The 72089-nt window shown below is 38.9% G+C and overlaps 4 protein-coding genes across 5 annotated transcripts in view; 3 read left to right on the top strand and 1 right to left on the bottom strand.

Annotated features, from left to right (window-relative positions):
• Positions 1-2028, top strand: part of rps14 (ribosomal protein S14) — a 4512-nt gene extending 2484 nt beyond the window's left edge. The window contains exons 3-5 of the mRNA XM_079836035.1: positions 1474-1635; positions 1756-1832; positions 1923-2028. Coding sequence (XP_079692161.1) covers positions 1474-1635; positions 1756-1832; positions 1923-1990 — 307 coding nt within the window. The 3' untranslated portion in view covers positions 1991-2028. The remainder of the gene's footprint in view (positions 1-1473; positions 1636-1755; positions 1833-1922) is intronic.
• A 1289-nt stretch (positions 2029-3317) lies between these two features.
• Positions 3318-6926, top strand: cd74b (CD74 molecule, major histocompatibility complex, class II invariant chain b). Its single transcript, XM_079835584.1, has 6 exons — positions 3318-3572; positions 4296-4456; positions 4587-4672; positions 5771-5798; positions 5897-6103; positions 6476-6926. The coding sequence occupies exons 1-6, from the start codon at positions 3493-3495 to the stop codon at positions 6520-6522; spliced, it is 609 nt and encodes a 202-aa protein (XP_079691710.1). The 5' UTR covers positions 3318-3492; the 3' UTR covers positions 6523-6926.
• A 10079-nt stretch (positions 6927-17005) lies between these two features.
• On the bottom strand, positions 17006-21180 carry LOC307137657 (SLC35A4 upstream microprotein). The gene is made up of 3 exons (XM_079835469.1): positions 21057-21180; positions 20560-20658; positions 17006-18028 (listed from the first exon to the last, which is right to left on the bottom strand). The coding sequence occupies exons 1-3, from the start codon at positions 21066-21068 to the stop codon at positions 17837-17839; spliced, it is 303 nt and encodes a 100-aa protein (XP_079691595.1). The 5' UTR covers positions 21069-21180; the 3' UTR covers positions 17006-17836.
• A 2522-nt stretch (positions 21181-23702) lies between these two features.
• apbb3 (amyloid beta (A4) precursor protein-binding, family B, member 3) lies at positions 23703-61906 on the top strand. Of its 2 annotated transcripts, XM_079835276.1 has the most exons (12): positions 23703-24159; positions 39670-39857; positions 39937-40004; positions 49124-49175; positions 52302-52448; positions 52778-52905; positions 58144-58258; positions 58352-58439; positions 58549-58632; positions 60639-60754; positions 61223-61402; positions 61556-61906. In XM_079835276.1, exons 1-12 carry the CDS (start codon positions 24111-24113, stop codon positions 61778-61780), a joined length of 1440 nt encoding a protein of 479 aa, XP_079691402.1. In that variant the 5' UTR covers positions 23703-24110; the 3' UTR covers positions 61781-61906. The 2 variants fall into 2 exon arrangements, with proteins under 2 accessions (XP_079691402.1, XP_079691403.1); XM_079835277.1 differs by lacking the exons at positions 23703-24159; positions 39670-39857; positions 39937-40004 and adding an exon at positions 40824-40957.
• The last annotated feature ends 10183 nt before the right edge of the window (positions 61907-72089 follow it).

Genomic DNA, 72089 nt, shown 5'->3' with positions numbered 1-72089 from the left:
TCAGCCAATTTAACATTGTAAATACAGATTGTACATTTGCACTGTGCTTACATACAGGTAAATAAAATAATTAAATAATGATTAAATTAAAACTAATGTACTTGAATGTGTAAAATTTTTTACTCTAATAAAGATTAAATTAAAGTATGCGTTTTAACATTAATTTATTTAGTGAGTCCTCTGTGTACCACTAGAGGCAGCCTGAGGACCACTAGTGGTACTCGTACCACACTTTGAGAACCAGTTTTAGAGCATCGCAATAATATTGTGTCGAATCGTGACATGAGTGTATTGTTACACACCTAGTAATAAGTGTAAATAGTAGTTAGATGCTATTGATTACGCCATTTTTAGTGCTTTATGAGAGTGGGAGTATTTCTGTATTACATGATTAATGTAGTTTTCACCACAAATTCGGTTGTTAAACGATTCTTTTAAAAACATGTTGATGCGTGCTAACGGCTTACGCCGAAGCAAATATGGATTAACAGCCTTGTAGCTCACAGTTGGTCTGTCTTTAACCCTTTTTAAGTTGCCAGCCACTTGACAGCGTTTTTGAACATGTTCACAACTTTAATGGCTATTTTGATATTGCATGTTCAGATATTCAGACAACAAAAGAGAGGGCAGAGCCTCTGCTTTAAAAAGAAATTTTCTAGCTTCATGCTTTTATTTTTTTATCAACACTTAAATGTAGGTAAGTTTCATTTAAAAAAATGCAGCATTTTGAACAAAAAGCTGAGAATTGCATTCAACTACATGCATAAGCTTGTAAGGCTTGTTTCTGCTGCTTCTGTGTTTTGATCTGGAGATTGTTCTCTTTCTGAAGATGTGAAATGGCGCCCTCTACTGTATACAGTGAATAACGGTGAAAGCATGGATTGCCAGACAGGGAAGCATTGTCATAAATGATGGAAAATTGTCAATGGAGGGGAAAGAGTTAAAGGGTTACAAGTTATCGTTAATCAATTTTCTTATGGAGAATTAGTGTTTTCAACAGCACAATTCAATTAGTGTTGAACTAGATTTAAATAAGTAGAATTAATGCAGACTTCAGATGCATATCACTATGAATCCATCCCCCTATGGAGAAAATGAAAGGGATGCACTCTAATCACTAACAGTTTTGCCTTTTCCTTTAGTTCTTTTATTAAATAAAATTAAATATGGCTATTAGATGCCTATCAATGACTTGTGGACACGAGACATGCAAGAACCAATGACGTTTAATGAAATTTCCACATTTTGCATCTTCACTGACTTAAATTTCGGTTTTCCTCCCATAGACCTATTATATGGTTTCTGACGAAGTGGTACATACCATGCCACTTGTACAAGGTTTTTCTTAGAAGAAAGTCTTACAAGTTTAGAATCATGTTAGGCTAACTTCCTTTTTGATTAAGAGAAGTTATTTTTGTTGCTTTCTGGTGGTGATCATCTTCTGAATGAGTTTTCCTTCCTCTTGATCTAAAGAGAAACAATCTGCCGTGTTACTGGTGGGATGAAGGTGAAGGCCGACAGAGACGAGTCCTCCCCTTATGCCGCTATGTTGGCGGCTCAGGATGTGGCTCAGAGGTGCAAGGAGCTGGGAATTACTGCCCTGCACATCAAGCTGAGAGCCACTGGTGGAAACAGGTGAGACATTTACAGACAGGGACTGACGAGACATGTCATTTTTGGCTGTGTGTGGGTTTATGGGAAGGAAGTACATGGGCTTGCATCATGATTTACTTGCTCTTTTTTTTCCCACTTAAGAACCAAGACTCCTGGACCAGGGGCACAGTCTGCCCTCAGGGCTCTGGCTCGTTCTGGCATGAAGATCGGCCGTATCGGTACGTTAAGCTAATGAAGCCTGATCTCTGTTCAGTGGAATAAAAGTGTTTCTATGAGGAAGTCTCATTCACTTTCATTTTCTTTTCCAGAGGACGTCACCCCCATTCCATCAGACAGCACCCGCAGAAAGGGAGGTCGTCGTGGACGTCGTCTGTAAACTATCGGATTTTTTTCAGAATAAAGAGTCAAACAATACTTTTGCCTCCTGTCTTCACTGAAGCACAAGCTTGAGTTCTCATGATTAGTGATTCGGCTTCCTTTAAGCTCATTATACACGTCTAACCGGTTTAATGTATAATGTTCTGGTGTGTTTGAAACCAAACTAGTGAATGCTCGGGGAATACCAAGACAACAACCTTGTTCAAATGATGCCAGAATGATTAATTTCCTCATTGCAGAAAGTTTTTCAACCTGCGCAGAGACTGAAGTTGTGATTCCAAGTTGTGAAAAATTAAAGAACTAAAAATTAAAGTGCTTAAAAGTAGTAATACCAGACTGCAAAGTATGACCCGCAGACTATGCATAAAATATGTATTGTGTAGAGACTGGTTACTTTTGTTTTTATGCTTCTGTAAGCTACTCGCAATATATTTAATACATGAATTTTACTTATTAATGTACTTGCTGTATTTATTTTACTGTCACTAATGCAATCATAATGTATGGTCTAAGTGAGCTGTTAAAAATGTGCTTGGATACATCTGTACCAAGTTTGGGGACAAACTTAGCTGTTATCAATTAGTTTTACTTTTAAAATGTAAAGTAAGGGATTACTGTACATTTCTGATGTATTCATTTCTGGTGTAATGCATTAAATTGTGCATAGAACAATTCTATATAAAGCTGGATTTAATAATTCAACATCTAATTTTAAAGTGCATGTTTGTAATGTAACCTCCCTTTTATATGCTTTGGTCAGTTCAAGAGTAATATATGCATTTGTTTATTTGAAATAATTAAAAGGGCAATTTCCTTTCTGTCCTTGTATTGTTCAACTGGCAGAGGTTGATATGGGATTTAGAAAGTAATAAGTAATCCAATACTTTTTAGACCAAGTACTTTGTACAGTAATCGAATTACACTGAAGATGTAGTTGCTAGAAATCAATTACTTTTTTAGAGTAATTTAATACTGGGGACAAACAAGATGACAAAGTGAAAGTTGCAGTTTAATATGTATTTGTAATCCTTTAATATTAGAAAAATAATTATCTACCCATATTAATTATATATACTGTGTCAGGCATTAAAAAAAGATAAGTACTGTCTTTATTGCAGATTTATATTTGGTATGATACAAACGGTTTTGTTTGTGTTGTCCATAAGAGAAATCAAATCACACAAAATCGATTGCGCCTCAAAAATTACTGACAGAAATGTACTTCAAATGTTGAAAATCGCACTTTCTTTGTTCTCAAACTGAATGCATGAGACTAGTGTGTGAGACACAAGTACATTCAAGTTCAGGTTTGTCTGACAACTGATGATGCAGCGCGTCTTATCCAATGAAATAAAGACCTCAATCTGCTCTAGACGGACTCTTTCATCCGAACGTCACTGCTGGACTCTCAGTTCTCACATTTTCATATTAGAGAGCTGTAACAAAAATCCTTTCAGCAAATTGACAACATTTTGAAAAGTTTCTGACTATTGCTCAGAAATGGCCACCGAGGGAAGCGAAGCACCACTTATCAGAGCTCCGAGTGAGCAAACTTCAATCAACATGGGACCTCAGGGAGGGTGAGGAAACCTTCTGTTTTTATTGACTTTATCAATAAATCTTGTTTTTTCTCAGTTATCCATGTTAAATGTAGGTAAACTAAAATTGTTAAGTGACTGAATTTATCTTAATTGTGTAGAGTGTTTTTTTTGTTATTTGTATTTTTCAATAAATATGCAGAAAAATGGTGTAAAAACTGCCTAAAAACATTAAACATCGCTATATATTTAGTCCTCGCTAGCAGTGCTTCATTAAAAAAAACGTAATTTGTTCTGTAAGAAATAGATTTTTTTTTTTTTTTTGGTCAACGCAGTGTTTTTGTTTCTGCGTATCATTGCACTGCACACATTGTATAATCATAATTCAATACAATTTAACGAGCCTAGTTCACCCCAAAATGAAAATTTTGTCATCATGTACTCACCCTCAAGTTGTTCCATACCTGTATACATTTCTTCTGTTGAGCACAAAAGAAGATATTTTGAAGAATGTCTGTAACCAGACAGTTGACGGCACCCATATACTTCCTAGAGTATTTGTTTCCTGCTATGGAAGTCAGTGGGGTCCATCAACTGTCTGGTTACCAACATTCTTCAAAGTATCTTCTTTTGTGTTCAACAGAAGAAAGAAACAATTAAACATATCCCCACTTGACATGCAACAGTTTTCATCCGTGTGTCTTTGTTTGAATTTGTTAGTGTTTTGTATGAATCCACTCATATGAATCCATTATTTCCGCACAGATCTAACAGTAAGGCCCTGAAGGTGGCAGGATTGACTCTGCTGGCTGGAGTACTGATCGTAGGTCAGGCCTTCACCGCCTACATGGTGTACAGCCATAAGGAGCAGCTCAACACCATAGAGAGACGCGGCGACCGCCTGCAAGAGCTCAGCCGCAAGTTTGGTCAGAACTGCTTTTTATTTTATGGGCTTCTCATCACATTTTCTACCATTTAAATCACCATTAACCCATTACACTAGATGTCCTCTATTGGAAGCATAATCATTCTGACTTTCTTCCTTTTTTTGTGCAGTCATGCGCAGTCAAGGGACTCCCTTGAAAATGCATCTCCCTATGAGCTCCCTTGCTCTGACACTTGAGGACACGCCCGAAGAGAAGGTAAAAGTCAGTTCCTCTCCGGCCACATGGTGTCAGGATTGAGTCAGAAAATCAAATCAAATCAAGTTTTAAAGCTGCTTTTCTCAAATGGGTTTACTTTAATTATGAATAAACACTATAGGCCAAATTATTGAAATAATTACGTTTGTAACACTTTATTTTACGGTGTCAGCATTTGAGTACTCTGTAATAATTAACTACATATACTTACTTTAGGGTTAGGGTTAGTTGCATTTAATTATGCATAATTTATAGTTATTACTATAGTAAATACATGTAACAAGTGTAAAAAGGATACTGTAAAGTGTTACCAATGCTGCATTTATTTGATCAAAATACAGTAATATAGTAACATATTATAAAAATGTTATTTATTCCTGTGATGGCAAATCTGTCACATGATCCTTCAGAAATCATTCTAATATGATGATCTGCTGCTCAGTTGTTATCATTTATTATTGGTGCTAAATTAGGCTATTAATAATAGTTCTTATTATCAATGTTGAAAATGTTTTTTGCTGATTAATATTTTTGTGGAAACCGTGATACACTACCATTCAAAATTTTGAGGTAAGCAAGATAAAAAAAAAAAATTAAGAAATTAAATAAAATATTAAGAAATGAATTGAAAAGAGACAGAAAAGACATAACATTTATATGTTACAAAATAATTATATTTTAAATAAATGCTAACTCGAAGAATCCGGAAAAAAAAGAACCATTATTAATAACAAAAAACAACCATTATTAATAACCAAGCACCAATAATAATGGACCATAAATAAGTAGTAATTCAGCTTATTAGAATGATTGAAATATCATGTGACACTGAAGACTGGAGTAATGATGCTGAAAATGTATTTCGGAATTTATATCATAATCACATGACTGTTTTACTGTATTATTGATCGAATATGGAAAAGGAAAGCATAATAGACTTCTTTTAAAAACATATAAAATCGTAATTATTCCAAACTTTTGACCGGCAGGGTAGAAACAGGAAATGATAAATGAAAAGATAAAATCATAAATAAAAACACACAATCTAAATCCTGCCATCTACAGCTCTCTCATGTGTTATTATGCTCTATATTTCAGGTTTCCCCTTCCTCAGATCCCAAACCAGGTATCAAGATCTCGTCATTGTCAAACGGCAAATTTAGTCCTCAGCATTTGTGTCCTTTGCTCACACACATGTATGTCCTGTTCATTTCTGTCCCACAGCGCCCACTGTTCTCTCCCAGTGCCAGAAGGAGGCCACTGGGGTGGTCAAGAGCCTCCTGCCGTCCTTCATCCCCAGGTGTGAAGAGAACGGAGACTACCAGCCCCAGCAGTGCTGGGATGAGACTAACTGGTGCTGGTGTGTGGAAAAGAACGGCACTCAGATTCCTGATTCTCTGACCGAAGGTTCTGCTGAGTGTTGGAAATCCGGTATGAGCTGAAGACTTAAGTTCTACTGTGGCATAGATGACCTACTTATATTAAAGGGATAGTTCACCCAAAAATGAAAATCCTGTCATCATTTACTCACCCTCAAGTTGTTCTAAAGTCTTCTGCTAAACACAAAAGAAGATATTTTGAAGAATGTCGGTAACCAAACAGTTGATGGACCCCATTGACTTCCATAGTATGGGGGAAAGTCAATGTGTTCGTCAACCGTTTTGGGTGAACTATCCCTTTATTGTAAGGCAATATTAAAGAACTGATTTATTTCTATCATTAGTTACTGCTTTTGTCTTCATACATATGTACCCAGTGGTGTCACGATATGTAACTAATATAAAGCACTGTTCTTTATTTTAGCTGATGTGAAGGTGATGGAGCCTCTGGTGGGGGCAGATGGCCAGTGAAGGAGAGCAGTGAAGACTGCATAAATATCATATTCTGGTGTCTTTATCTTTAAGTTTAACAGCTGAACTTTCACATTTAGCTACTTTAGATTCATAGCTTGGTTTGAGGTAAGCATTTTAGCCAGATATTTTGCTTTCAAGATAGTGAAAATCTAAAAGTTCATTGCGTTTGATATTGTACTCGTAATAATTGCAGACTTTAATAGATTAACTGCAGCAGTGTTGACCTTTTATGAAAAACTTTCACTTTGATAATAAAACTGTACTATGTTGTTGTTTTTAACTAACTTTTAATTACCTTTTATTAAATATTCGTAGACTGGTTGATGTGAGATAATATATAGAAGGATAGATGGCAATGGATGACTAACAAAGATGGCCAATAAACTTAATTTCTAACCATTTGTGTGATCTGTTTGTTTTGGACTAATTCTTTTAAGTTGTATGTCAAAGGTTTGATCTAAATTACCAAGACCCCAAAGATACTTTGCAAATATACTTTAAATTAGCCTGCATCATTAAAGGCTAGAGCTAGTGTTGTAGTCAAGACCACCTAAACCAAGACCAAGATCAGCGTGTGCCGAGACCAAGACAAGACCAAGACTTTATGGGGTTGAGACCAAGACAAGACCAAGGCTTTATGGGCTTGAGACCAAGACAAGACCAAGACTTTATGGGGTTTAGATCAAGACAAGACCAAGGCTTTATGGGGTTGAGACCAAGACAAGACCAAGACTTTATGGGCTTGAGACCAAGACAAGACCAAGACTTTATGGGCTTGAGACCAAGACAAGACCAAGGCTTTATGGGGTTGAGACCAAGACAAGACCAAGACTTTATGGGGTTTAGACCAAGACAAGACCAAGACTTTATGGGGTTGAGACCAAGACAAGACCAAGACTTTATGGGGTTTAGACCAAGACAAGACCAAGACTTTATGGGGTTGAGACCAAGACAAGACCAAGACTTTATGGGGTTTAGACCAAGACAAGACCAAGACTTTATGGGGTTGAGACCAAGACAAGACCAAGGCTTTATGGGGTTGAGACCAAGACAAGACCAAGCCTTTATGGGGTTGAGACCAAGACTTTATGGGGTTGAGACCAAGACTTTATGGGGTTGAGACCAAGACAAGACCAAGGCTTTATGGGGTTGAGACCAAGACAAGACCAAGACTTTATGGGCTTGAGACCAAGACTTTATGGGGTTGAGACCAAGACCAAGACTTTATGGGGTTGAGACCAAGACAAGACCAAGACTTTATGGGGTTGAGACCAAGACTTTATGGGGTTGAGACCAAGAAAAGACCAAGACTTAATGTGGTTGAGACCAAGACAAGACCAAGACTTTATGGGGTTGAGACCAAGACAAGACCAAGACTTTATGGGGTTGAGACCAAGACAAAACCAAGACTTTATGGGGTTGAGACCAAGACTTAATGGGGTTGAGACCAAGACAAGACCAAGACTTTATGGGGTTGAGACCAAGACAAGACCAAGACTTTATGGGGTTGAGACCAAGACAAAACCAAGGCTTTATGGGGTTGAGACCAAGACAAGACCAAGACTTTATGGGGTTGAGACCAAGACTTTATGGGGTTGAGACCAAGACAAGACCAAGACTTTATGGGGTTGAGACCAAGACTTTATGGGGTTGAGACCAAGACAAGACCAAGACTTTATGGGGTTGAGACCAAGACAAGACCAAGACTTTATGGGGTTGAGACCAAGACAAGACCAAGACTTTATGGGGTTGAGACCAAGACAAGACCAAGACTTTATGGGGTTGAGACCAAGACAAGACCAAGGCTTTATGGGGTTGAGACCAAGACAAGACCAAGACTTTATGGGGTTGAGACCAAGACAAGACCAAGACTTTATGGGCTTGAGACCAAGATACAAATATTGAGACCAAGGATACAAATTGCCAGTGTTGGGTAAGTTACTCTAAAAAAGTTATGAATTACTAGTTACTAATTACATCTTCAATAGTGTAATTTGATTAGCCTACTGTAGCTACAAATTACTCTCTCCAAAATGTATTTAATTACTTATTACTAATTAGGCTACTTCCCAAATCTATATCAACCTCGACTAGTTAAGCGATTCAAGGATAGACTTGAAACGGTTCTTTTAATTCATTAAAATAAATAATATAAAACTACATCAATTATTCTGACCAAAGTATTACAAATGTTAGAAGGATACATAAAAACATGCATTTTAAAGTTAGACTTTAAATGTTGATGTTAATTCCATTATTGTATTATATATAATTGTATTTAGTATTTAGTTCAATTACTTCAGAAGTAGCCTAACTGTAATTAAATTACAGAAAAAATAAGAGTAATCCCTTTTCTTTACTTTTTCAGGGGAAAATTACAGTAACAAATATAGCTGCAAGCAGCAATTGCGGGGCCAAGCCCAGAAGGCACCGCAAGGACAGCAAATAGCTCAAACAGCAAGTTCTGCAGCACAGCACACCATTACACACAATTTTATAAAGTTGCCCAACACGGGACTCGAACCCACAATCTCTGGGTCTTGTGCCTGCAGTTTATCGTGTTGCGCCACTGGGCAGACATGCTTTCAAACAGCTGCCAAGGTTCCTTACTTAAAGTGAGAATCAACTTAGAATGAAGATTTTTTTTTGTAAAAAATGCACTGCATGTAATTTTTAAAAAGTTCAGATTAGATCATTCTCAGAATCATTTAATGTCTGGAACAGAAGCAAATTTTAGAATTAACCAATTGACATGCTAAGCTAGCTAGTATAAAAACACAAAAACAGGCAAGGTCAACTTCAGAGACAAATTTCTCAGGAACGGTAGTAACTATCAAGAATCCGTTCAGTCATTTATGTGCGGCTCAGTCCAAATATCATCGGAGCAAATTTTGGACAAAATTGGGCAAAAACTCAAGGAGGAGTAGCGAAAAAACTGTTTTTCATTTGCGTCAATATGGTAGACACTCACATGTTGGGAAAATGACAAATGAGATATCGTTGAAATTGGAATAAACCAAGGAACATAATGACATAATTGTATTTCTTTTTGATCTTTGTTTTCAAAAGTTATAAGCCTTTTTGCAATAAAACCTTATATCTATGGAACACTTGGTGGCGCTGTTCTGAAACTTCAAATGTATGTTCAGGACATGCTGTCGGTCATGCATACCAATTTTTGTGCAGATATGTTAAATATTTTAAAAGATATTGCAATTTATGACAAAATCCAAAATGGCGGACACAGGTTTCATCCGATCCTGGCATATCCGCTTTCCACGGATTTGGCATGACCCGAGAAAACCATAGACACCAATATTATGATTTTCTGACAAAGCGTTCAGAAGTTATGAGCAGAAATAGCCATTTTCGATATCTCACGACCTGTAGGTGGCGCTGTTCCCAACTTTGGCATGGACCCCCAGATCATGGGTCCGATGAAGCGTACCAAATTTTGTTTCGATTGATCAAAGTTTGGCCGATATACCGTTTCAGAACCAATTTTGGGTCGACCTCTTTAAGTTTGAGACAGTATAACTTTTGAATAAAGATAAATAAAAAAAATCTGTTCAGTCATTTCTGTGCGGCTTTTTCCAAAGGTCATCTGAGGCAAATTTGGACAAAATTGGACATATTTTGAAGGAGGAGTAGAAAAAAAACTGAACACTGTACTTTTAAAAATGGCTGCTACTGTAATGGGCGGGGTTTTAATTTGATCAGCATGAGGAGAGGAATCAGGTGTACTAAGTTTCATTTTTCTACCTCAAAGGGTTCAAAAGTTATAACAATTTCAATGTTGAAATTTTGAACTGCTGGTGGCGCTATGGAGTTGAGTGTAGAGACTCCAAATATGGTCCAATTACTTTTCATGAGCATCTCTACAATGTTGCCAAATTTCATCATTTTCCTACTTACGGTTCATAGGGCTGCCATTGACTCCCATTCGGGAAAAATAATAATAATAAGAAAACTAACAATTCCAAGAGGGGCTACAGCCCCTTCGGGGCTTGGCCCCTAATTACTTAGTTACTAGTTACACCCAACACTCCTTGTAGCCATTAAAACACGTATTTAGTTTCAGTTTAAATATTATAATGTTATTTTTTTTATTAAATGTAGGCTACGTTGAAAAGTGAACAGGACACATAAGATGCATAATAGCCTTTATCAGAAGATGGGGGTCTTCAATAAGTTAAATAATACTGCAATAAGTTTTGTTTTGTTGAAAGCCTTACATTGAATTTCGTTTTGTATACATTGTATCTTAATTTTAATAAATATTTGATCAACCAAATTGCCCGGATTTAATAAATAGTAAGCAAATAGCCTATAACAGACAATGACATGGAGGCGGCGCGCTGGGTGAACAACGGCTTAAATGAACAACTACTAGAAAAAAAGAAAAGAAAAAAAAAACCTTAGTCTGGGGCAGCCCTATTTCAGATAGGCCTATATTTGATCAAGAATGTCACAAAGGGAGTTCTGGGTTGAGCGCGCGGTGCTGAGCGGAATGAGCTTCAGAAATCAACGGAATCTCCAGAAAGGCGCTCTCTCGCCACTGGAGGAAATATTACCGCTCTTTCTATACGCACACACCGCAACGGTCACAATATGACCTCACGTAGGCTATGTTTTAAAAACATAATTCAACATATAAATAATACTTTTTAATGGGCCACTTAAAATGTTTATTACAAATAAATGATTAAATCCTAAAAATGAATAAATGTAAATGAACAAAAATGTGCATTGCAATCCTTTGAAACCAGGGGGTGCTGCAGCACCCTCAGCACCCCCACTTCCCGCGCCCCTGCCGATATCTATGGTTTCACCACGGGGTTTGCAGCTTTTCAATGACGTTCACGTCGGGTAATTACGTCACTTCAAAACGTTCCCATGGCAATAGGGGGAAATGGCGGCTCTTGTGTGAAGTAAACAAATATTTTTAAACTTTCTGCTAATATATATGCCTTTTTTGCAACGAAAATGCTGGGATTATGAAATCATGCTAGCCCCGCATATTTTGCATGCGTAAATAGCCAATTTACGCGGCGAAAGTGCAGCGTTTTTGAAAAAATGACTTTGGCTGATTATGCATTAAATCATGCGATCGCATAATCGCGTTTTCTGGAGGGACTGGTTTGGTTCATTTTTGTGAGGCGTGGTTCTCCTCAAACACGTTCACGGAAAGGAAACCCGGACGACTAAAGCACATCTTGTTTTCTTTACTATACAATAGCACAATGCAAGTAAACACTTTGCAATTTTCAACAATGTCCTACTCTTATTATCTGTATGGCCAAAATGACGGAGTATTTTATGTTCCCTCTGTTCGATCGCGCCGGCGCCTCACGCGCGCACACAACATATTCCAGCATTGCAAACTTGACATCGCAGACATCAAATAGTCAACCTAACATATAAAAAGTTACACAGCTCAGTTTAAATAGTCAGTAGTAGCCTACAGTTCGTGCCGCAATTCAGCGTGAGCACTGTGGTGTTTCCAAGCACATTTTTGCGCATGTGAAGAGGATGTTTTTGTCCATCAATGGGACGCGAGTGAAGTACAAAGCCTATAATAAATAATGGTTTAGCATCCAAATAGGCTACGTGAGCCTAACGCTGGTTACTTTCAGTTTCTCATTAAATTATTTAGTTTTGGCTTGTTTATAGTTAGCCTACTTCTATTATTTTCATTCTTGTTCTGTTCTGAATACTGTTAAATTGAAAGGATTTGTTGTGGAATGAGGGGAACTAAAAAAGCCTATAGCTATGTTTGTAGTGTTTATAATGTTTGTAGTACATTAATATTGCTTTATTTACCGTAGCTAATTCTGAATGCAATAAAATGCAACTTAGCTACGTGACTTAGGCCTACTTGTTTTTTTCTCTCTCAACAACATATCTTTTTTATATTTGTAGTAGTGTATTTTGAAGCATGCCGCAAACAAATAATTGGTTCAAATTATTTGTGGGTAATGGTTACCCAGTTAATTAGTGTCCCATATATAGATCAAATTAGTGCAGAATCAACTTTGCTTTGCGATCAAAATCGGTTGTGTATGGAGTCAAAATAATGACTCCATACAAAACTTTATTTTCTTTTGCAATACTTTATTCTTTTGCAAATCTATGTGGCACTATTTTGACTCCATAGTTGTGTGGAAAAGTGCTGAGCTGAATTTGTGCCATCTAGTGGTTTAATGGATAATACAGTAAAATGGCCCATTGTAGGCTATATAGCCTAAGTATTCTTATGCTTGGCTTGACTTGTTTGAATGTAAATGGTTTTAGGCCTATATATGGGTCGCAACAATATATATATATATAAAGATGGTCGCTCTTAAAAGTTTGAAAACCACTGGGCTAGAGCCAGGGGCGTCGCACCCGTGGGGGTGCACTTTTCCCTGTGAGAGGGTTCAACACCCGCACTTTTTCTGCCGTTTTTCCGCAGTTTTGCGCAAATTCCTTACAGCAGTCGCTCCTCCGTTTCTCTGGCCGCTCTGTGTGATAAATATATCAAAATAGCTTTGGTTGAAAGCGCTATATGAATACAGTTTACCATATCCATAAAAACACAATTGTATAAAATACTTCTCAGATATATTTTTTAGGATAAATATTGTATTGTATTTAACAATTGTTTTTATTTGAAATATAGAGATGGGTTCTGTTTTAATGTACCCGAGTGTACCTAAAATAAAAAGAGTTTAATATACAGTGGCCGGATTCACAAAACATTCTTAAGAATGAAATTATTCTTAACTATAAGAATAGAAAAAATATAAGAATATTTTGTATTCCCAAAAACTTTTCTTAAGAATGTTCTTATCTCTTTTCTTATGATTGTTCTTAAGATAACATTTAAGAAGTATTCATATTCACAAAAAGAATGTTCTTTAAAATCATCGTAAATAACTTCTTTAAGTTAGGAACAGATACCTGTCAAGTATCCCGTTTTGGCCGGGAAAGTCCCGTATTTTACCCTTCTTTCCCGCCGTCCTCCCGTATTAGTATTTTCCTGTAAATCTCCCGTATTTTAACCTGCGTTATTAAAAAACAATAATACCGGAGTAAAAAAAACAAAAACATTTCCAATCTGAGCTCTGTAACTAGCCTCGCGATAACTCCCATCTGCAGTAGCATACAGTATAGGTGTCAGTTGTCGCGAGGTTAGTGTGTGAGGTCAGATGACGAGTGACAACGCGGGAAAAAAAACAAAACAGACAAAACAGATGGACGTAACGATAGAGACGGATTAAGGCACTCCTGCCAACAACAACAACAACAACAACAAAAAACCTCATTGTTAATACCGTGATCAATGGGACAGCGGATTTAATTATAAAATGTAAGTGACTTAATGTTAATTAATTGTTTATGGAACTGGCGTATGAAATCAGTGTCATTTCCAGTAGTGATGGTATTCAGGAAAACAACACTCTTGTTAGTGTGATGTTGCTTAACTGTATCATATGTTATAAATATAATAACTTCACCATTTTAACCGTGTATGTTAACTGAGTTTCTTTGTATGAGTGGCGCTCATTTGTTTTCGATTTTCTCGTCGAGAGGCTGCGCGAGCCTCAACAGCACAACCTTGTCAGTTCGTTTTATATTATCCACTACCGATCGCCACTTACACTAACTGAATGCAGAATCATTATTGCACTTTGGTGATTCCCTAGTTATTTTTTGTTTTGACATTTTACTCAGGAAAGGCCTACTTGTCCGTTGGGCAAGTAAAATTATTTTTCACTCAACAAGCGTTCATGTCGAGCCCTGCCCATAGCAATGCAAGTTCAGAAAGGGTATTTATGGTACGAAAGATTGTTACAGAGAATAGGATGACATTAGACAACAGAACAGTTTGTGCTCTACTCTCATGTAAAATGAACCACTCTGGCCCAGCCCACAAATACACTCCTTCCAAAACAGTCTTAAAGAATGCAAAGTCTGCAACAAATTTGTACAATAACTCACTAAAAGAGTAAAGAAAAGTTATGTGAAATGAAAAGAAAAACTGTAAAAGAAAAGCAATATGAAATGAAAAGAATGTGTGGAATGAAAATAAAATGTAACAAGCAATGTTTAATGAACAGAAAATATGCAAATAAGCCTTTAAATAAATGCTCATCATATATAACCTTTTGTGTTTTCATTTGGGCTATAACACCTGTCTTAAAATGTAAGGGATACTGGAGCTTGGTTGGGGTGGTGAGACTGCTTGCGGTGGGCGCCGAAAAATGTCCCTTATTTTCAAATCCAAAACTTGACAGGTATGCAGATAACCTTAAATACCAATATCCTACTGTTAATGTGTCACAAATTGTAGTTTTAAGACTTTTTCAGGCGAGAATGTAGTTGTTTAAAGATTAAATCTGTGGTTTATTTATAAAGAGAGCGCCTATTTTTGTCAAGACGAAAATAGTCTGCACACTTATTATTATATCTATGGTAATCAGCAGGAAGCGCAAAACGACGAGCTTTGAGGTGTTTTTCATTCAGCGAGTGTTCAGTAATACCTTTCCATAAAATAACACCATATAACACCTTTTATTTTCTTCTTAAGTAAAAAATGAAGATGTTCTTAAGAAAATATTTGAGAACTTCTTAAGAATTTTTCAAGAATTGCACTTAGGAACATTCTTACGAACTTCTTTATCTTAAGAATTTTCTTAACTTCTTTCTTAAGAAGATTTCGCGAATCCGGCCCCAGGTTTGTGGCTCTTCATTTCTTTTTAATTATCCACTTGTAAACTTATTTTCACTGTTCTTTTTATACCTATAGTATTTGTATTAAATCTATATTCATTGAGTTGAATCGAGAATCGAATCGATTTGAGAGCTTGTGAATCGAAATCGAATCGGAACATCTGAATCGATACCCAGCCCTAATTTATATATGTATATAGTTATATGTTTAGCAAGTCTACTGTTGTGTATTTTCATAACAGAGTTTTGATTTATTTCCTGTGTGTTCCGAGTGCGTTTTTATACTTTTCTAGTGATCACTCATTTAAATGGGAAGCTTTTTATATCTTGTATGTTACCTTTTGTACCCTTCTGTCATTGTATTCATCGTTTTTATTGTTAACAAGTAAACCACATCCATCCCCCGCACTTTTGAAAAGCTTTCTACGCCCCTGGCTAGAGCGCACACACGCACGCACACAGAGAGAGGACTGTCAGCTTTATGAGGGATGCACATGTGGTTTTATCATATTTTCGAATTCTAGGTTAGATTTTTATGTTGCGGGTCAAATTGGCCATATTGAATTTAATACAATTTATGAAAAATCAAACTATGATTTTTTTTGTTAAAACACTAAACCTTTAATATTAAAGGCACAATATGTAATTTTTGGAATATCCAAAAACCACTAGAACAATGTTATATTTTCTGTTGACTTGTACTTACATTATCCCAAATGTTTCCAAGAATGTTCAAATCCAGAGAAATAAGAAATTTTAAACAGGACATGGACTGTATCTGCGTCGCCTATCAATGACATCATACCCTCGTTACCCTCAATTTACGGTTTTATTTTGTTAAACCATGGAAACACCAAAGACGCTTTAATATATTATATATTTTATTTGACAGGTGAGCAACTGTTTGGATACATTTCTTATTTCTTAAGTCTTATTTAAATCTTATGATTTACCGTGAGTCCCATGTTTTACCATGCCTAATATCGATCTAGCTTACTGCAGTATGCAACAAGTGTCTCATAGTAGCTGCAGAGCGAACACACAGAGAAGCATTATAATTTTCAACACACTCAAATAATGTAACTATTATGATAAAACAGCGCTGCAAGCGCATGACCAGAAAAAGCAGAAGTGGTCGTCTTGAGTTACTCTACAGTATAATAAAAGCTCCGGCGTCATAAAGATACGCCGGAATAAGCGACTTCTAGTGGAGAAAAATTACATATTTTGTGGCTTTAATACTTCTCACACATTACAACAAAAATAAACATGAGAACAAACTTTTTTTTACAACGTAGCTATTTTTAACCATTTGTTAAAAAAAAAATATTATAACCAGAATTATATATATATATTTTTTATTTGGATCTTTTTAAAGTTATTTTATTTGTGTGTGCTTTCCTCCAGCTCAAACAGTAGAGCATTACCCAAATGAGAAACTGTCGCAGAATTTCAAAAAACAAAACAATATCCTAGGTAACTAGTATTTCTGACAACTCAATTTTGTGTCATCACCTGAACATCAAAATCGCCATGCATTCTGTAAAACCTCAGAGTGCAGACATGTTCATGACCTTAAATGAGTCAAAAAATGTAACAAACAAATTATATATTATAATAAAAATATATATCATAAATAATACATATCTATATATAGAGAGAGATAGAGAGAGCGAGATTTTAAAGATATTAAATATTTAGCTCTTTTTTTTACCCTTAAGTACACACACAAAAAACATTTAAACATATAAAAAAACATTTCACTATAGATTGCAATTTGAGATTTTATTCATTCAAATTTTTTGAAAAACTTGCTTGCATGCAAAATAAATCTCTCCAAAAATATTCACAAATTATGGCAATAAGCTCAAAACCCAAACAAAAGAACTATTGATCTGCAATAATACATTACATAGAAAAATGATGCATTGTAATATGGATTACACTTTTTAAAACCATACCACTGAATTCAATACTCCATCTGAAAACCAACTGCATGCGAATTAGTTTTCATGCTCTATGAGACTACTTCCCACTTTCTATTTCACTTCCAATGGCTGACTTCCATTATCATTTATTACAAGCAGAAGTGGTAGAGTTGAAAGTGGTAAAGTGCAACATAAATTTATCCAAAAACCATATAAAATATTTCAGCTACTCAAGTCCAGCAATATTTAACAGGTACAGGAAATGTTCAATGTCAGACATTATTTACAGAGTGTGTTGTGCCTAATTGTTCACCTGCTTTAGTGCAAAATTCTATTTTTTTAAAAGAAATTAAATATTTATGTAACAAAACACACATGCATTAACACCCGAAGCATATGAAGGACTGATAACAAAGCTTTGGCCTTTTGCATGATCATGAATATCAGGAATTTGGGTATATATAAAAACAAGTCGTTGTAACAGCACAGCACTCACTTTAAATAGAAACAAACTAAAACTGCTAACCTGAGAAGCTTGATTATTTTAAATACAAAGTGTCATTGAAATACATCCAGTTATTCTGTGGTCTGATGAGAGGCACCCTCAGTTGAGGAAGTACTTGTTGAAAGAGGCACCATTTTTCTGAGATTGTTTTATAAGGCTTCGTTTATCTCTTCTTGAATGAGCTGAAGTAGTTTTTAATGGTCTGCTCAATGTTAGGCACTTGATAGCTCTGAGCGGCGTAGATGCCTGTGCAGGTTCCTACAAGAACTCCCAGGAACGCAGAGGAGCGGAGCTTTGCCACCACATACCCCGCCAGAAAGCCCTTGAGGAAGGGAGAACTGAGCACACTTCCACCCTAAATTGAGGAAGAGGGCAAGAGACGGAGAGTCAGAGAGAAAACAAAGAACTTCTTTAAGCCAAATTATCATACAGACCCTTTTCACATTTACGGGTTTAATTTACATTTTGCAATCAACGTTCCAGAAATAATAATAAAAAGGCATTCATTTTTTCCATAAGGGAATAGATATTTAGCAATAACTCGTAACCCTTTAAAGACAGACCAACTGTAAACTACGAGGTTTTTAATCGATGGTTTATGCTTTTATTTAAAACTACATTACCCATGATTTTGCAAAGAAATCTCCAATCAGGGATTTGAAACAAGCAAATCATGACAAAACATCTCTTTACACCGAAGATACATGATGTTAAAGAATCAATCTCCCTATATATGCCATCTATCTACACTATGGGCAAAATTATTGGGACACCTAACCGTTACACAAACAGGAAGTTTAATGAAATTGAATTCTAAATACACAGACATTAACAACCTTCATCCTTCACTCGGGTAATTTTGACCCGAAACTCATAAAAAAAAAAAAAAAAATTAAGAGTTCATTGGAGTGGTCCAAGACCTCAGGACTTTTGTCGCACTTGAACCACAGATACACAGAAATTGACTGGATTTGATGGCTTTATGTGGTTGTAATAAAGTAACAAATCCTTGGGACCCCCTTAGGAAATAATGGAATGCTTCAGTAAAAAAAATATATATATATCTATATATATAAAAATCAAAATTAAAACAAAAAATGCTAAAACTTTACCAAAATTATAATGTCTACATGTGTATCTGAATGCACACTGAAGAGATAAGCTTGAGAACTGACTTTAGGACCAGTGGAACAGCTCATTTGCTCCAGAGCTATAAGTCCATCTAGTGGTGAGAGTTATGAAATATCACGTTATATATATATTTTTTTCCCAACAAGAGGTCGGTAGAGACCCAAATTGACCCAAGGTGAGATATTTTGAGCATGTATTGGGAGTTATTTTGAATTCAAGCTGAAAAAAAAAAACCGTAAAAGAAAGTGCTTACATTATATTATTTATTGAAAAAAAATCTAGTAATTGAAAAGGTAAACAATTTTTTTTAAATTTTAAGGGTTATAAAAATGAAGGGTTTTGGGTAATTTTGACCCGCGAGTGAAGGATTTGTTACGGGATGCGAGGGACGAGTGAAGGTTAATATAATTTGTCATATTTGTTAATATGTTTGTCCCCCCTTCCACTCTTCTGATTTTGGAGTGTTTCTGTGGGGAATTTTTGCCCATTCATCCAGTAAAGCATTTGTGAGGTCAGGCACTAATGTGGCTTGCAATCTCCGTTTTAGTTCATCCTAAAGGTGTTCGATGGGGTTGAGGTCAGGGCTCTGTGCGGGCCAGTCAAGTTCTTCCACACCAAACTCATCCAACCATGTCTTCATGGACCTTGATCTTTGTACTGGGGCACAGTCACGCTGGAATAGAAAAGGGCCTTCCTCAAACTGTTCCAACAAAGTTGGAAGCAAAGCGTTGTCCAAAATGTCTTGGTATACTGAAGCATAAAGATTTCCCTTCACTGGGAGTAAGCTTAACCCCTGAAAAACATCCCTCCTCCACCAAACGTTACAGTGGTGGCATGCTTTACGCCACTCCATCCAACGCTTTGCATTGTTGGTGATGTCTGATGTGAGGCTTGCATGCAGCTGCTCGGTCATGGAAACCCGTTCCATGAAGCTCCCGCCGCACAGTCTTTGTGCTGATAATAATCCCAGTAGAAGTTTGGAACTCTTCCGCTACGTGGCTGAGTTGCTGCTATTCCTAAATGCTTCAACTTTCCAAAAATAAAACTTAAAGTTGACCGTGGAATACAAACTGACTTACTATAAAGGCGGAGTCCTATCACAGTACCACACTTGAAGTCACTGAGCTCTTCCGAATGACCCATTTTATAGTTTTTTCCACAAATGTTTGTAAACGCAGATTTGTGCTTAGTTAGTAAGTGCTTGATTTTATACAGCTGAGGCAATTTGGTCCATTTTAAAGCCCTGAATTCAAGAATTAAGAGGTGTGTCCCAATACTTTTGTCCAAGTAGTGTGTATATACACATATCAACATCTTTAAATATTTGTTTTTATTGTTCTTTCCCTCATTAAAGTCAGTTATTACACAGACTTGCACCTTTGTCTTTTTGTCTGATTTTCAAAAACTGTTTTGTATTGTAATATAAGGTGATTCAACTCGGGGCTGGTTGTTTTGATTCATCGGTTATAACTCTTCCAACAAAATCTTGTTTAGGAAAGAAAAATGTATGGGAAAAAAAAAACTTCTGGAACCAAGGATGCTGTGGCTACACTGTTTCACAGCAGTTTTCACTATTTTTGTTTTGTTGCAATCTATGCCAGAGTAATATACGTAGAGGATTGTGAATTTACATTTGTATTATTATTATTTTAATCTAATATAACCATGCTAGATTTATGATGTTCATTGTTGCGTCAATGTATCATCACAGTCTGTGAAAAGGGCTCTGAGTTGAACAAAAATATAAAGTCCTGCCTGTGGAATTCCAACCCCAACTTCATCCTCCATCCTACGCTGAATGTCTTCAAGCTGGCCTTTAAGCAGGGACAGGTCTTTCAGCTGCCGGAATGGATCCTGTTCGAGAAATATAAACACGGAGAAATTTACAACAAACCCCATCATAGCTGTGGTTGATGTGACTGTCAGCAGAATGAGTCATCGCGGGTGTGCCAGCAGAAATGGATTGTCATTTCTGCGCCATCTATACACGTTTCATTAAAAAATATTAAAAGACATTTAGGCACGCGGATAAATTACAGGATATATCATAAAAGACAGTGAAAACTAGAGTGATGTCTGCTGAACTTTACAGAGCGACCCACTCAAACACTGTACGGAAGTGCAGATTTTGTTTTCTTTCCGCTGTCTCGCTGCCACGACAATGTTACTAAACAGTAATCGAGGACAGTGTCAAATATACAGAACTTAAAGTGACTTAAGAAAATTAGAAGTAAGTTCGGTAGCACACCAACCTTGTCCGCCATGACCGCTTGCGTGGGATCAGCGATTCTGCGCTCGATTGAGCAACCTGTAAACTGATACAGATCGCGCTCTAAGTTTGATTACATTTGACTGTCTCCTTCTTCTTCTTCTTTTGCAGTTTTAATCTCGGTTGACAAACAACGAATTGGTGCGTTACCGCCACCGACTGGTATGGAGTGTGGATCAGAACGCCATTATACCCATCCCTTTTTATAACCTCTCCCACAAATTTAGATATTGAAACGGAAAAGAATAACACTGTTTTTGTAGAATATCTACTAGTTTAAATGGCCTTTTTATCTTTGCAAAATGTTATATCAGAATCCTTATTTCTGACAGTGGAGCATAAACATGTTTCTTCTTGCCTTTATTCACTAATTTCTGTATTATTTTCCCCCATTTTATAAAGTGTACTGTTTAGTCTTGTGTATCCAAATATTGACCTTGATATTATTATCTCTAATCCAGCACATCTCATCTCTTTTGTCCTTTCTTCGCTTCCTCCCATTGTTTTTGCCACCTTTCAGTCAACCTTTTGCTCTCGATTTCCATCTTGCTTAGTCTAACTGATAACGTGTTCAGCAAAAGAAAGAAGAAAAAAGAGAAACATAAAGGTTTGGAACAACATGAGGGTGAATAAATAACTCTCTTTTTTTAAAAGGTCAAAGACAGATGGTAAAAATATTATTTTAAAATGTTGGCCTTTTAAAAGTCATTAATGTCTGGCTTTTGACATTGTGAAAATTAAGTAGACCTATACATTTTAACATACTTTTAAAAACACTAGCTTATTTATTACACACATAATATATTTTAAAATAATTTAAGCCTACTTATGTGCTACTTATGTACCTGAATGTAATGTTTCCTGACACTTAACACAATCAAGTAAAATGTATTATAGATCTATATTAAATTAATTCATTACATTTTACTTTACAATAAATGCTTGGTCTTTAATGTAATTTCTGCTGAAATGATGTAATTATTTAAATATATTTTGCAATTACACATTTGTATTTAAATATATTTTGTAATTACACATTTGTTAGGAAGTTGCAATCTAGTACATTAACAATATATTGACTATTGTACTATATTGCACAATAATCAAATACTTTAGGCTCCACATGGTTTAGTATGTCCATGAAAATAGGCTACTTTAAAGCATGACAAAAGATTAGGCCTGTTAAAACATAATCATTTAATAGTACTTTAATGTAAAACTATTATATTATTACAAAGTGTACTTTTTAATTGTGTGCTGAAGGGTGTTAAGAAACAATCTTGTTAGATTGAGTGCTTTTATTTACAGTTTCTGCAAGTAGGCCAACCGTTTAAAAAATATATACATTTAAAGGGATAGTTCACCCCCCAAAATGAAAATTTCGTCATCATTTAATCACCCTCAAGTTTCTTTCTTCTGTTAAACACAAAAGTAGATATTTTAAAGAATGTGTAATCAAACAGTTGACGGTAGCCATTGACTTCCATAGTAGGAAAACAAATGCTATGGAAGTCAACAGTTTTATTACCAACATTCAAATTAGGCCTACTTTATTTTGAAGGTTTGGAACAACATGAGGGTGAATAAATGACGACGACGAAATATTAATTTTGGATGAACTATCCCTTTAAGATATGAAGTACACTAGCCTACAAGTGCATTTAAACGCATTTCATAGCTATTCACAACAGAACTAAAACCTGAACCGTTTATGCTCGATTTTCTGAATGTATGAGATTATTTTCATATTTCAACAACAATGTAACCGATTTTATAGCGTACACCAACTGTGGCTTAGACATAGGGCAACGATATCCATAAAATATAATTATGGCATTATGGTATCGTTACAGCAGCCTATTCCACTGATTATAAACGGGCGAGCCCATCTCCATTTGTGACTGCAGAAGCAGAGACAGACGCTCGCGACAGAGAAGTCGTTGCCACGGCAACCAGAGGGATGATGCAAACGGAGGCTGGACGATGACGGACTTCGCTTGAATTCATGACGAAAGGAATTAAGGTGGACCAACAAAACGCAAACCACAAACCTTTACTCTCCCACAGCTCTTTACGCACCACAAATATTTCCCAACGAATATTGCATGTGCGACGGCATGAGTCATATGTTTATTGTGTATATAACACACGCCTCGTTATTTAGTAACATTAGCTTGCTAAGACATTTCCCAGAAACGTTTTATGAAGTCGAATGAATCTGTTTCGTTACAAATGATATATAATTCCTCGCATAACATAATAACATAAACTGTAACAATACAATAAAGTGCTTTTAAATGTACTGAAAGTTTGAAATGTTTACTGAAAATGAGAATGTGTTTTATTCGTAACATTACAGATGGTGATTCTCTGCCTCAGTGAGTGGAACAGATTGGAGACACTAATTCTTCTCAGGAACACGTCACAGTTTGTGCCCTGTTTGATTTTTTTGCTGCATATAGCCTATATTGCTGTATGTATCTTCTCTGTTTAAAATATTTAACGTTACTCCTGCATTATTGTATCTGCTATGTTCAGCCATCCTTAAGGCACCACCATATGAGCTCAGGGGGGCAAATAGAGCCAGCGAGAGAGGGTGGGGGGTGAAGGAGGGGGGCTAGCTGCAGGCATTACTGAATTACAGAATCCACAGAGACACACACACACTGACAGAGAGAGAGAGAGAGAGAGAGAGAGAGAAGCAATCTCACAAACAGCATCACTCTCAGCTTGACGAAACGACTGAGAATAGGGAAGAGAACAGAACAGAGAGATCTCACAAGCATTAGGCAGAGACAAAGATGAGGCTGATTAGACAGCAGTGAAATTACCTGAGGGGAAGATAAAACAGGGGAAAGACGGAGAGAGGAAAAGAGGAGTGCGGGTTTTAATCCTTTTGGCATGTGAGCGAGTGCAGTGGTCACCCAGGCTGTGTGTGAGTGTGTGCCGCAGAGTTTGTTGGTGGTGTTGGGACGCTTTGAACTGGAATCTGAACTATGTGTCTGAACTAACCTCAGGGGACTTTCGGGAAGACACCATGCTGGGCAAGGATTACATGCTCGCCATCATCATCGTCAACTATGACGGTAGGTACACGGATGCATCTGCACTTTCCCCTCCTCTTTGTTCTTTTTCACCTCTCTCTGCTTAGTGCACTCTCTACTGCTTAGGTGTCGAAGTGAGCGGAAGAGTTTCTCTTCATCCGCAGACATTGTCTGCTGTTCACACGCTCCGCTGCTCACTCATGGACTTTAACTACAGGTGCTGTGTCATACTAGACCCACCCGACTGTTTAGAGACCCCGTTTTCAGACGGACTCCTTGAATTAATTACAAGGAGTTTTGCTTCGATTGATTTGCACACTCGGGACCAACACAATCTAAAAAAGTTGAAATCGAGAGGTTTGCCTGTTGATATTGTTGAGGGCCATGGAAAAATGTCACCTGTGCGGCTTTGTTGTGATTATGCATCTGCTGGAAAATTAGCAGCATCATTTTCCCACACTAAATTATATACCAGTAAACTCCTCCCCTTCATGAGTTTATGTGTTAGAAGCTTGATATTGTTACACTTTTGGCGTGCAATCAATTTCTAATGATTTATACAAAGAGCTCCAACTGAAAATTCTTCATCTGCGTTACAGTACCTATAGTGAGCTGTGATGCTAAAAGTTGCTTCCAAAAGTGTTCGAATGAAACTTCCCAGATGATGAAGTGATAATAGGCTGATATGTTGAGTTTTGCTTTCAGAAAATAATATCGACGGGATCTTAGATGCTTGTTGACCAGTAAACCATCACGTTACATGATTTAGCATTCATATTCTGTTGACAGAATAGTGGCTTAAGATGAAAACTTTTCAGAAAGTTGACATCATGTGGTGTGACATGCTAAAAACTCCATCTAAAACACTTATATTAATATACAAAATATTTTTTGGTTAATTATATTGATACAAATGTTACTGACAATGTCAATCTAAAAATGCTTTATTCAGAGACTACATGGAATATTTGTCAAATCAAAACAACAACAAAATAGTAATAATGTCAAGCCACAGGACCATTTAAAATGAACTGCTGAAGGGAAAAAGGCTTTGTCTTATACATTCATATAAATTTTAACCTAAAACCTTGTGTTTGTAATAAAAAGGACACGTTATGCGTCAAGTAGGATCTGTACAAAGGCAGAAACTGTCCTCGCCGTGTATACCTACGTCATCACTCTTAAAATAACTTATGTTAAACACACGCGAGAGGAGGTGTGTGTGTGAGACAGAATGTGTTTGTCTGTCTCTGTCCGAGAGACAGTGAATGATGGAATAGCTTCTCCTAAAGCAAAGGCATGGACACTAATGCTGAATGGTGCTGAGTGAACGCTGATGGCAGGAGCTCCTGTAGATGTACAGGAATCGATTGCATCAGAGGCAAATTTTCCTTGCTTAATCAATTTGGTTGTACTTTCAGTTACTGAAATGCTTCCTCCATGTGAGGATGTCTTCATAAGAGCGTGTAAAGTAAAATGCTGTCTTGCTTCTTGATCTATTGACGGCCCATGGATTAAGACCTTGATGGATTTTTAGATCCACCTCTAGTCTTAATCTAGTCTTAATCTGCCCGGTCTGACCTCACACGGACATGAATTGGGATTATCTGACCACTGACATAATGCCATTGGGATTATTTTTTTTTTCCAGATGTAGCTACAATTACCTCTTTCTGCTTCTCTCTTTCTCTCTTTTGTCCTGACATATTTCAAACCTGGACATATTAGATCTTTGTCCTTTTCATGCTTTACACAATGTCCCCCTTTTTCTTTCAATAGTGCCTCTTGGGTTTTTAAAACTTGTTATTGAACAGCTGTTTTTGTGTAGCAATGCAACTGCTAATACAGTGCTAATGCTAATACACACTGTGCTTATTCACACTGAATATGTTTGGCACCACAAACCACGCTAAAGGTACAATATACATTTTCTTGGATGAAATTCAGTCCTTTCAGTAGGAATCCATGCAGCCGGGAATTTCGCATGCGGAGAAAAGAAGTTGTCCACATTGATTCACCGCATTGACCAACAGAAAGCTGCTTGGTTTGAAAGTGACTTTTGTGTGAGCTGTGCTTCACATTGCTATTAAAATGAGATAATTGACCTTTATCGCCCACAAAATTTCACTAATGTGTACTTCACACACAATCTAATTGCAGCACTTTTATTACTAACCAAAAAAACTAAGAATATACTCCAAATAGCAGAAATCACAGGAGCTAACCACATGGCAGAAAAACAAACAAAATGAGGGCTATATATAGAGGGTATGCATTGACGTCCCTTTCCCGATGGAACACACCCCCTCAGCCGGGACTGAGTGGGAGAAGAGCTGCTGCATGACTGAAGTTAATAGGGGAAAATGTGAGTAAAACAAACGGTTATCAGTTTAAACTAAAGGTTAGACTCGATATAGTGTTCCTTACAACTTACCAAAGGTCCAGTGATCCATGGATACTGACATGCAGCCAGGAATTGTGTTTTCCTGACATTAATATGAGCCTGATTTCGATACCTAAATACATAAATATTTATCACTGTCAGTCATCACAATTTCGAGAGTGAATCCCGCATGTATATGCGGATGGGCCTATGTATTGAAGCGTATATGTGGCCGCTTGTCAAGAATGAAAAACAAAAGTTGTATTCAAATTCTGAATATATTATAGGACTATTATTATAATTTTTTTAAATATCGCCTAGACAGCGCACCAAGAGCAAATAATCACTAAAAGCTGTCAGTCACTCATTCATTGAATGCAATCTCACAAAGTTACGTTATATTAATCAGTGAAGCTGACTACACAATGAATTTTATTTGTTAGAGAGGATTTGCGCGCATGCAGAGTTCAGCACTGGACAAAAACTTGAGCGGTTTCTAACTTCAACACCTGTGATTGGCCATTGCGTTCAAGAAATCAGCAAACATAAACACAGATATGCACTGGATCTTTTGCCAACTCTTTTTCGCTAATAATATGCTACGGCCAAGATCCCCCGACCCCCCATGGCGCTGGGCCTGGTTTTGTGTGTTTTTCACGGCATTCATGCTGTAAACCAATGCTGCCTCTCAGTCTTTTTGCCACTCAGTGGGCATAAACATAGATATAAATAATGAAGGCTAGATGTCTCATCCGCGCACCTGGCGGCCATCTTGTCACAGTCAGCTAACTCACTCGTAACGTTGTGTTTTAATGGTGCATGTACTTTTTAAATAACCATAACTTGCTCAGTTTTCTACCGATTTTCAAACTGTTTGGTTTGTTATAAACGTCAGAGATGTTGTTATGACACTACATACTTATGAATAATTATTCATAATTTATTCAAGCATCCAGAATTATAGCCACGTTAATAAGGTTTGTAAGAAACCAAACCATTTGTAAATCCGTCAAGATTTCAGCGAGATAAGAGTATTTGTGTTCGTGCAGATCACTCACCTTACATCAGGTACCACAGAGCCCGCCAGAAAGCTTGCCTGTGACAAGATGGCCGCCAGTGATGACGTTAGAGACTCCGGCGTAAGACATCTAGCCTTTATTATGTATATCTATGGGCGTAACCGCAGTCACTCCAACTGACAGTGATGTGAAGTGCATTGCCTCTATACACAGGAAAAAACTAAGCAGACTAGAAACAGGTGTGCAACTAAACCATGGTAACAAATGAAGAGCGGGAAAGTGGGGAACAAAGGAAACAGGAATTGAAAAGAAGAAAACAAAAGAAAACAAAAAATTCAAACATTGAACTGAAACAAGTCTGAGCGTTACTTTACCGTTGTACCATTGCAAAATAAAAGTCATTTAAACAGGAATCCACGCATTTGGGATATTTATGTTAGGGCGAAACATTTCCCCACGCAGATTTCCAGTTGGTCACGTGGATTCGCCATGAAGACCAATAGAGAGCTGCTTGGTTTTAAAAGTGACTGCTGTGTGAGCTGTGCTTCATATATTGCTATACATTTGACATTGCACAATGGACCATTTTTTGCCCCCCAAAAATGTGTTGCATCTTAAGCCTGTGGAAAATGGTTAAAACCCAGGGTGACAGCAACCCAAACCAAAGGATAAGGTTAAACACTTTTCTGTTCACTCCCTCTTTCTTTATCGTACATCCATCTCTGTGGTCTTTACCTCATACTTCACCTTTACTTTGAAAGTGGTTGAATTGGAAGGCGAAAAATCTATTGATTGCAATCAGTGCAGTAATGGTGCCTTTTATTACAGTTGTTTCAGTGGCTCATGGGAGTCAGGGGTGATCAGTTCTGATTGGCCACATGAGAGCTCTCTGGTAAAATGCTCAATTCAGACAGGCTTTTTTTAGACTCCTTAGTTGCTTGTGGTTACTCTCAAATGTGACTGGTTGTTGAGTAGCGTGTCCTGTTAACCATTCAAGTAGTTTTCCAGATTCATTTAAATAATTTGTGGTTCTTGAATAGCAGGTGTCAGTGTTAATATCGCTAAAACAGGTTCAATGCCAACTCATATGTCTTGTTGAGGAGAGGTGCTATTACTTTTCTAAGACTTTGTGCATACTAGGGGAAATAAGACCATTTTTGTAAGCAGCCACTTTGCAACACCCTAGCAATCACCCAGAACACCCAAATAACATGACAGCAATGTGCTTGAAACCATTCAGACTGTACAGCAATGGCCTGGCAGCCATCCAAAACTAGCATTGTGCACAATCAAGCACAACTTGTCAGGAAATCTACTCATGCTTTAAACTCTGAGATGCAGTCCTATAATATAATCCTTATATAGTAGGTTTCTATAGGGACTGATCAGGCAGTGCAGGTTTTCTCAGGAGATCATCAATAATTCACAAACATCCTCTTCAATAAAACCCCTCCAGCCCCCATGTTGTTTTCTGCATTCAATCTGTTGTTATCGCTTCATCCTCATGACATAGCCTTGAAGTTGTTAGTGGGTGCGTGATGGGAACTGCGGCACCACCTACGTGCGAAAAACTGTGATACCACAATTACAGGAAATGAGGCCGTATCTCACTGTAGCTGCTCCCCAATACCCTTAAGAGTATTTTACTTAAGAGTAAGTTAACCCACACTTTGTCTTGAAACCACAGACTTGCATATTGTCTGTCGGCAGTATATAATGTGTGTAAATTGGCATCAGAATAACAGTCGTGTGGTGTATTAGCAACCTATTTTCTTGTAATATCCATCAATATTCATCTACTGGCCCCTGAGCCTGAAACAAGTGATAACCAATGAGGCATCTGTGTTTCAGCATGCATCCACTCACTGCACTTTTTTTTTTAAACTGCCTTCAGCTGCAAACACAGACAGTCAGCAGAGCAGACATCATTTCAGGTGCACTCTGAATGGGGACCAGAATTAGACTGAGAATAGCCTTTCTTCTTCCTTCAGCCGTTCCTTTTTCTTCATGTGTTTTATTTCAGCCAGCTGACAGCGCAGCTAGCCAGCCCAAAACACTAAAAATGTCATGGCAACACAGTGCGATTAGTGTGGCCTGTCAAGAGCGGAGGCGAGGGGCAGTTTGTGAAAAAGAGCGGAGTTCGATCTGGAGATGATTGATGATCTCTGGGGAGGGCCGTTCACACATTCACAAAGACGCTCACACAGGTGACAGGTGAAGTTGATAGCATCTCTTCATCACAGCACCTGTTAGGTTAGTGGGTGGGATATATTAGGCAGCAAGTGAACAGTTTGTCCTCAAAGTTGATGTGTTAGAAGCAGGAAAAATGGGCAAGCGAAAGGATTTGAGCGAGTTTGACAAGGTCAAAATTGTGATGGCTAGACGACTGGGTCAGAGCATCTCCAAAACTGCAGCTCTTATGGGGTGTTCTGGGTCTGCAGTGGTCAGTATCAGTGGTCAGTGGTGAACTAGCGACAGGGTCATGGGTGGCCAAGGCTCATTGATGCATGTGGGGAGCGAAGGCTGGCCCGTGTGGTCCGATCAAACAGACGAGCAACTGAAGCTCAAATTGCTCAAGAAGTTAATGCTGGTTCTGATAGAAAGGTGTCAGAATTAGATTAGATTAGATTAGATTAGATTCAACTTTATTGTCATTACACAAGTACAAGTACAAGGCAACGAAATGCAGTTTAGGTCTAACCAGAAGTGCAATAGCAGCAAGTGCAGGATATATACAATGGTTGCGTAAGTGCAGGACATAAAAATGTTCTGAATATATATAAATATGTATAAGTAGAGAGATGGTTATTACTATAAGTAGAACTGAATTTACAGATGAATATATACAGTGAATAAATATACAGATGGCTATTACTATAAACAGAATTTACAGGTGAATATGTACTATGAATAAATATACAGATGGCTATTACTATAAACAGAATTTACAGGTGACTATGTACTATGAATAAATATACAGACGGTTATTACTTGAACAGAATTTTACAGTTAGAGGTATACAATAATATGTTAGGCTAATATGAGGAATATAGCAGTGGATTAAGTTAGTACAATAAATTATGGACAGAGCTATCCGAAAGAAAGTGTAAAAGTGCAGTGGAAAGTGGTTGCATATTCCAGTTAGAAGTACGGTGCAAAATGCAAATGTAAACATTGTTACTGTAAATACAGTCGGCAGTGCAGATGAGCATTATCCAGTTACGGTATGGTGGTGCAGAATGCATAAGTAAACAGTTGTTACTGTAATAAACAGTCAGTAGTGCAAATAACAAAGTGAAGGCAGATGTGAGGTAGGAGAGTTATCAGTTTATGAGGGAAGTGGATCAACGGGGGTTTGAGTTCAATAAAGAGACAGCTCTGGGGAAAAAACTGTTCTTTAGTCTGCTGGTCCTGGTCCGGAGGATCCTGAAACGCCTGCCGGAGGGCAGGAGAGAAAACAGTCTGTGGGCTGGGTGAGAGGAGTCCTTGAGGATGCTGCGAGCTCGATGCAGGCAGCGTTTCCTTTGGATGTGTTCGATGGCAGGCAGTGGAGTCCCTGTGATGCGCTGGGCAGTTTTCACCACCCGCTGCAGTGCCTTGCGCTCCGCAACAGAGCAGCTCCCATACCACACTGCCACACAGTTGGTCAGGATGCTTTCTATTGCGCAGCGGTAGAAGTTCACCAGGATGGCCGAGGAGAGCTGATTCTTCCTCAGTGTCCTCAGGAAGAAGAGGCGCTGGTGAGCCTTCTTGACCAGGCTGGAGGTGTTGGTCGTCCACGACATGTCCGCCGAGATGTGGATCCCCAGGAACTTGAAACTGGAGACACGCTCAACAGCCATTCCATTGATGTGGATGGTGTCGTGTGTGCCTCTTGACTCCTTCCTGAAGTCCACGATGAGCTCCTTCGTTTTGGTGGTGTTGAGGAGCAGGTTATTATCAGCGCACCATGTGGCCAGGTGCTGGATCTCTTCCCTGTAGGCAGTCTCATCGTTGTTGCTGATGAGACCAATCACCGTAGTGTCGTCCGCAAACTTGACGATGGAATTAGTTCCATACACAGGCTTGCAGTCGGAGGTGAAGAGGGAGTAGAGAAACGGACTTAGCACACAGCCCTGTGGTACACCAGTGTTGAGTGTGATGGATGTGGAGCAGGTGGATCCTGATCGAACATTCTGGGGTCTGTCAGTTAGGAAGTCCAAAATCCAGTTACACATTGAAGTGTTGATGCCCAGGTCTCCAAGTTTGGCAATTAACTTGGATGGGATGACAGTGTTGAATGCTGAGCTGAAGTCAACAAACAGCATGCGTGCATAAGTGTTTTTACTGTCCAGATGGGTGAGCACAGAGTGCAGTGCCATGGAAACGGCATCCTCTGTGCTCCTATTGCTGCGGTAGGCAAACTGGTGTGAGTCCAATGTGGATGGTATAGAGTCTTTTAGGTGTTCCAGGACCAGCCGCTCAAAGCACTTCATAATGATGGGTGTGAGTGCTACAGGGCGGTAGTCATTAGGGCACCTCGGGCTGGAGTGTTTCGGCACTGGCACAATGGAAGTGCGTTTAAAGCATGATGGTACAGCTGCTTGGGCGAGAGACAGGTTGAAAATGTCTGTAAAAACCCCAGCGAGCTGCTCCGCACATGCCCTGAGCACACGTCCAGGGATGTTGTCTGGTCCAGCAGCCTTGTGCGCGCTGATCCGGCTCAGTGCCTTGCAAACATCTGTGGTGGAGAGTGTGATTGGTGGGTGGTCAGCTGAGGGTTTGAGCTTGGTGGCAGTTTCTCTGTTGTCTCTTTCAAAACGAGCATAAAAGTAATTTAGCTCATTCAGGAAGTTGACATCAGTGGCTGCGGGGGTGGAGTGGGGGGGTTTGTAGTCACTGATGGCCTGGATGCCCTGCCACATGCGTCGAGGGTCAGAGTTGGAAAAGTGACCCTCAATCTTAAGCTTGTAGCAGTGCTTGGCCTTTTTGATGCCCCTCTTCAGGTTTGCCCTGGATGCGCTGTAGGCTTGTGCATCTCCTGATCTGAAGGCAGTATTGCGTGACTTCAGCAGGAGTCGTACTTCCCTGTTCATCCAAGGCTTCTGATTTGGGTATGTGGTGATCTGTTTCTGGGTTGTAACACTGTCGATGGTGGTATTGATATGATCCAATACTGAGGAGGTGTAGGAGTCAATGTCCGTGTGAGCGCCACTGGTGGCTTGAGAAGCAAACATACTCCAGTCTGTGTTTAGAAACCTTTCCTGGAGTGTGGAGTCTGCCCCCGCAGGCCACACCTTGATGGTTTTCATTGATGGCTTCACGCGGTTGATGAGGGGTGAATATTTGGGTCTGAGAAACAAAGAGAGGTGGTCTGACTGTCCCAGGTGGGGGAGGGGTGTCGCAACGTAAGCTCCGGCCATGTTTGTGTAGACATGGTCTAAGGTTTTGTTTCCTCTGGTGTGGCAGGAAACATGCTGGTGAAACTTGGGTAGCACTGACTTTAAGTTTGAGTGATTAAAGTCACCTGCAACAATAAACGCAGCTTCCGGGTGATCAGTCTGTTGTTTACTGATGGCTGCGTGAAGTTCTTTCATAGCAAGCTTGGCATCAGCATCGGGTGGAATATAAGCTGCTGTGATAATAGTGGAGGTGAACTCCCGCGGTAGATAAAACGGTCTACATTTAACCATGAGAAACTCCAGGTTAGCTGAACAATGACTCCCAACAATAGCAGAGTTTGTGCACCAAGCTTTGTTAATATAAATGCACAATCCACCCCCTCTGCTCTTCCCAGAGCCATCTAATGTTCTATCCGCCCGGAGTGTGTGGCGTCCCGCTAGCTCGATAGCGGTGTCCGGTATTCCGCTGTTTAACCAGGTTTCCGTGAATATTAGGACGTTACAGTTCAAAAGTTTCTTACTGTGTGTGATGCTGAGTCGAATCTCCTCCATTTTGTTCACTAGCGACCGTACATTGGCAAGGAAAATGCTGGGTAAAGAGAGCCGATGAGGAGTAAGCGTTAGCTTAGCACGCGTTCCTCCACGTCTCCCTCGCCTTTGTTTACGATCACGCCGCCGTCTGCGTGCACTTCCGCCCGGCCGGGTAGAGTGCAGAGTCACCGGTGTCTTAGCGATCTCAGGAAGGAGTTGTAGATTGTATCACAGTTTGTGATACATCACAGTTTGTTGTGTATGGGGCTGTATAGCCGCAGACCAGTCAGGGTGCCCATGCTGACCCCTGTCCACTGCCGAAAGCTGTCATCCTGCCATCCACGTGGATGTTACTTTGACACATACCACCTACCTAAGCATTGTTGCAGACCATGTACACCCTTTCATGGAAACGGTATTCTCTGGTGATTGTGGCCTCTTTCAGCAGGATAATGCTGCCACAAAGCAAAAATGGTTCAGGAATGGTTTGAGGAGCACAACAACGAGTCTGAGGTGTTGACTTGGCCTCCAAATTCCCCAGATCTCGATCCAATCGAGCATCTGTGGGATGTGCTGAACAAACATGTCCGATCCATGGAGGCCCCACCTCGCACCTTACAGGACTTAAAGGATCTGCTGCTAAAATCTTGGTGCCAGATACCACAGCCCACCTTCTGGGGTCTAGTGGAATCCATGCCTCGACGGGTCAGGGATGTTTTGGCAGCAAAAGGGGGACCAACACAATATTATAATGGTCGAGATATATATATGTATGCTTGAATTTCACTTGTAAAAATCTGTTCGAACCCAGAACAGTCCAAGCCATTAGACAAATCAGCTTAAGTTTAAAAATGGCCATGTAGTAAGGCTCAAGACTGCGACAAGTTTAATTGGACTAAAGCAGATTTGAGGTGTTGGTTTAGAGGTTAAACCCACAGTCCTTTGTGTTGTAAGATTATTTTGGCTTTAACAGGACTCTTCAAGCTCTCAAATCTGTCAAAAGCAAAGCTGAGTAATACCAGCTCCTCTACTCTCCACTTAGCAGTCCTGTTTATAACTCACTGTATAGTGCTCACTCTCAGAAAATATACACTACCCTTCAGTTGTTTGCAGTCAGTAATTTTTGGTTTATTTAGAATAAAAAGGCAGGTATTTTATACACATTACATTTTTGTAAGTTAAGGAAGACACTAGTGTGTACAGTACCAATGTTTGAACTTCAAAGGTTCTAAAATGTAACCTTTTTTACATGTACACTGTATGTGCGTCAAAACCATAACTGTACATCGTAAAAAGATAAGCTCTTATTATAACTACACAAATACAAACAAATCATTACACTAACTGTAATGATAAAAACAACAACAGCTGCATTAATGAAGTCAGCAAACAACAAAACAATAAGCCTGCAGCGCTATCCGCATAATTTATTCATGTTGCAGTGCATGCTGGGAGCTCACAGATCAGCTGTTCAACATAATAGCTGAAACCTGTTAAGGTGTGGGCAGAAAAAGGTCCAATATCGATTCTCGAGCACAGCTCACAAGAAATCATTTAAAACAAACAAACATGCATACTGATGTGTGTGTGTAAATCTATTCTCACCCGTGTCGTGTGTATAAATCACAATGGCTTCCTCGACAGATTGACAGTTTAAATGTATGTGCAGATGTCATTTGTGAATCACTATGAGACTCTGTGTCAGAGGCAACTCTTTATGCCCATGCACAGGCAATCTCATGTCACTACACTGACCCAGTTCTAGGACCACACACACACACGTTTACAGTGTTGTTTTCTCCCCAAACGTCCCCTCCAGCCTCTTGCATGTGTTATTTTTGAGAGTGGACAGGGCTCTCCAGATGCATTGTGCTAAATGATTCTCTCGGGCTAGAGATAAATTCAGGCAAATATAATTCAATAGACAGAGCCGCTCTTTCCTGCTTGGTGTTCTGTCAGTCTCCCTATGCCTTTGTCTGAGGCACTAACTCATCAGGAGACGTGACAGGGTGACTTTGACACACACAAACGCTGTAAAAATGTTGTCATTTTACCAAGAAAAGAATATGAAAATGCTAAAGTTAAAACCTGCCAATTGGTTGTAAGTTACCTTAAAATACTTAAATACTCTACAGTACTGTAAAATGTTATGTTGATGATGACTATTTAATTTACAGTTTAAATCTATGTAATATTCAATATGAAAATACTTTTACAGTAAAATATTGTTAAATTGATGTGTTTTGTCAGTAAAAAAAAATTAGTCACCTCATAATTTACAGTGAAAATCAAAGGACAAAGATCCCTGCATGATGCATCACATCTGATTATAATGTATGTTCTTTAGTTAATATTTATTTCATTATTTTAGTTACTTGATGGTGGTTTCACTTTGTGTGACACTGTGCAACATCTATATTTGAGTTTTGGCCACAGTTTATGGACTAAGGGGATGAACTCATGTGGCTTTTTATTTTACCAACAAAAAAAAGGGGTTTAGAGTTACTTGTGGTGGTACTTATGGTGGTTATCAAAGCAAGTTTAGTAGTTTACATATTAACATTATATCAGTTAATGAACTATATGGTTGTAAATGATACAGTAAAATATAAAAACATTCTCACCCTATTTTTACAGTGAATATCTGGTAACCACAGTGGCTAAGTGAATAAATGAATATTTTTAAAGAGAATATTTGATATTTAAAATAAAGCATAAATAAAATATTATGCATAGAATACTATTAATTAGTGCTGTCAATCGAAGAAAAAAAATCAGACTAATTATTTGCGATTAATTGGAGTTTTTAATGAAATCCAGTATCACTGATACTAATACTGCTACTGATGTCTCTGAAATAGTAAAAAAAAAAAAAAAAAAAAAAAAAATATATATATATATTAGACATTCAACATTTCAGTATTGTTGAAAGCTATCAATTTCAAAATGTATTAGGCTTTTAAAAATGTATTTTAATTTAAGTTGTTTAACTTAAAACAATCTTCACATAAACCCATTATAATAAATATCATATTTACCTGTTGCCTTCAATATACAGAAATTGAATAAAGTTATCAAACACTTTACATTCTTAACTGTATAAATTATACATTAAATTGAGATGAATCCTTATTAAAGCAACAATTTTCTCTGTTACCTTTGTTCTTTGATTGACATTATTGACAGACATCACAGCAACTGGTTTTTAGGCTGCTGTCACTTTAAGATCTGCTGCTGCCGAACATGACTGATGCGAATCTGACTGTAGTAAAGTTAGTTCGTGTGGGAAGAAGGAGGCGGGAACCGGCGAACATTTAAAAGACTTTAATCAAAATAAAATTCAACACAAAATGAAAGTAAAAGCGGCAGCCCCTCACGGACGACTGCCGCGCACACACATAGCAAAACGTAAACAAAACACAAATTAAAATCCAGGCCTGGTCCTCTCTTGGTCGCTCCTCCTTTATACTCCCGTCACTCCTCCGTGAGACTGAGGCCGATGCGGCACGCAGCTGCCGCTCATCAAACATAATGACCGCGTCCTCGTCCCGCTCTCACGGTCCCTCAGCCTCGCTGCTCGCCACACTGATGTGCTGCCATGCTCATCTCATTTTCTCACAACTCTTTCCGTTCATCTAAGACGTTATTTAACTCATTTAAGACAGCTCTTATGAGAATACTCGACAAAATGGGCATTTTGGCATAATTCAGTATGTTATTGTTCGTTCAAGCGCAAAAGAGAACTCGATTCTGGCATGCGTCTTTCTGTGAGTTGTGTACGTGCCAGGACATTGAGAAGCATTTGCATGAATACGAATGTGATCATATAATGTAACGCTTGCCAAAGGATGACAAAAAAACGGATGCTGGGTTAATTGCGTTAAATATTTTTAAAAATATAAAAAAATTAACCCCATGCACTAATGCACAGCACTGCTATAACTATAAAGAGTAGAAAACCAGCACTACATTCTGTCCTATTTACTTTCTCCTTCTTTTCCGGTGTCACATACTGTGCCTGTAGAGGTCGCACAATGATGGTTAATATAACAAAAAAACAACAAAAAAACCACAGGAAATACACATAAACACCACTGAACAAACAACTGAATAAACAATGCGCTTAAATACACAGGGACATAATCAACAGAACAGGGAATAGGTGTGCAACTCAAGTAGTAACCAAAGAAACAAATTAGTGGTGGGAAAATGGGAACAAAGGAAAACAGGTACAGGAACTAGAACTAAACCAACATACATGTGACATCCGCAGAGCAGCATGTATTAGCCTACACTTCCTTGCTCTCTCTCTTATAATGTAGAAAAACTGGGGTTATTGTTAAAAATAAGTCATTTCTTGTTAGAAGTGTTTAATTGGTGGTATTTTGTGAAATGAATTTAAACATGGTAAAACGGATACTTATTGTTAGCTGAAGACAATCAAATGATTTAATACTATTTAAAGCTGCAGTCCATAACTTTTTGCGCTCTAGCGGTTAATAAACAGAACGGCATGCGTCTTGCGGAAGAACATTTCCCAATATTAACACTTAAGTGCCAATGATTCAGGGTAAGACAAAAACCCGGTTTGGAAAAAGGATTCATGTTATACAGTCTCATTATATAATTTTTGTAAATCTTGAACACACAAAAAAAGTTACGGACAGCAGCTTTAACAATATTTTTGTCAGGGTTTCTGAAACTGAGGACCCAGATGCAGAGTGAACAACGAAGACTTTATTAACAAGACTCTAGACAGGGCACAACTAGGAAGTGACAAGGTGTGAGCTCAAACAGCAGGGCAGGAGACAGACACCACGATGACAGGCAGGGAGGATGACCACTGAGACCAGTCCAGGGAGACCATGAACTTGAGGATGGCTTGGGAGGCAACACCAGGCAGGGTGACGGTGGGAAAACCCAGACAGGGACACCAGGAACCTGAGACTTGATGTCCTCTTCCAGAATCAGCTCCAGTCTTGACTGCCAGGGATAAAGAGACAACCAAGGGAGACTCAGTACACAGGGCAGGAACCCACACCACACACACGAGATAACAAGAGCAAAAATAAACTAAGAATTGGGAAAAATGCAAACTCCGTAAAAAAAACCTAAAAAGAAAACAAAAGAGAGATAAATATATAATGCAAAATAAACTAAAAAACAAACAAGAGGAGCTAAATGAATACTAGAAATAAGACTGGAACTAGAAACAAAGAAAAATAAAAAAAACAAAACTGCAACCTTGCAGAAAACTAGAGAGAGAAATAAAAGACCACTAAACTTGAGAGAAACACAATCAAAACTAGAGAAAACCTAAAAATAAGCTAGGGAAAAACAAAGCTAAGAACTAGAACTTGGCAAGATCAACAGCAATAAGGACAAGTTAAGCCAGACAACGAACGCACACAAACGCAACGAACCAGCAAGGACACGAGGGAAAGTAGCACAATATAAAGGGACCAGAGCACATGAGGATCAGGTAAGCACGATAAGTGAAACAAGGACTAGACAATGACTAAACAGGGGGGCGTGGTAAAGGGAAACATGGAGGCAGGACAAGAGGAACACACAAACAAAGACAGCCATGTGCTCAAGCACAAGACAAACAAAGAAACACTAAACAAGGACAAAACAGACAAGACTGTCAGGGCAGGATCCTGACAATTTTATTTAATACTGTTTAACAAAATAAAAGATGGCAAGCAATGTGCCCACCTTTGTAAATGACAGAATGTGTTTTTTTGATGAGTTCTGCATGCACAGTTTCCATGTAAACCTAATAATAAATTACTGTAGATTAACAAAAATCTAATTAAAATCAATAAAAAGCATTTCATAATAAAATCCGATAACAGATACATACAGTATGAGAGGGACAGGGCGATAGAGTAAGAGATGATAGAAATGAATATTAGTCCAGCCCTTTTTTTTTACAGAGCTGCTTTTAGTTTTGACCTCATTTTAGGCTGTGTCATGTGGCCAGATTAGAGCCTGGTCTGTCTCTCATGAGTAGATCTGGGCCCAGTGACCTCATCTCAGGGCGTGTTTGCCTCAGTGAATCTCAGTGTGTGTGTGTGTGTGTGAGAGAGGGCTGCTGGTTCTGTGTTACTAGGTGGGAATCGCAACATGGCACATTTACAAGAATCTTTGCATGCTGCCCTCAAGTTAGCATGTGAAATGTTTATAACATTTTATTCCAGATACGGATTAATCTGGTAATCCATTCTCTTTGCAGATAACATCTGGAATGATCAGAGTCTGGAGCTGGACTCGGATCTGCCTCCAGGATGGCGCACTATACGTGACACCACTGGCACATATTACTGGCACGTGCCCACGGGCACCACACAGTGGCAGCATCCCTCCTACAGCGCAGAGGAGGAACAAAACACCATTAACGGCATCACTGCCAGCCAAATCAAGGTGAGATACTCTGATCTATGCGTGTGTGTGCTCTGTATGTTTCTGTCGGTCATCACATCTCCACTCTTGATTTCTTCAGACCGCAGTAGATGGCAGGCGGGAATCAAGAGGCAGACTGACTGAAAACCTGCTATCTCTGAGCGAAAGGTGAGGGGATCACACTTGCTAACCCTACCGGCTACAGAAACTAGGCATTAAAACATGAGAACCAAAGTGTATGAAGCTCAATATGATTTAACCAAGTTGGAGATGCTCTTGGATGTTCTTGAAACATCCTTGTTAAAATAACGTTAGGATTAGGATAACAGGCTTGTTATCTGCTATTTCCCCATCATTTTAGGGTTAAGAATATACCAGTGCTTGTTTGACTGGAAAGTTGTTCCAGGATAAGGACTAGCTGACTGTACAATATTCCACTTTTAATACACAGCAACATGACTATTTTATTAAATTTTTTTCACTGTTCACCCCAGTAATTAATGTTATTATATGTTAATTGACTCATTTGTGTCCATTTTTATGTCTCCTAAGAAATTAGGAGAAACATCTGAGCCAAAGTATGAAAGAAAAACGTCTAAGCTATATCGTTTTCCCCTGGTCAGTTAAACAGTTCATCAGTCATTTTTTTTAATCACACCATGTCATGTTTGTGAATCAAGTAATCCAGAGCGCTGTGCAATCATTTATGTGCATACATTTGATAAAAGTTATTAGGACTACTGCTTTTTGAATAGTTTAAAATGTGTCTGCAGCCACAAAATCATTTGTCTTCAACTCATTTATTGGGATTGTTTTAATGTGTAGTAGCACATTACCCATGGACTGTGTTAATTTGTATTCTTGATGCAAATTAAACTCTGGCACAGCTTAGCAGCCAAACACACACACAAATTAAGCCAAATTCTTCTTCTTGTGCTCTGGAGATGAAAAAGCTAATTTCCTCTCTGTTTCCCCATTTGTTTACCTCACGAATGAAGCCTGTATTGAACAAACACGTTCATACCTGAAGGTGGTATTACCCACCTGGAGTCCTGTGAACAGATGTCTTCTCCGCTGGCTGCTAGTGGACGAAAGAGGCTCTGCTTTAGACAGACAGTCAGGTGTGGCCTGTTCAACTGTGGGATGGACTTCAACTTTGGCTAACCTCCAAACGCTCTGATATCAGGCCATGAGGCCCCAGTCACACTAATGCTTGAACAAAAGCGGGCACTCTCCTGGGGAATACTGAAACACTTTCTCCACATTTTGCAGTGCTAAGCATGGTCTTTGCCAGTGAAGAACAAAATACTGTACACACATTTATATAACAGGAACGTTCCTTTATAGTTCACCCAAAAATTAAAATTCTGTCATTAATTACTCCAACCCCATAAGACTTTCATTCATCTTCAGAACACAATTTTTTTTTTTTGTTGAAGAAATCTGAAACCTTTCTGTCCCTCCATTGACAGCTACACAACTAGCACTTTGACGCTTCAAAAAGTTCTTAAAGAGATTGTAAAATTAATCCATATGAATTGAACGGTTTTGTCCAAATTTTCTGAAGAGACATGATTGCATTATATGATGAACAAATTGAATTTAGGCTTTTATTCACATATAAAGATTCATCAAATCACTCATCAGTTGTAAACGGAAGCTCAAGCATGTTCGATTGACGTGCGAGAACCAATGAGGTTCATTCTCGTGTGTTACGCAGCACATTTGAGCTTCAGCAAGAACCAATGAGGTTCATTCTCGTGTGTTACGCATCACGTTTGAGCTTCAGCAAGAACCAATGAGGTTCATTCTCATGTGTTACGCATCACGTTTGAGCTTCAGCAAGAACCAATGAGGTTTATTCTCATGTGTTACGCATCACGTTTGAGCTTCAGCAAGAACCAATGAGGTTCATTCTCTTGTTAAGCATCACGTTTGAGCTTCAGCAAGAACCAATGAGGTTCATTCTCGTGTTACGCAGCACATTTGAGCTTCAGCAAGAACCAATGAGGTTCATTCTCGTGTGTTACGCAGCACGTTTGAGGTTCCACAAGAACCAATGAGGTTCATTCTCGTGTGTTACGCAGCACGTTTGAGCTTCCACAAGAACCAATGAGGTTCATTCTCGTGTTACGCATCATGTTTGAGCTTCCACAAGAACCAATGAGGTTCATTCTCGTGATACGCAGCACGTTTGAGCTTCAGCAAGAACAAATGAGGTTCATTCTCTTGTTACGCATCACGTTTGAGCTTCAGCAAGAACCAATGAGGTTCATTCTTGTGTTACGCAGCACATTTGAGCTTCAGCAAGAACCAATGAGGTTCATTCTCGTGTTAAGCAGCACATTTGAGCTTCAGCAAGAACCAATGAGGTTCATTCTCATGTGTTACGCATCACGTTTGAGCTTCAGCAAGAACCAATGAGGTTCATTCTCATGTGTTACGCATCACGTTTGAGCTTCAGCAAGAACCAATGAGGTTCATTCTCTTGTTAAGCATCACGTTTGAGCTTCAGCAAGAACCAATGAGGTTCATTCTCGTGTGTTACGCAGCATGTTTGAGGTTCCACAAGAACCAATGAGGTTCATTCTCGTGTGTTACGCAGCACGTTTGAGGTTCCACAAGAACCAATGAGGTTCATTCTCGTGTTACGCATCATGTTTGAGCTTCCACAAGAACCAATGAGGTTCATTCTCTTGTTAAGCATCACGTTTGAGCTTCAGCAAGAACCAATGAGGTTCATTCTCGTGTGTTACGCAGCACATTTGAGCTTCAGCAAGAACCAATGAGGTTCATTCTCATGTGTTACGCAGCACATTTGAGCTTCAGCAAGAACCAATGAGGTTCATTCTCGTGTGTTACGCAGCACATTTGAGCTTCAGCAAGAACCAATGAGGTTCATTCTCATGTGTTACGCATCACGTTTGAGCTTCAGCAAGAACCAATGAGGTTCATTCTCATGTGTTACGCATCACGTTTGAGCTTCAGCAAGAACCAATGAGGTTCATTCTCTTGTTAAGCATCACGTTTGAGCTTCAGCAAGAACCAATGAGGTTCATTCTCGTGTTACGCAGCACATTTGAGCTTCAGCAAGAACCAATGAGGTTCATTCTCGTGTGTTACGCAGCACGTTTGAGGTTCCACAAGAACCAATGAGGTTCATTCTCGTGTGTTACGCAGCACGTTTGAGCTTCCACAAGAACCAATGAGGTTCATTCTCGTGTTACGCATCATGTTTGAGCTTCCACAAGAACCAATGAGGTTCATTCTCGTGATACGCAGCACGTTTGAGCTTCAGCAAGAACAAATGAGGTTCATTCTCTTGTTACGCATCACGTTTGAGCTTCAGCAAGAACCAATGAGGTTCATTCTTGTGTTACGCAGCACATTTGAGCTTCAGCAAGAACCAATGAGGTTCATTCTCGTGTTACGCAGCACATTTGAGCTTCAGCAAGAACCAATGAGGTTCATTCTCATGTGTTGCGCATCACGTTTGAGCTTCAGCAAGAACCAATGAGGTTCATTCTCATGTGTTACGCATCACGTTTGAGCTTCAGCAAGAACCAATGAGGTTCATTCTCTTGTTAAGCATCACGTTTGAGCTTCAGCAAGAACCAATGAGGTTCATTCTCGTGTGTTACGCAGCATGTTTGAGGTTCCACAAGAACCAATGAGGTTCATTCTCGTGTGTTACGCAGCACGTTTGAGGTTCCACAAGAACCAATGAGGTTCATTCTCGTGTTACGCATCATGTTTGAGCTTCCACAAGAACCAATGAGGTTCATTCTCTTGTTAAGCATCACGTTTGAGCTTCAGCAAGAACCAATGAGGTTCATTCTCGTGTGTTACGCAGCATGTTTGAGGTTCCACAAGAACCAATGAGGTTCATTCTCGTGTGTTACGCAGCACGTTTGAGGTTCCACAAGAACCAATGAGGTTCATTCTCGTGATACGCAGCACGTTTGAGCTTCCGCAAGAACCAATGAGGTTCATTCTCGTGTTACGCAACATGTTTGAGCTTCCACAAGAACCAATGAGGTTCATTCTCGTGATACGCAGCACGTTTGAGCTTCCGCAAGAACCAATGAGGTTCATTCTCGTGTTACGCATCATGTTTGAGCTTCAGCAAGAACCAATGAGGTTCATTCTCGTGTGTTACGCAGCACGTTTGAGGTTCCACAAGAACCAATGAGGTTCATTCTCGTGTGTTACGCAGCACGTTTGAGCTTCCACAAGAACAAATGAGGTTCATTCTCTTGTTACGCATCACGTTTGAGCTTCAGCAAGAACCAATGAGGTTCATTCTCGTGTTACGCAGCAGATTTGAGCTTCAGGAAGAACCAATGACGTTCATTCTCGTGTTACGCAGCACATTTGAGCTTCAACAAGAACCAATGAGGTTCATTCTCGTGTTACGCAGCACGTTTGAGCTTCAGCAAGAACCAATGACGTTAATTCTCGTGTTACGCAGCACGTTTGAGCTTCCGCAAGAACCAATGAGGTTCATTCTCGTGTTACGCAGCACGTTTGAGCTTCCACAAGAACCAATGAGGTTCATTCTCGTGTTACGCATCACGTTTGAGCTTCAGCAAGAACCAATGAGGTTCATTCTCGTGTGTTACGCAGCACGTTTGAGGTTCCACAAGAACCAATGAGGTTCATTCTCGTGTGTTACGCAGCACGTTTGAGCTTCCACAAGAACCAATGAGGTTCATTCTCGTGTTACGCATCACGTTTGAGCTTCAGCAAGAACCAATGAGGTTCATTCTCGTGTGTTACGCAGCACGTTTGAGGTTCCACAAGAACCAATGAGGTTCATTCTCGTGTGTTACGCAGCACGTTTGAGCTTCCACAAGAACCAATGAGGTTCATTCTCGTGTTACGCATCATGTTTGAGCTTCCACAAGAACCAATGAGGTTCATTCTCGTGATACGCAGCACGTTTGAGCTTCAGCAAGAACAAATGAGGTTCATTCTCTTGTTACGCATCACGTTTGAGCTTCAGCAAGAACCAATGAGGTTCATTCTTGTGTTACGCAGCACATTTGAGCTTCAGCAAGAACCAATGAGGTTCATTCTCGTGTTACGCAGCACATTTGAGCTTCAGCAAGAACCAATGAGGTTCATTCTCATGTGTTACGCATCACGTTTGAGCTTCAGGAAGAACCAATGAGGTTCATTCTCATGTGTTACGCATCACGTTTGAGCTTCAGCAAGAACCAATGAGGTTCATTCTCTTGTTAAGCATCACGTTTGAGCTTCAGCAAGAACCAATGAGGTTCATTCTCGTGTGTTACGCAGCATGTTTGAGGTTCCACAAGAACCAATGAGGTTCATTCTCGTGTGTTACGCAGCACGTTTGAGGTTCCACAAGAACCAATGAGGTTCATTCTCGTGTTACGCATCATGTTTGAGCTTCCACAAGAACCAATGAGGTTCATTCTCTTGTTAAGCATCACGTTTGAGCTTCAGCAAGAACCAATGAGGTTCATTCTCGTGTGTTACGCAGCACATTTGAGCTTCAGCAAGAACCAATGAGGTTCATTCTCGTGTTACGCAGCACATTTGAGCTTCAGCAAGAACCAATGAGGTTCATTCTCATGTGTTACGCATCACGTTTGAGCTTCAGCAAGAACCAATGAGGTTCATTCTCATGTGTTACGCATCACGTTTGAGCTTCAGTAAGAACCAATGAGGTTCATTTTCTTGTTAAGCATCACGTTTGAGCTTCAGCAAGAACCAATGAGGTTCATTCTCGTGTTACGCAGCACATTTGAGCTTCAGCAAGAACCAATGAGGTTCATTCTCGTGTGTTACGCAGCACGTTTGAGGTTCCACAAGAACCAATGAGGTTCATTCTCGTGTGTTACGCAGCACGTTTGAGCTTCCACAAGAACCAATGAGGTTCATTCTCGTGTTACGCATCATGTTTGAGCTTCCACAAGAACCAATGAGGTTCATTCTCGTGATACGCAGCACGTTTGAGCTTCAGCAAGAACAAATGAGGTTCATTCTCTTGTTACGCATCACGTTTGAGCTTCAGCAAGAACCAATGAGGTTCATTCTTGTGTTACGCAGCACATTTGAGCTTCAGCAAGAACCAATGAGGTTCATTCTCGTGTTACGCAGCACATTTGAGCTTCAGCAAGAACCAATGAGGTTCATTCTCATGTGTTACGCATCACGTTTGAGCTTCAGCAAGAACCAATGAGGTTCATTCTCATGTGTTACGCATCACGTTTGAGCTTCAGCAAGAACCAATGAGGTTCATTCTCTTGTTAAGCATCACGTTTGAGCTTCAGCAAGAACCAATGAGGTTCATTCTCGTGTGTTACGCAGCATGTTTGAGGTTCCACAAGAACCAATGAGGTTCATTCTCGTGTGTTACGCAGCACGTTTGAGGTTCCACAAGAACCAATGAGGTTCATTCTCGTGTTACGCATCATGTTTGAGCTTCCACAAGAACCAATGAGGTTCATTCTCTTGTTAAGCATCACGTTTGAGCTTCAGCAAGAACCAATGAGGTTCATTCTCGTGTGTTACGCAGCATGTTTGAGGTTCCACAAGAACCAATGAGGTTCATTCTCGTGTGTTACGCAGCACGTTTGAGGTTCCACAAGAACCAATGAGGTTCATTCTCGTGATACGCAGCACGTTTGAGCTTCCGCAAGAACCAATGAGGTTCATTCTCGTGTTACGCATCATGTTTGAGCTTCCACAAGAACCAATGAGGTTCATTCTCGTGATACGCAGCACGTTTGAGCTTCCGCAAGAACCAATGAGGTTCATTCTCGTGTTACGCATCATGTTTGAGCTTCAGCAAGAACCAATGAGGTTCATTCTCGTGTGTTACGCAGCACGTTTGAGGTTCCACAAGAACCAATGAGGTTCATTCTCGTGTGTTACGCATCACGTTTGAGCTTCCACAAGAACAAATGAGGTTCATTCTCTTGTTACGCATCACGTTTGAGCTTCAGCAAGAACCAATGAGGTTCATTCTCGTGTTACGCAGCAGATTTGAGCTTCAGGAAGAACCAATGACGTTCATTCTCGTGTTACGCAGCACATTTGAGCTTCCACAAGAACCAATGAGGTTCATTCTCGTGTTACGCAGCACGTTTGAGCTTCAGCAAGAACCAATGAGGTTCATTCTCGTGATACGCAGCACGTTTGAGCTTCCACAAGAACCAATGAGGTTCATTCTCGTGTGTTACGCAGCACATTTGAGCTTCCACAAGACCCAATGAGGTTCATTCTCGTGTGTTACGCAGCACGTTTGAGCTTCAGCAAGAACCGATGAGGTTCATTCTCGTGTGTTACGCAGCACGTTTGAGCTTCAGCAAGAACCAATGAGGTTCATTCTCGTGTGTTACGCAGCACGTTTGAGCTTCAGCAAGAACCAATGAGGTTCATTCTCGTGTGTTACGCAGCACGTTTGAACTTCAGCAAGAACCAATGAGGTTCATTTTTATGTGTTACGCAGCAGATTTGAGCTTCCGCAAGAACCAATGAGGTTCATTCTCGTGTTACGCAGCACGTTTGAGCTTCCACAAGAACCAATGAGGTTCATTCTCGTGTTACGCAGCACGTTTGAGCTTCCACAAGAACCAATGAGGTTCATTCTCGTGTGTTACGCAGCACGTTTGAGCTTCCACAAGAACCAATGAGGTTAATTCTCGTGTTACGCATCACGTTTGAGCTTCTACAAGAACCAATGAGGTTCATTCTCGTGTTACGCAGCACATTTGAGCTTCCACAAGAACCAATGAGGTTCATTCTCGTGTTACGCACCACGTTGAACTTCAGCAAGAACCAATGAGGTTCATTCTCGTGTTACGCAGCACATTTGAGCTTCCACAAGAACCAATGAGGTTCATTCTCTTGTTACGCATCACGTTTGAGCTTCTACAAGAACCAATGAGGTTCATTCTCGTGTTACGCATCACGTTTGAGCTTTTACAAGAACCAAGGAGGTTCATTCTCGTGTGTTATGCAGCACGTTTGAGCTTCCACAAGATCCAATGAGGTTCATTCTGGTGTGTTACGCAGCACGTTTGAGCTTCCACAAGAACCAATGAGGTTAATTCCCATGTGTTACGCAGCACGTTTGAGCTTCAGCAAGAACCAATGAGGTTCATTCTCATGTGTTACGCAGCACATTTGAGCTTCCACAAGAACCAATGAGGTTCATTCTCGTGTGTTACGCAGCACATTTGAGCTTCCACAAGAACCAATGAGGTTCATTCTCGTGTTACGCATCACGTTTGAGCTTCCACAAGAACCAATGAGGTTCATTCTCGTGTTACGCAGCACATTTGAGCTTCCACAAGAACCAATGAGGTTCATTCTCGTGTTACGCAGCACATTTGAGCTTCCACAAGAACCAATGAGGTTCATTCTCGTGTGTTACGCAGCACGTTTGAGCTTCCACAAGAACCAGTGAGGTTCATTCTCGTGTTACGCAGCACATTTGAGCTTCTGTTTATGTTAGCTGATCAATTATTATATGTAAGCGTAAATTAAATCTGTTTTATCATATAAAACGATCAAATCTCTTCAGAGCTTTTTTTTAATTACTATTGGGTGAGCTATCCCTTTAAGGGCCATGCTTGTCTTTGACTGACCTTTCCAATGACTTTGTTCAGAAAGCTGAGTTTGGCTGCTGCTAAGTTGTTAGGGAATTGTTGATAGCTACAGTGAATGTAATTACCTTCACATATATTGTCAGAACCTTGAGGTGGCATAACACAACAGAGTGCAAAATCACGCTCTGGCATGTTAAGTTCAGACACCAATGATTGCAATTTAAATTTTTTTTTTAAATATTCCTTTGGATGTAATTTTAGCTTGATGTATTATTTAGTTAAATTGTTTATTAATCGGTTTAATTTATTTGTTTTATTTTGTTTCAACCGACTCAAAGACCCCAATAAAGGACTTTCTAGTTTATAGCTCTATACTATATAATTTTCCTCTCCAAGACCATTGTTTATTACAGGGAGGAAGTATGCTCAAAATGCTCTGACTTGTTCACAAGCATCTGGACAAAGCTGAGAGTGATAATTATAGGAGCTGTTTCTTGTTTACTGGACAAATTTCCCTGCAGTCTGAATAGGATTTTCTAGAGCATAAATAAAAGTGCTTTCAGTAGAACTCCAAACAGAAAAATAAATGTTCAGCATCTCAAGACTTAATTTGTATTCCTATTTATTTTTGTCTGGTGAAATGAGCCCAGGATTTAATCATGGGTCATTATCATAATGATGTGCTCTCTTGCTCTGCTTCAGGCCCTCCTGGCAGGAAGAGTATTTCTGTGCCAACATGGATCCCGACTCCAAGGTAGAATCTTGCTGTGTGCTGCCCTAATACTGTTCAACATGCACAATTTATTACTGTTTTCTCTGCTGTTAGTCACTGTGCCCCACAAATATCACACTTAAAAGAAAGCATATCCTGAGGTAACAACCGAGGATGTAAGGTCAGAGTTGGAAAGGAGCATCAATCAGGGCAAGTTTAGTTATTCAGTGTGTGCATTGATGGAGTGTATATAGAAGGTGGGGGTGCAGGGCTATGACCTCTAAACGCACAAGGGATGCAATTTTAAGACACAGCTTTATTGAGTGTGTGTAAAATGATCCAAGGCAGGGTCATAGATATATGCTCTGTACAAAACATTTTGACTTCCATCAGTCACCAGACTGGCAAACGGTAGCTAACTGGTTTGATTTCCATAAATGTGCCTATACATTTTTTTTGTAATATGTTGACTGTGAGACATATTTGATAAAAGCATCTGCTAAATGTCTATTTGCTTACTAAGAAACACTGGGGTAAGACAATATAAAACATCCTACCAGTAATCACTGTAATATACTGTAAATGGATGTTATCAGTAATGTCAACATGAACGGTATGCCAAATGTATGCAGCGCAGTGTTTACCACCCCAGATTAACGTAAAAAACTTTGTTTCTCATATTTTCAAATTCACATCTTTCAATTTTGACAAATTACAATATGACTTTTCTTGTAATTGTGACTTTATTTATTGTAATTGTGGGACTAGATGACTCACATTTGGTACTTTATATTTCACAGTTTAGACTTTAAATATCACAATACAACTTTATTTATTGTATTTCTTTTAATGTCAACCTTCTTTTAATTGTGTGACTACATGCAGTAGCGGCCAAAAGTGATGTCTGGATATATATATATATATATATATATATATATATATATATATATATATATATATATATATATATATATATATATATATATGTATATATATATATATATATATGTATATATATATATATATATGTATATATATATATATATATATATGTATATATATATATATATATATATATATATATATATATATATATATATATATATATATATATATATATATATATACATACACCAATTAGGCATAACATTATGACGTGAAGTGAATAACACTGATTATCTCTCATCACAGCACCTGTTAGTGGGTGGGATATATTAGGCAGCAAGGGAACATTTTGCCCTCAAAGTTGATGTGTTAGAAGCAGGAAAATGGGCAAGTGTAAGGATTTGACCGAATTTGACAAGGGCCAAATTGTGATGGCTAGACAACTGCGTCAGAGCATCTCCAAAACTGCAGTTCTTTTGGGGTGTTCTCGGTCTGCAGTGGTCAGTATCTATCAAAAGTTGTCCAAGGAAGGAACAATAATGAACCAGCGACAGGGTCATGGGCGGCTAAGGCTCATTGATGCACATGGGGAGCGAAGGCTGGCCTGTGTGGTCCGATCAATCAAACGATTTACTGTAGCTCAAATTGCTCAAGAAGTTAAAGGGGCTATATGCGTTTTTCTGAAATTTAAACTCGCGACTGACACCTGTGGCCGAAAAACAGAACTGCTCTCATTTTCTGCTCGCTCTCGCAGCGGTGGTGACGTCACATCCGCAGACAGTGCGGGAAAAGACGACCCGCCAGAAAATAGGAAAAATAGGATACAGGCTTATAGGTGCACCCACTGTGAGCGGACAAGGTGTCAGTATGCTCATCAGGAGATGTTTGAGTCATAAATGGTAAAATAAAAAGGCTATTGTTACGTTTATTTCGGGGAAAAAGTTGCATATAGCCCCTTTAATGCTGGTTCTGATTGAAAGGTGTCAGAATACACAGTGCATCGCAGTTTGTTGCCTAATGGGGTGCATAGCCGCAGACCAGTCAGGGTGCCCATGCTGAGTTTGCTGACCCCTGTCCACCGCCAAAAGCGCCAACAGCTTCAGAACTGGACCACGGAGCAATGGAAGAAGTTGGCTGTGTCTGATGAATCACGTAGATGGCCGGGTGCGTGTGCGTTGCTTACCTGGGGAACGCATGGCATCAGGATGCACTTTGGGAAGAAGGCAAGCCGGCGGAGCCAGTGTGATGCTTTGGGCAATGTTCTGGGAAATCTTGGGTCCTGCCGTCCATGTGGATGTTACTTTGACACGTACCACCTACCTAACTATTGTTGTAGACCATGTACACCCTTTCATGGAAATGGTATTCCCTGGTGGCTGTGGCCTCTTTCAGAAGTATAATGCGACCTGCCATAAAGCAAAAATGGTTCAGGAATGGTTTGAGGAGCACAATGAGTTTGAGGTGTTGACTTGGCCTCCAAATTCCCCAGATCTCAATCCAATCGAGCATCTGTGGGATGTGCTGAACAAACAAGTCCGAACAATGGAGGCTCCACCTCGCAACTTACAGGACTTAAAGGATCTGCTGCTAACATCTTGGTGCCAGATACCACAGCCCACCTTCTGGGGTCTAGTGGAGTTCATGCCTCGACGGGTCAGGACTGTTTTGGCAGCAAAAGCGGGACGAACACAATATTAGGAAGGTGGTCATAATGCTATGCCTGATCAGTGTATATGTATATATTTTATATATATATATATATGATTGGAAAAAACAAAAAGTTCCCATGAAAAAGCATACATTTACTACAACAAAATCAGTTATTAATATTTTATTGATTCTCTCTTATTTTTGAATGTTTTCATAATTTATTTGCATGAAATCTTGGCCAAAAAAGTCTGCACAATTTGGCCTGTTTCATTGCGTTACCAGTTATCAAAAATAAAACAACTGACTCCAAGTACAACTACGCAAACAAATTTAAAAAATTTTTTTTTGTAATATTTGAATAAAGGGTGAAGATGTCAATTCTCCTAGGCGGACATCACTTTTGTCCACTACTGTATTTCTCAATTGCCACTATATTTCACAGTAACTTAATTTTTTTTATTATTTTTTTTACTGTTAATACATAAAGTGGAAAGGTTTCTCTGAAGAATTAGGGAGATCCAACTCACTATTAATGCCAATGGATTTAGCAACAAGTGTCAACATAGTTGGCGCCATATATAGTCTCTCTAAAGTATGAGCACTGTTAGGAGAATCTCTCAATTTGTCTTTCAGTGTTTTGCTGTGCGTTCACTGGGTTGGGTTGAGATCCCGGAGGAAGAATTGACCCCTGGCAAGAGCAGTCTGGCAGTGAACAACTGCATCCAGCAGCTCTCTCACAGTAAAGCAGAGGGCCGGGACGAGGTCGGCGCCTGGGGAGAGGTGAGAACAGCCTTGAATCATACACGTGACCTAGAATAGATGAGATGTGCTTAGCTGGGGCCCACCAATGTCCTTCGAGATCCGTTGAATTAATTCAGACAGGCGTAATAGCAGTACTAGCATGCTAGCCCTGTAATTGCACAAAACCTATATATTTTGTTCTATATCCATTAGCAAGTTTCAAATGGTTTACATGCTATTTTACGATTAATTTCGAATTATAATAAATCGCCTCAGGTAAGCGCAGTTAGCCTAGCTCTTACAGAAGGTCATGGTAACCACTCAAAGCATACGCGCGTTTGTGTGTGTGTGTGTGTGTGTGTGTTCAGGGTCAGGATATGATGATGGTGCTCAAGAAGGACACTCTCAGTCTAATGGACCCTGTGGACCGCAGCCTCATCCATTGTCAGCCCATAATCAACATCCGTGTGTGGGGGGTGGGCTGCAACAATGGCAGGTAGACTGACCTGTACCATTCTTCTATTTCTGGGTCTAAAATTCCTTTTCAATGCTATCGCACATAGAATAAATATGGATTTCTCCAGAGACTCCGTTCGCCACAGTTTAACAGAAAATTTACGAGCCCACTAAATGAAAAAGGGTCGATACAGCCCTTCATTTCAATCATATTTCCTCATTCAGTGACAGGCAGTGGCAGGTCTTTGAAAACGGAGAGCTTTTTTAAATTTACACTTGAAGTGAAGCCCAATGTAGCTATTTTGAGTTGAGTTGTTGTTTTCCTGTAAAACACAGAGCCACTGATGATGAGTATTTGCAATCCAATCTATAATAGGAAATGTTTAGCTTGAACTGTTTTGCTTTTGTTTTTGATTTGTCTGTTGTTGAAAGCTATTACAGCTGACTAGAGAGTAGAGTAGCTCCCCTTGTAGTGTACTTCAAAGTACACTTTTAAAAAGTATAAAAAAGTAAAAGTATAAAGCTGTTCTTGCAGATAGTATAATATTAATGAAAAATACTTTTTTTTAAACTATCATGACATCATTAAAAAGTGCACTTTGTAATAATGTCACAATAAAAGTTTTACTTTAAAATACATTTTAAATACACTTATTGTGATGTGTTGACTCACACACTAAAGCACATGGAAAGTACTTGATAATAAGTTTAACTGTAGTCTGTTATTCGATATTCGATAAGTTAATGTATTTTAAATACATTACTAAATTGCTAATTAGTCATTAGAAATGTGTAATTGCAAATATATTAAAATAATAACAACCACCTGCGTACCCTAGCAACCACCAGAGTACCATAGCAACCACCCTAGCAACCAGCTGAGTACCCTAGCAACCACGTAGCAAGACCTTAGCAACCACCCTAGCAACCACATAGCAAGACCCTAGCAACCACGCAGAGTATCCTAGCAACCGCATAGCAACCAACCTAACAACCACCCCAAGTACCTTAGCAACCGAATAGCAACCACCCCAAGTACCTTAGCAACCGCATAGCAACCACCCTAGCAACCACCTGAGTACCCTAGCAACCACATAGCAAGACCTTAGCATCTATCTATCTATCTATCTATCTATCTATCTATCTATCTATCTATCTATCTATCTATCTATCTATCTATCTATCTATCTATCTATCTATCTATCTATCTATCTATCTATCTATCATCTGACTATTTCTATCTATCTATCTATCTATCTATCTATCTATCTATCTATCTATCTATCTATCTATCTATCTATCTATCTATCTATCTATCTATCTATCTATCTATCTATCTATCTATCTATCTATCTATCTATCTATCTATCTATCTATCTATCTATCTATCTATCTATCTAACTATTTCTATCCATCTCATAGCAACCACCCAGAACACCATAGCAACCACCCAGAACACCGTAGCAACCACCCAGAATACCATAGCAACTGCAGAACATCCTGTCAACTGTGTAGCAACCACCCAGAACACCATAGCTACCACCCACCCAGAACACCTTAGCTACCACCCAAGTGCCCTAGCAACCACATAGCAACACCATAGAAACCACCCAGAGTACCCTAGCAACCACGTAGCAAGACCTTAGCAACCACCCAAGTACCCTAGCAACCACCCGAGTACCCTAGCAACAACATAGCAACCACCCTAGCAACCACCTGAGTACCCTAGTAACCACATTGCAAGACCCTAGCAACCACAGAGTACCCTAGCAACCGCATAGCAACCACCCCAAGTACCTTAGCAACCGCATAGCAACCACCCTAGCCACCACCTGAGTACCCTAGCAACCTCATAGCAACACCCTAGCAAACACGCCAAGTACCTTAGCAACTGCATAGAAACACCCTAGCAACCACCCCAAGTGCCCTAGCACCCACATAACAACCACCTGCATAAGTGGGTCAAAAAAGCACTTCAAAGTCTAATTGCATGCAATAAAATGTTTAACTGTAATACATTTTCATGTAATTACAATTAACATTAAGTGTCATAAAACATTAGATTCAGTTTGATTCAATATGCTCTTTTAATTTTAAATTTAAAACATTATTTCTGTAAAAAGTATGCTAAAATGCACTTTTTTTTCCACAAGGGTCTTTAGCTTGCTAAAACATTTATTTTAACTATTATTAACCTTTGTTTCCTTTTTCTTTTTTAAACCACCACTCGTGAAAACAGAGACAGGTAATAACTGCACTTTTTCTTTTTTCAATTAGACTAGAAAACATGTCTCGTGATGTCGTGGTCGTGAAGTAGCGCTCTTCAGTAGCCATGTTTTCTTTCATTTCTTTACTGTCATGCATCTCAGGTTGTGTAAATTGTACTAAATGCAAAAAGTATAATGCAATTAAACCGATGATGATATATTTATTTAAATGTTTGCTTTGCATGACTCAGAAATACCCTGCCCTGTGTTCAAACAAACAATAAATGCAGATGATTCTGCCAATCAAACCAATTGTTTGGACAGAGGGGGAACAGATTAGTTTGTAATGGGACCATCATTAGAGCATGTTGGCATGTGCCAATGAGATCGTCTTTACGCCTTATTCATATTGTGAGATTGTGCTCAGATCACAAACCCCAAAATAGACCCTTACAGTCTAGATAACTCTGACTAAGAGTATATGGAGCCCTGAGCTCTATCATCAGCAGGGACTGATATGACTCCATATTCACACAATGAAGGTTTCCATCTGTCTCTTTACTAACCAGACAAACTCATTTGTTATTCTGTTTGACTTGCATGTTTTCCCTTAATAGTTGAGAGTAAACGAATGCTGGATTTCACATGCATCAGTATGCTGTGTGAGCTTGAGCTGCACGTCGGATGAAGCACCAGTGCTCTACATTTCTCCAATGTAATATTCATGAATAAAGCTTTCTCTTTGAAGAAGCCAGCATGCAGCTTTAGGTGTTGAAGAATCAGGGGACCAGCACAGTTGCGTTGCATATAGAATTGGAAAATCATACTGCCCAGAAACGCCGATCGATCTGTATTTATAGAACATTGACATCTGATATTGCCGCTAAAAGTCAGCTAAGAGAGACTTTCTAAGGTTAATGTTAGGAGATTAGAGATGGCATCACTTTGTAAATACCCAGCTGGCCAATGTCTTTCCTGCTTGCAGTGTTTTTTGTCCTATTTTTATTTTGGCCCTATTCTTAGAAGGGCTGCTTACTATTGTGGCCATCCAGCATGCTTGTGGCAAAGTCAAACGCAATTCATCATGATGCCATAGTATGGATACACACTCACCTAAAGGATTATTAGGAACACCTGTTCAATTTCTCATTAATGCAATTATCTAATCAACCAATAACTTGGCAGTTGCTTCAATGCATTTAGGGGTGTGGTCCTGGTCAAGACAATCTCCTGAACTCCAAACTGAATGTCAGAATGGGAAAGAAAGGTGATTTAAGCAATTTTGAGCGTGGCATGGTTGTTGGTGCCAGACGGGCCGGTCTGAGTATTTCACAATCTGCTCAATTACTGGGATTTTCACACACAACCATTTCTAGGGTTTACAAAGAATGGTGTGAAAAGGGAAAAACATCCAGTATGTGGCAGTCCTGTGGGCGAAAATCCCTTGTTGATGCTAGAGGTCAGAGGAGAATGGGCTGACTGATTCAAGCTGATAGAAGAGCAACTTTGACTGAAATAACCACTCGTTACAACCGAAGCATTTGTGAAGCCACAACACGCATAACCTTGAGGCGGATGGGCTACAACAGCAGAAAACCCCACCGGGTAACACTCATCTCCACTACAAATAGGAAAAAGAGGCTACAATTTGCACGAGCTCACCAAAATTGGACAGTTGAAGACTGGAAAAATGTTGCCTGGTCTGATGAGTCTCGATTTCTTTTGAGACATTCAGATGGTGGAGTCAGAATTTGGCGTAAACAGAATGAGAACATGGATCCATCATGCCTTGTTACCACTGTGCAGGCTGGTGGTGGTGGTGTAATGGTGGGGGGGATGTTTTCTTGGCACACTTTAGGCCCCTTAGTGCCAATTGGGCATCGTTTAAATGCCATGGCCTACCTGAGCATTGTTTCTGACCATGTCCATCCCTTTATGACCACCATGTACCCATCATCACTCAAATCATTTCAAATTGGTTTCTTGAACATGACAATGAGTTCACTGTACTAAAATGGCCCCCACAGTCACCAGATCTCAACCCAATAGAGCACCTTTGGGATGTGGTGGAACGGGAGCTTCGTACCCTGGATGTGCATCCCACAAATCTCCAACAACTGCAAGATGCTATCCTATCAATATGGGCCAACATTTCTAAAGAATGCTTTCAGCACCTTGTTGAATCAATGCCACGTAGAATTAAGGCAGTTCTGAAGGTGAAAGGGGGTCAAACACAGTATTAGTATGGTGTTCCTAATAATCCTTTAGGTGAGTGTATATGTAATGTATCACGCTTTCTACAGAAATGTTCAACCTTGATATAGCCACAAAATCATGTAATGATGCTGAAAATTCAACTTTGCCAACACAGGAATAAATTACATTTTAAAATATATTAAAAATAGAAAACAGTCATTTTACATTGTAATAATATTTCAAAAATGTTTCGAGCCAAGAGGCCTTTCTGTGCGGAGTTTGCATGTTCTCCCTGTAATTATTTTGCGTTCTTCTGGGTGCTCTGGTTGCACTCAAACATGGAGCGTAGGTGAATTGGGGACACTAAATTCTCCATAAGTGTGAATGTGTGTGTGAGCACTGTGATGGACTGTCCACTTTAGACATTCTATTAACTATAAGTAACTTTGCAACTACGTCAAACTAGTCATTAACTGTCTCCTTAATATCTGCTAATACTTGCTAAAGCTAAGACTGTCCCTCAACAGACATTCTTCTAAGTAACTTTGCAAGTACATGTAAACTTATTAACCCTAACCCTTGATTCTTTAAGTCTACTAATACTATGAGTAAGTTGACATGTAGTTGCAAAGTTACTTATAGGCTAGTTTGTAGAATGTTGAATGTGGTTTATTGAAATAAAGTGCAACCACTGATCAAAGAGATCAATGAGTGCAACCTAAAAAAATATTTTTGTATTCCTTAACCATTCGTTTCATGACCATAAATAGTGGCTGATTATATACTGTATATATAAATGTGGATATTATGTATATGTTTAGTGCATGAAAGTCACTGTGTTAAGTATTTACTCCAGTCTCCTGGTCTTCCTGTAGGGACTTTGCCTTCGTGGCCAGTGATAAAGACACCTGCATGCTCAAGTGCCATGTGTTCCGCTGCAGCGCTCCAGCCAAGACCATCGCATCTGCCCTGCATGAGATGTGCTCCAAGGTAAAATCACATGATCTCTATTAACATTAACATTCATGATCAAAAATATCCATATTTCAAAGATGGCGGTTTGTTTGTGATTGGTGTTTTCAGATCATGGCAGAGAAGGCGGCGCTGCAGCCCTCTATGGCCCGTTCTCTCACCATGGAGAGTATCTCCCCAGAAGACTTGCCCCGCCAAGGTACAACATCTGCCTTTTTGAGAAAGTGTTGTCTTTTAAAGCATATTGGCTGGTTGACTTAACTGCAAATTGTATTTTTTCATGAGACTGTTTGATGTGTGCTTTCCAGTTGACTTCCTGGATGCAGTGAGACAAAGGGTGCAGAAGTTTGAGGTGGAGTACATTGGGAACCTGCCTGTATCCAGAGCAATGGGTGAGAGTGATTTGGGCCATTCAAATATCTAATAAACCCCTTTTACACTGGAATGAAAGGATTTTTTTTTTTTTTTTTTTTTTTTTTTTCAAATAATCTCTGTAATACTCTTAAAACCCATGCCATGTCCCAGACTAAAATGCATGTTTGAGCTGACTTCACTGAAAGCAACTTGCAGTGACATATCCTTATCCTTCCCTCGCAACCTGTAACAAATCCTTCCCTTGCTGGTCAAAATGACCCGAAGCCCTAAAATTATACTTTTTTTGGTCTAGAAAGCTTATATCATTTCATTTTTATAATATTTTTTCAATTTTTTTAATGCAATCTTTTTGGAGATTTTAAAAAATATATATTTACTTTTAAATTGCTAGATTTTATGAATAATTATTGTAATTTAAGCACATTCTTTGTATTCTTTCAAATTAAATTCAAAATAACTCTCCGAAACATGCATAACCAGCTCAAAGTATCTCACATTGGGTCAATTTGGTTGTCTCTGCCGACCTCTTGTGGAAAAAAATAATGACAACATGATATTTCATGACTCTTGCCACCAGATGGAGCAAATGAGATGTTCCGCTGGGTCCTGAAGTCAGTTCTCCAGTTTATCTCTTCTGTATTCATTCAGATACATATGTAGATATTATAAAACCATTTTTGGTAAAGTTTTAGCATTTTTTGTATTAATTTTGAGCTCTTTTTTTCTATGTTTCCTGAAATTCCTCGCATTCCATTCATTCATAAGGGGGTCAAATTGACCCGGGAAGGAAGGATTTTTTTTTATATTATTATAACCACATAAACCCTTCGAATCCAGTCAGTTTTTTGTGTATTTGTGGTTCAAGTGGGACAAAAGTCCTAAGGTCTTGGACCACTCCAATGATCACTCAATTTTGAAATATATATATATTTTTAAATAACCCGAGGGAAGGATAAGGGTTCAAATATGCCGGTGCCATTGTTTTGTCTCAAGATGCACACCAGTAATATTTTTTTTCTAAGGCACTTTTATAAAAGCTACTTTTATGTCTAATTTAAGCCTTGTCTGTGAAATCAGGCCATGTAGCACAACACACATCATGAATTTGGACCTGTATCAAACAGTTTTAAAAGATCAGACTTTCTCAATGAAGACCAAAAGCCAAATTTTGGCCATTAAGATTAAGCTCTAAAACCAGGTTGATAATTACTTTGGTGGCTGATTAGGGACCTGGAAACCCTAGCTTAAACATAAAAGAAAGTCATGTATGGCCCTGGTAGTGATGTTTTGTATGGGTTTGTGGTTAAAGGATTAGTTCACTTCAAAATGAAAAATTCAATCCAAGATTTTCAGTCGAAAAGAAATTACGTTTTTTGGGGATTTTTCTTCACATTGTGATTTTTAATGGCAACCAACAGTTTGAAGGTCCAAATCAATGCAGTTTCGAAGGGCTTCAGAGGCTCTGCACGATCCCAGCTGAGGAATAGGGTCTTATCTAGCGAAACCATTGGTCATTTTCTAAAAAAAATAAACATTTATATACTTTTTAACCTCAAATGCGCGACTTCAGTGTTGTTCTTCTTCACTGACGTCATCATGTCGGAAAGATCACGTCCGTGGTGTAGGTGGAAGTACCGAAAAACTGTCCGCTGTTTAACCTTTATTTTAGTTGAAGGGCGTTTGATTTAGTCTTTGCACGTTAGGTTTAATATCTACACTGGGTCGGTACTTCCTCGTACGCAGATGACGTCATACACAGTGAAGAATAACAACACCGAAGTTGTGCATTTGAGGTTAAAAAGTATATAAATGTTTATTATTTTTAGAAAACGACCCTATTCCTAGGCTGGGATCGAGCAGAGCCCTCTGAAGCCCTTTAAAACTGCATTGATTTGGAGACCTTGAATCCATTGGTTTCAATTGAAAACCATTATGTGAAGAAAAATCCTGGCTTTTCTCAAAAAACTTTATTTCTTTTCAATTTGAAGTGAACTAATCCTTTAATGTGTTTTTATGCTGACAGGAATGGAAGTGTTGAACAGAGCTATTGAGAGTATCATGCACTCCAGAGACAGAGATGAGTGGGAGCCGATAGTCATCCATGTATCTGATAAAGTTCTGTCTTTATGGAGAGGAGAGGTGAGAGTAACTGACATTAAGGCTTTTTCCATTTGCGTACTAATAGGCTATGCTCAGGATAGAATACTTGCGTACTTCATACTGTACGAGTTGTACTGTATACTGCCTAATGTTTAAAAAACACTACACAAGTTTTATATTAGTATTTTTGATGCTGCACACCTATATGGACGTGGGTTTCTTCTGTTGGTATTTTTCAATAGCATGCAAAACAGTATTTGCTATGCAACAATGGGTTTCAGAGAGTAGTATGCTACAATGTTGTCACTTAACTATGTTTAATTCATCAAGTGGTGTCTAGTTTCATAAATTCATTCTAATTTTTTTCTGCAAAAAAACAATCACAGATGAAAAGTTCATTACACATGAAATGAAAAGTCAAGTGCACAACCTAGCCTACAGGGACCATTGCAGTATGCTCTGCATGCATGTTTTTCACTCTTTCTTTCCCCTCTAACTTTATTTCAGGATGGAGACGACCCATTTTGGGAATGCCAAGTACGTTACTTAACTTTCCTAGGTGTGGGTCATGACACACACACTTTTGCGGTCATAGTGGATGCTGGAACCCAGCGCTTTGAGTGCCATGTGTTCTGGTGTGAGCCCGACGCTGGGATCATCTCTGAGGCAGTTCAGGCTGCATGCATGGTGAGGCAATACTACATTTATTTGACTTTCAACCCTGCATAATTGACAAAATATCCCACACTTATGTCATAGTTTCACAGCATCGATACAGAATTTAATGCAAAATCTATCATGTCTTCTTAAGTATTTCTAAATGTCTGGTGCCCCCTTCAGGTCCAATACCAGAAGTGTTTGGTTGCGCAGACTCCTCCTGTGAGGTCCAAAATGTGGCGGGCAGGCTCCAAAGTCAAACGAGCCAACTCCATGGATGGCTCCAGCTTCCCGCCCCGACACCAAGGACACACATCTTCCAAAATGGCCTCTCCCAGCGTGAAGAAGGGCATGTTGGCTTTTTTCGAGACATTCCGTAATAAACATCCTGCGGTACCCACACCCTAACAACAGCGGCTCTGGGCGGGCAAGGGGGCCTGATGGGCTTTTGAGGAGGGGGATATCAGGACATGGGAAGATGAAAGAAATTAATAAATGTGAAGCATATATACAAGTATCCTTGGCCTTTGGCATTTAAAAAAAAAAAAAATCACTTAAAAACTGAAGATCCCCAGTACGACCTCACAAAAACAACCCACCTAATTGCCCTTAATAACAGTGTTTTTGATTATTGACATATCTGAATGTAGGTGTGCAGAACAGTGTTTAAATGACACTGAGGTGCTGTGCTCTCACATTCCAAAAACTGTCAGAACCCCTAATGCTCTGCAGTTCAAATGCTGTTATACAAAAGTTAGTTCCTGTCTGGAAATTTGATGGTAAAACTAGGGTTGCAAAGTTTCCAGGAATTTTTGGAAAGTTTCTGGAAATTTACTAGAAATATTCAGCCCCTTTGCAGGCCCTGACAGACACCAACCTACACCAAAAGACATGTTTGTCTGGTTTTGTCGGATCAATTACCCCTATCAGCATCTGTTGCGCGCTACTTTTGAACTTGTTCAATGGGCATTTGTTGGGTCGTGGGATGTCTGAGAAATGACGTTCTGTAAAAGAGTGAATATTGTCGGGGTTGGTCGGGTTAGTCTATTCAACTTATTTTTAATGTAAGAGTGGACAGCCATTTGAAACACAAATTTAATGTGAGAGGCTTCCGATGTCAACCGCTTCTAGTTATTTTAGCTGTTGCTGCTTGATATTGCAAAATGGCATTTGTTATATTATTTTAATTTATCGTCATAATCATTAACACAAGGGTTTAAAGCGCAAATACAAAGCTCTGTCATGAAACTCTAGAAGGCGCAGACTGATAGGTCCTCAACTTAATTTGTTAGCGATCGCATCGTTATCTACATAGCATCTGATTGGTTGCTGTGGCATCAGTGGCCAATGTGCTTGCTGCTCAACATTCAAACACTTGCTATTGGTTGCTGTTAGCCGTCTGCAGCACACTTTCAGCAACCCTCCACCTTCCCCAGCTCCACCTGTATAGATCTGCAGCTCTAGGGGCTATTTCATGTATGTTATATGTGCAGTAGCAGCATGGCTTACATGCATGTCTGTGAATGTATTGGCAGTAGCCAGTCGTTGTTGCTGCTCTGAAGCAGCAACAGCAGCGTAGCAGATCTATTCCGCCAAGACCAAATACATTACATTGCCATATCCATTACCATGCCAATCTTGTTGTCATGACAGACATAGATTAACTGTTCACTGCACCTTGTTATTCTTCTAGTTGTTTATCTATAGCGGCTATTGAATTGGAAATCTCGCACATTGACAAGAAATAGTGAGTAGATTAACCAATAGAGTACAAATGCTCTGGGACTTTGTTTTACTTTGCTTGTCTGTTTGTTCCAGACAATCTGTCAGTCTGGGGTGCGTTTCCCGCACAATGACGCAACTCATTGCTTAACTACCATAGTGGCTAGTCACGACTGTTTTCCGAAACCGCATTGGCGCAAATCGGTCGGTTAGGCTAATGATGTCAGGTGGTGGAGTAATAACTGCTTTTAATGAATTAGTTGGAGATCGAATTCATGCTAGATTTTTTGGCTATAAATTATGGACGTGGCACCTGAGGACTTATTCTTATTTTTCTCAGTTATTTTGCTTTATTTCCAGATTCAAATAGGCTCGTTCTTACGTACTAGTGCACGTCCGCACATGAGCGCTCTTCAAAAAAGGTGCTTTAAATCTCTTGACAAACTAAAAGACATAAATTATATTTGTATGTATTCTAAATAAAATGTATAGATTGTACTGAATGTCAGTTTGCTTATTTTGCTCAAAATGAGGATTTATTAAGTCCACATGCAAACAAGAAACTATGCTTCTAACCACAAGTCTAGAGCTGTCGTTGCAACCACACAAGTTTGCGATGCTGTTTGCGAATGTTCGTTGGAACTATGGTTTCGGGAAACGCCGACTGGTTGAACCATGTTGATATCGACGGAACTTGCGACCATAGTTGGCTAACGATGCTTTTGGGAAACGCACCCCTGTATGTTAGTGATGGGGATTTTTTAGTGACTTTTGATTACACTATTCTTTATGAGTGTGGTGGACTTTCCACTCCAGCTCAGGACAGTCTGCGTGATGTAGTTTTCACCATCTGCACCGTCCTCTGATGCTAATTTTGTGTCCGTGCAGACTTGTGCGCAGACAACAGCCCCTGTGTGAGTGAATTTTGAAAGGCTTGAGCAATCAGTCGTGTGCAGGATGGAGCAGAACCTAGAAAATGAAGTATACCCTTTATTTTTACTTTAACCTTTCAGGCACAAGTCCACACAGACAAAAATATCATGACATCATGTGGACTGTCCACGAACTGGAGTGGAGCATGGAAAAGGGAACTATACTTTTGGCTTAAGTCATTGAATCGCTGACTCGACTGTGTTTTGCTCAGAATCAACGGTTGATTCTGCTTTCATTATTTTTTATTGAAGGAGAAAGAAAAGACAAAAAAAACGGCAATATTGTGTATGAACTTTAGTAGCCTCATATTTATTGAACTGTTGTATAAAAGCAGTATCACACACACACACACACACACACACACACACACAAAAGAACAGTTCTATTGCTTGTGTGATATTGCTGAAATGATCCATTTCGGAAGCAACAATAACTCAGATTGAGTACCATCTAATGGTAACACTTTATTTTGATGGTCCCTTTTGAACATTCTGTTGACTATAAGTAACTTTTCAACTACATGTCAACTTATTCTAACCCTAACCCTACCAGTCTACTAATACTCTACTAACACTCTAAAACATGTAGGTACAACGTTACTTATAGTCAACAGAATGTGTTAAAGGGACCATCAAAGTAAAGTGAAACCCATCTAATAACCCTGGACTCGGTACAAACTCGGAATCAGAAATTAATCATATCAACATCTAAAATGTTCTAATCGTATATGCATCTTATTGCACAACATCTTAAAGTCGTGCAATAAGCTGTATATCAAAGTTGAATGGCAATATGTGATATATTTTGATAACAAGTATCGATGTACAGTGACCTAATTCTTGTATGACTAATATGTAGACAGTAGATGTTCCCTTTAGGTCATGTTTATGTTCAAAAAGTCAATTTAGCTTCAAACCTACTAGGAGTGTAAGTATATTAACAGTAAACCGTTTGTGAAAAGGATGTTGTTTGCTGTTCTAATACAATATTCAAGCTCAATATTCAAGGTCGTAACTTCATCTTGAGCAAACAGAGAAATCTTCACACACAACAGAGACCTCAAATAAAGTAGTGCTATCAGTGCGAGAGTCGTGCTTTAGATAGACCCTGCTTTTGTCACTCTCACTGTTTCTATTGTGAGCTCAGAAAAGCAGATGAGGAGATATCAGTGACCCTGTATAAAAACACGCATCGCTTCTTATAATCCTGGTTTGTGGAGCCCTCAGTTTAGTGCCAGCGTTGCATGATTTTGCACATGCTTGGAAATTCGAGGCTTCGCTTGGGTACTTGCAAAAACAGGCAGAAGGCTTTAGAGCTTTAAAAACGAACTAAGGATGTACTTGGATAATTCAGAACCATTTTAAAATACACAGTAAAGGCCACATTTACCGTGGTACGAATGCTTTCCCCACACAGATTTCGCTAGAAAGCTGCTCGGTTTAAAAGTGACTTCTGTGAACTGTGCCCTATTGACAAATGCCCGTGAAAATTCACTAATGTGACCGCACCTGCAAAGCATGTGAATTACTCTCAAAGCCTGTGCAGATTTTCACAGGAACAAAAACCCTTGAGCCCTTTTATTCGCATTCATTTGAATGTAATAAGCTCTTTGAAAGCTCTTACAATCTTGATCTCATTGCATGTTGATCTGAGATGCCCACAGGCACTTGTGCACCCACATGAATGCCACTAAAGGAAGTTATGTCATGCTTTATCTAATATATGCAACTGTTCCTTCCCTTGCTTAAAAAAAAACATGTATTATATCACAAATTAACTCAGGTCTCCTTAATGCTAAAACAAAGGGGGAAAGTAGGGTGAATTCAGATTGATTGGAACACTTTTTTCAAGTCATCTCAATGGCTAAAAGTGTTTCAATCACCCTGAATTTACCTTATAGAAGCGGACGACTCTTCAGCATGCAAAATCATTGACAAGAAGCCTTGAGTTTGACTGATAGTCTTCATTAAAGGGATGGTTCACCCAAAAATGAAAATGTCATCATGTACTCGCCCTCAAGTTGTTCCAAACCTGTATGAGTTTCTTTCTTCTGTTGAACACAAAATATATATATTTTTTTTAATGTTGGTAACCAGACAGTTGATGGTAGCCACACTCTAAAAAACAACCCAGCAAATTGGGTTGTTTATTTTCAACCCAGCATAATGGGTTGATTTAGTTTTTACTATAATACTAGCTTATTCTTTTACTTCATACAAAAATTTATGTTTACCGATAAACGTAACCTTTTATACATATATATATATATGTATAAAAGTATATATCTGTATATATAGTATATATATAAATATATATCTGAGGTTAGCATGAGCTAATTCCTTTATTTTCGATCATATTTTACTGTATAGCATATTTAGTTTAAATATAGCTAAATATATTTAATGTAGTTTAATACATATTGCCTACATTTAAGATGGTTTAACAAATATTAGAAGTAAAAAAAAAATTTACATTTAAAAGTAATTTAAGTGTAATCGACCAGTCTGTTGTCCCGTTTCCACCGTAACGGCGCTGGATCTTGCTTTATATTTATATTCTGTATTTTTTTTTTTTTATAAAATCATACAATGTCATGCAAGGCATCAGGCGTTTCCATCACGCGAAAAGACCGACGCCACAGTCGTCTCACATCGCGCCCTCGTATGTCGCTTTGCATAAAATTAAATGATATAGCCTACAGCACAGCAAAGAATTTATAGATAAAATAAATTGTACACAAACCTATATTTTCCCGAAGACATGCACCAATTTGACAGAGCTGCACTGCTCTCTCCTGAAGAGGTCGCAAAAAGCCTGCGAAGGCCGCGATAATAACTCAAACCCTGTTGTTATGTCTGACCCAGGATCTAGGTAACACAAAAACTACCCAAACACTTCTGACCCAAAAGGCTTCACCTAGGATTTGGGAAGAAAAAAATAACTTTTTTCTAAAGTTTTTTTGTGCATTGTGCATTGACTTGCATAGTAGGATGGGGAAAATACTATGGTTGTCAATGGCTACCAAAATACTTCAGAATAGCTTATTTTGTGTTCGACAGAAGAAAGAAACTCATACAGGTTTGGAACAACTTGAAGGTGAGTAGGCGAAATGATAACACAATTTTCATTTTTGGGTGAACTATCCCTTTAATGGTCATGTAGCACCTATTTATTTTCCTATTTATACTCTGTAAAGAAATCTCTCTCTATATATTTGCAGTATTTCAGCACAAAACTAGGATGTCATGTAAATGGTTTTGTATTATTCTTTGTGTTTGTTATTATTGTTGTTATTAATCAGAATGACGTCAACCTAAATCCACCATATGGTGGAGTGCGTTGGGACATTAAACTGCTTCAATCTCAGGCTCTGTTCTCATTTATTTGTGCGTCAGTGTCTTATACACCCACTTTTCAAATCCCTCTTCTCCTTCTATTTGTTGTGTCCAGAACAATGGTATTATGTGTATAATTCCATCAAGTTCCTTCAAGTTAAAAGTCTTTGGCTTGGATAAAATCATCATTTTAAACTGGGCTCCTGTTGGTTTGTGTCCAGAGTCTGGTAAACATCTTTAAAAAGGAGAAAATACATTTAACTGTCAGACATACAAAACAGCCTCATATCAAATATACATTTAGAGTTCTGACTTCCTGAGGAAACACACTGCTGACATATGTGTCAAGACCTTTGGTTTATCTTGTCTTTGTGTGCAGATGCAAATTTACAAAATGCATCTAAAGGTCCCAGATAGAGAACACGTCTGTGCATTTTGCTTTATCTCGGGTCATTTATCTCAGATTGTGTGCGCTTACCCTCATTTCGGTTTGTATATCCTTTAAGGGACTCATAATGCGCCATTTCGTTTTGTTCAAGCTCTGTGACAAATAAAACAATAATCTCTTAAAATATATCACAAGACAATGGCATTTTAAAAATAACACAAAACCAGCTTGTTTATGCAGCATAAAATTACACTTTGAAAGTTCTAATACTTTGAAATGTACTTTTTATGACCATCATTCATTTATGTAATAGTATTGCTTGCCTTTTTCGACTGTAGGATCAGTAGTTTTTTCGGAATGCAAGTTGGTCTCTTGCATCTCTGAATTATGTCGGTATGAAACATGGACACTGTAAAAGGGTGACATGCAAATGCTGATATGCAAAATATTTATATGAGTGGAATTCTTCTTGATTATAATGTAAAACAAATGAAGCAAAAATAATACCTTGGTTTGAGATGACTGTTTCTCCAGTACAAATATAGAAAAAACACAGATGCTATGACTGCGATCCACAGTGCTATAGCAATACTGAGGAGAGCATCTCTTCCTGAGCAATTCTTCTCGACAGTTGCATTCTCTTCAATGCCAGAAACATTCACTGGGGCAATTGGGCAATAATTAGAATTAAAAATGAATTAAATTAATGTTGTTTTATGTCAAAAAAAAAGCATAAACGGTGTAAAATATACATATTGGATGGCAATAAGACCAATTTTATGTAGTATGCAGAACCAAGTAGTGTGTGTGTTAAATGAAATCAGCCTTACCTGGGGCATCCTGAGACATTGTTCCTGGTTTTATCAAAAAATCTTATTTAATAATTTGCTTTATATTAAGGTCCATATGCATTCAGTAACACAAGAATGACAGAATTTTGATTTGCATGACAAAGTGTCTTGACAAAAGTGTGTGGGCGAGGGGCGTTAATCTGCAGAGAGAAGGAAATAGCCAGAGGTCTTCAGATGGCTTGTTTGCACACCAACATTTCATTGAAATGTTTGAACTGTGAAGTCAAAACCTCGAATACCTCAGTTTCCTAAGTTCACTTAAATTTTCACCCATAGCAAACAACTGAAAGTGCAAATTATCGATTGCCTCATGACCACATGTTTGACTGTAGTCAATATTTATTGGGCAATGGTAATTGTTAATCAATGAACTGTAAAAATGACTTCTACTTTTAACTCAACGGGCCTTATCATACACCCGGCGCAATGTGACGCCAGGCGCCAGGGCCGTAGCAAGGGAATTCTGAGCCCCCTGAAAAAAAACATTGATGTGGGCCCCCAACGCCCTTTTTTGTACTTATTGCTTTTACTTACGACTGCACTATTGACCAACCTGGTCTAAAGTCAATGGCGCAATATTTTTTGTTATTTAAAGGGCATGTTACTAATATGCGCCCAGGGGCGCCGCTAACAATTTTGGGCCCTATGAAAGAATATGATGTTGGGCACCTACCGCACCAACCTAGCTATCCAAAATCTTTGTCTGCAATTAAATAATACTGACCAATTAATATCCGCTCGCTCAACCCAGAATGCCCCAATATGCTGATGAAACATTGATTAAAATTAAGATACAATGTATACAAAACAAAATTTACTTTAAAGAAAGGCTTTCTACAAAACAAAACTTAATGAAGTGGTCACAATCTGACCCACTCCATGTCTCCTTTCCTAGCATTGCGCTTATGATGTGTCCTTTCTCACTCATGCTGTTCACTTTTTACAATCAACAGAGATTGACAACATAGATAGACATAAAAAAATAACATTATAATATTTAAACATAAATATAAAACCAAATACCTTTTCTTAATGGCTACAACAAGTATAGTAGCCTACAGTAGGGAGAAATTTCATGTAGGAGTGGGATTTGAGCAAATGTCATTTTACCCATGAGTGTGAGTGGTTCGTGAGTGGAGCGTTTTGCTGGATTTTGCCAGAAATGCAGAAATAAGCCATCATTTTTTTATATTTGTAACTCTTTGATTATACATTTATAATTTCTATTACATTACTACTAGTAGTACTGTTACTACTAATAAAACCAATCTCTGGGGGCCCCAAAAGTGTGTGGGCCCTTAGAATCATCCTAACCCCCTATTTTGTTAAAAATAAAAGGATTCCTCTCTGGAGAAGCGTTCAGTCTTTCTGTTCGCAAATTCCGCCATGTAAAACGCGAATCTGCCATGGTGCAAGCGCTACTGGCTTTTAAAGGGAATGGGAGATGAGACTTGGGTTATTGCATTGGCCAAAACAAAAACATGACTCATTATGAGTCTAGGTATAACCCTTTTGGACCATGCGTCTGACGCGCCGACCGTTTTTTCCGTCGTTAAACTAGCAAGAGTGGATTCAGACACACCCTAAGTGCACCTGCGCCATATGCTTCAGACCATGCGCTCAGAACGTTAAAATACGGCCAAATCAGAGTGTTATTCCTCTTAACGCAGATTGTGTTAAGATTTTTAACACTATAACTTGTCAGAATTACACGTGTCAGAATCAGAGATTTTTCTTTTGAACAATTTAACAAAATATATGCAATACACAAAAAAGCAGACACATGTACTCAATTTCTACATTGACAAAGTCAATATTCACAAGTCATTTGAAAGTAATTTTAACCCTCTATGGGACTAATTATGAAAGCACAGCTAGAAAAAATAAATGACTTTATATTTTACATATATTTAAGTTTTCTTCATCTGACCTTTGACCTTTTTAAGGGTGACACCATTCTTTAGCTCTGTCTCATATCATTTCGGAGGCTGCGTCCTCCGGAGGTCACATTTATCGGCCGCATACGTCAGTGAGGCTTTATTTCAGTAAACTGACCACTACATTCCAAATTCATTAAGAAAGTACAACAATTCACACGTCACTAGGAATAACGGTCAATCATATAATGGTTACTGACTTCCTTTATGACGTATGTGGCTGACAAATGCGACCTCCGGAGGACGCAGCTTTCAAAATGCATTTGTCTTCGAGGCAGCATTTGTCTTATTAGGTTAAATGTTTGGCAAATTGTCTGAAACTTTACACGCATTCTAATGCTGAAGAGCAGTGAAAAGGTCTTAGTGTTTCAAAACACATTCCATTTCATCTTGAGCTACTATATTTCATTTGGAGCTCACATGTGGAAATGTCAAAAACGTGACACAAATTCAAATGCAACTTCACTGCCTGGAAAGTAGTGAAACCATGTAAGCATTGAAAACATTGTTTCTTGGAATTCTAAAGCAATGATTGTAGCACAAGTGAAAATACACACGACTCTTTTTCAGTGTAGACCACACTTTCCACACATAACTCGAGTTTGACCTGTTTAGTCCTCATTTTTGGAGCATTTGCTTGTCATTAGTGAAGCAATAGGCAGTACCATCTTTCCTGACCTCTGGTTGTAGTATGGATCACATCACATCTTCCAAACTGGCATAGGATAATGTACCAAAATGCCTGACTTCCACAACAATCTATTCTAGGACTTATATATCATTCATCTCTGCCATCACCCTGATTGCTTCTATCCTCCATGATCTTCAACTTCTTACTGTCATGATCACTATTATCAATACTTTCTAGTACAGCTTTTCCTCTCTGTCTTCTAAAAAACTTACTAACATCAACCTAAAACACAGGGGAAAGGCTATTATACTGCCTGCCAGTAATGAACAGAGCCAGTTACACAGAAAACATGTATCCCCTAAAAGGACTTCATTTATGCATGACAGATTCTTTTTCTTTAATTATTTTTTTTTTTTAAATAAAAAATGCCCCCCCCCCCCCCCCCCCCCCCAAAAAAAAAACATTTAGATGTATTTTTCAGTATTTTTCAAAATTGAATTTATATGCATTTTTTAGTCTAAAATGAACTCACTGTGTGTGCCTTGGCAGCATGTGACCTAACATGTGCTAATGTCCTTCACTTCCCTGTTGTCAAAAATGTCAAGCATATGGCAAATACATTTATATTTTATTGGCTGAAGGGTATGTCATATATGATATTACTAGCCTATATTCTTTTTAGGCCTACGTTATTATTGTATTTTGAAATAAAATTTTCTTTGCGTAGTTTATAAACGACGATGTCCCATAGAGGGTTAAACAAGTTTAGCCTACCTTGGATTTACAACAACAACAAAAAAAACTTATATCAACAGCATCTATAACATTACTAATTTAGTATGCTTTCCCTAGACTGCGCAAGCATATAAGTGAGGGCGAAAATAAATCAAGATTTTTCACATTGTGGAACTATGTGTAAA

This window comes from Gobio gobio, assembly GCF_949357685.1.
Source record: "Gobio gobio genome assembly, chromosome: 14".
NCBI classification, from domain to species: domain Eukaryota; kingdom Metazoa; phylum Chordata; class Actinopteri; order Cypriniformes; family Gobionidae; genus Gobio; species Gobio gobio.
Note: the sequence above shows the minus strand (reverse complement) of the source record. Positions and strands in the feature narration are given on the sequence as shown.

Excerpts from the sequence above, each read along its gene's own strand:
- cd74b (XM_079835584.1), top strand. The coding sequence starts at position 3,493 with ATGGCCACCGAGGGAAGCGAAGCACCACTTATCAGAGCTCCGAGTGAG. Across the intron at positions 4,673-5,770 it reads AGGACACGCCCGAAGAGAAG|GTTTCCCCTTCCTCAGATCC; the intron begins GTAAAAGTCAGT and ends TCTATATTTCAG. Across the intron at positions 5,799-5,896 it reads TTCCTCAGATCCCAAACCAG|CGCCCACTGTTCTCTCCCAG; the intron begins GTATCAAGATCT and ends TCTGTCCCACAG.
- LOC307137657 (XM_079835469.1), bottom strand. Across the intron at positions 18,029-20,559 it reads TTGGGGTTGGAATTCCACAG|GGTGGAAGTGTGCTCAGTTC; the intron begins GCAGGACTTTAT and ends TCCTCAATTTAG.
- apbb3 (XM_079835276.1), top strand. The coding sequence starts at position 24,111 with ATGCTGGGCAAGGATTACATGCTCGCCATCATCATCGTCAACTATGAC. Across the intron at positions 49,176-52,301 it reads ACATGGATCCCGACTCCAAG|TGTTTTGCTGTGCGTTCACT; the intron begins GTAGAATCTTGC and ends TTTGTCTTTCAG. Across the intron at positions 58,633-60,638 it reads GCCTGTATCCAGAGCAATGG|GAATGGAAGTGTTGAACAGA; the intron begins GTGAGAGTGATT and ends TTATGCTGACAG.